The sequence below is a fragment of the Peromyscus californicus genome, unplaced genomic scaffold (assembly GCF_007827085.1).
Source record: "Peromyscus californicus insignis strain IS unplaced genomic scaffold, ASM782708v3 Scaffold_21__1_contigs__length_65335640, whole genome shotgun sequence".
Taxonomy (NCBI): Eukaryota; Metazoa; Chordata; class Mammalia; order Rodentia; family Cricetidae; genus Peromyscus; species Peromyscus californicus.
Window position 1 is genome coordinate 28240507 of NW_026294514.1, and position 67616 is coordinate 28308122.

Sequence of the window (67616 nt, forward strand, 5' to 3'; positions counted from 1 at the left end):
TTTTGCCTACATGTATGTCTGTGTTAGGGTGTCAGATCCCCTGGAATTGGAGTTACAGGCAGGTGTGAGCCACCATGTGGGTGCTAGGAATTGAACCCAGGTCCTCTGGAAGAGAAGCCAGTGCTCTTAACCGCTGAGCCATGCCCCCAGTATTACATTTTTAAAAAGAAATTCGTCTTACAAATTCTTTGGCTTTCTTTGTGAACAAAGAAATAGTAAGCCTTTATCTGTTTCTGCTAGGTAGGTTCCCTAATTTTCCTTTGGTTTTTATTTATCTATATCTTGTCAAAAAATCTAATCTCCTTGAGCACATGTTCTAAAAACAAACCTCTCTGTTTTCCTGTTTGTTACATAGTCCAGGCTGGCCTCTAATTTTTTTATCCTTTAGTCTCAGACTCTGGGCTTCTACATACCCTTCTTGCATTCTTATTCTTTTCTTTCTTTTTTTTTTTTTTTTTTTTTTTTTGGTTTTTCGAGACAGGGTTTCTCTGTGTAGCTTTGCACCTTTCCTGGAACTCGCTTTGTAGACCAGGCTGGCCTCGAACTCACAGAGATCCGCCTGCCTCTGCCTCCCGAGTGCTGGGATTAAAGGCGTGCGCCACCACCGCCCGGCTTTCTTTTTCATTTTAAGACAGGGACTCACTCTGCAGTCCAGGCTGGTCTGCAACTCACTGTTTAGTCTAGGCTGACCTTGATCTGAGGCAGTCCTCCCTCCCCCGCTTCCCAAGGGGCCAAGGCTGCAGGTGCAATCCACCACACCCAGCTTCTCTAGTCCTTGACGCTGAAAACCACATTTATTGTGTGCATGTGTCTCTGTGTGGGGGCACACCTGAACCACAGCACGCAAGTGGAGACCAGATGACAACTTGTGGAAACCGGTTCTCTTCTCCCCTGTGGGGCCGACGGACTGAATTTAGGTCATAGGGCTTAGTGGCAAGTACCTTTACCCCTGAGCCCTCTTACTGGCCCTGGCTTTTCTATTCTTAATTGCCCATACCTGGTAGGTAGGTGCTAGACAACTGTCTGTTGAGACGAGAGAAGAAGAAAATAAAAAACTTGGAAGATTTTGGAGTAATGTACTTACTCTTTTTTTAAACCAAATATAAGCCCAAGTTGACCACTGGGTTAGTTGGGGCCCCTGTAACAGACAGCAGAAGCTAACTCAAGTAAATTAAACCAACAACAAAATAAAACAAATAAAAAACGCCCATTCTAAACCAACCATTTCCCTCTCCCGAATCACCCTCAAATTAGCAACATATGGCGTTCACATTGATTCAGTCCACGCAAGGGCTGGCAGCCAAACCTCAGCGAACAGCCGCACCAAAGGAGGCCTGGCCGCTTGGCCCCTCCTCCCTTCCCTGCGGGGATCATCTGCCCTCAACGTGGAGACTGCACTTCCTCCTCCAGACGCAAGAGGCCGCTGCAAGCCCCATGGCAACCTGCACCACAGAAATAAGTTCTTAGCCACCACCTTCACCTTCTTGCCCCTGCCTTGCTCCAGATTTGAAGTCCCACTTTCTAGTGGCACCTCATTGGCAGAGCTCATGACTTGTGCCTGCACCTCGGGGAGGGTGTGTGAGAGCCCCAAGGTTCCGGGGTAGACGCCGCATCTCTTATTAGGGCTGAAACAATTGAAAACTCCCGAGATGCAGGTGGGAATTCTCCCAATTGGCAGGTAGTTCAGAAGGTGGGCAGGGCAGGCAGGAAAACCTTGCGAGCGATTGCGCCTGCTCTCAGGTCCTGCTCACGCTGTGGCTTCGATGCGGTGTCCCCAAGTCACCCATCCTGAAACACTGAGTTCATACAACCTTTACTGCTTGGGTCAAGTGTGACACCAGAAATTAATATGCTAATAACACCTTCTATATGCTTCAGAAGAAGGCTTTCAAACAACTAGGTGCTACCTCTATTTAAGGAGGAAAACAGTTCTCAAGTCACAGCAGCAACCGATTACAAGGCCAGGTCTCCCTGCTCTCAGAGTCCCGAGTGTCCCAGTGGACTCTGCTGACAGGCTGCTGTCTTAGCAGGGACTGGGTTACATTCTGTGCCCCCCCCTTACCCCTCCCCCAGTGCTGGGAATTGAGGTTTAGTAAGGCCTGATGTTTACTAGGCAAGTACTCTACCCCTGAGCGAGGCCCATGGCCCCACATTCTTAGTACATTCTGGTAGCATCCACTGCATAGAAGATTCTCCACTAACGCCCAGGAATCGGCCAGATGGAATAAAGCAAGAGCCAGTCAGTTCTGGAAGGTTCCCTCTCTCATGAGGTCTGAACCCGGGAATCATTTTCAGGTGAAACAGATCATCTAGTCAGGATCAGCTGTGGAAGAGGAACCTTGAATCTAGTAATTTCCTTCTACCTCACCTCTGTGTGTTAAAACTGTAAGATTCTTCCAAGTATTATTTAGCCATCCAACTGGTATTTTTCAACTCTGGACTAAAGAGGCGGGTATGACGACGACGAGAAGGACACAGTGCTTACTCTAGGGAATTTACATTCTAGTGGGGGAGGGGGAGGGGCCACCAATTAAATGTTAATTTGAGGCCCCGAAATGAAAAGCGCGGAGAAGGAAATGCCACGAGACGCTATAAAAAGCAGGTCTGACCTACTCAGGAGAGCCAGGGCCGCCGCTTTTGAAGACGTAAGGCTGGAGCGAGGCTATGAAGAAGGGGAGGAGCCGGGCCTAGGGGAGACTGGGGGAGCCCTGGAGGTGATGGCCTGCGGGGGGTGGCGTGGGGTTGGGGAGTACTCAGGGATCAAGGAAGCCTGTTTGGAGGGCCGCGACAGAGGGACCAAGGGGCCCCAGCCTAGTTTGCGGACGGCCCTTTCTGCCCGTGTTGGAGGGAGTGCGTCATGGCTGGAAGGATGTTCCAGACTGCAGCCTCCCGAGTCCCACCTGGGAATGACGTCGCCGGGGTGCAGAACTAAAATAGATGGCTCCGCCCCCCGTTTCCCCAGCAGTCCCTGCAGCGTTTCCCCCCCCCACCCCCCCCCCAGTGTGAGCGGCCGAGCCGGCCCTCTCCAGGTCTCTAGTAGTTTCCGCGGCGCTGACGCATGCTTGCGCACGCACCCCAGCCTGGCGCGTTGTACGCAGCCACCGCGAGCCGGGCTGCGGGTGCCAGGCGGTTCCCCGGCGCGGGGCAGGGGCGGGACTCCCGGGAGAGGAGGTGCGGCCCCGGCTGGGTCCGGTTGGGGGCCTCGGATCGGGCTGCTGGAGCTAGGGGGTTCGGGTAGGGCTGTCTCGGCCCCGCGGCGGCGAGATAACCCTGGGCACCGGCCTGCGGGACCGGATCAGGCTGTGAAGGGAGCCTTAGTCACCGGCTGCAGGCGCGGCTGCCACCTCGCAGTGCCTCCGGCCCGCCGGGGGTGCCGCGGCCGCAGGGAGCCGGGGTGCCTCGGCCGTCCTGACCCCTTCTCCCCCCCCCACTCCGCCCGCAGCCCGGAGGAGGGCCGCCTGACGGCTGAGTTGCCATGGCATCCTACTACGAGATTCTAGACGTACCGCCGAGTGCGTCTGCTGATGACATCAAGAAGGCGTAAGTGCCTCCTCGGCTGTGCGGCAGAAAGCCTCTGGCCCTTGTTCCCCACTCCCCCCCCCACCGCACCCCCAGCCTCCAGCCCCCCAGAGCCAGGGATCCTTTCGAGGGCTGCCTGGAGGGAGGAAGGGGACCCTTGGGAGGTGATGAGGACCAAGTCCAGCGATCGAAGAAGTGCTGTCCTTCTTCGGGGTGGGGGTGGGGGGCCCGCTACACACTCCCGCCCGATTCCCCTCTCCTCCAGCTCCTACCTGTGGGCTTGACCAAGCTGCAGTGCTAAAATGCCCAGGTTCTATGAGGTAGGCCAGTGTGTCCCACACTCTCTGTGGCTATAGATAACCAAGAGAGGGCTTAGGGTGGGGACATCCTTCTGGCACCCTTCCTCCCTGCTCACGTCCCTGGCACAGAGCAGGGAGAGAACCCCCCTGAAAACATGGCTGCAGTCGTGGGGCGTTCTTGGATCGGAGCAGTGAGTGATAGGGGTGGTGGATGAGGCAGAGCGGCGGGGTTCAGTTGCCTGGTGGGAAGAGCCCACGTCAGGCCCCTGACCCTCCAGCGGCTCTCACTTCTCCTGCAGGTACCGAAAGAAGGCTCTGCAGTGGCACCCCGACAAGAACCCGGATAATAAGGAGTTCGCTGAGAAAAAATTTAAGGAGGTGGCAGAGGCCTATGAAGTTCTATCTGACAGTAAGGCTTGGGGTCCTGCAGGGACCAGCATGTCCCCCTGTTTCCAATCATGCCCATCTCACTCCTTCCTAAAGCCAAGCCTCCGCCACCCGTCTCTTCCACGCCTTTCTTTAAGGTAGCATTTGAGCGCCTCCTCCTACATGGCAAAGTCTGTCTCCCAGGGTCTGGAAAGCGGTATGGATCCTGACCAGGGACGGACACAGCTTTCCTACCAAGCAGGCTTATAACCCACCCCACCCACCCAACCACCCACCCCCTCCGCCACCCCATTTTATAGGCAGGTAAACTGAGGCTGGGAGAGGTGAAATAATTTGCCCATTTCTTGAACTAGAATATGAATCCACGTCTGACAGATGATTTTTTTTTTATTTTCTGTGCTGCAGATTGTACCTAGAACATTGTACATGTTAAGCAGGAGTTCTACTGTTAAGGCACAATCCCAGACCCAGATTCAGAAAATAGTCATCCATTCAGAAAATATTCTGACTAGACATGGCTATAATTCCAGTACTTAAGAGGCTCTTGAGTTCAAAGGTTTTATATGAGTGGACAGACCTCAAATGGGCTGAGGATGTAGCTTTGTTGGTAGAGTGCTTTGGTAACACACAGGAGGCCCTGGATTTGATCCCTAGCCCCCCCATAAACGAGGCATGGTGGTACAGACCTGTAATCCTAGCAGGGGGGTGCGTGGAAGCAGGAGGATCAAAAGTTCCAGGCCTTTCTTGGCTGTCTCTGAAGTTCAAGACCAGCCTGGGCTACTTGAGCAGTGTCTTGAAAAAGTCTATATGTCTGAGCTGTGAGTGGTGGTCCACGCCCGTGATCTCAGCACTTAGGAGGCTGAGGGAAGATGATAGCCAAGGGTCTGAAGACAGTCTGGATACAGAGTAAGACCCTGTCTCCAAACAACAAAGCCAAACCCCTAAAGGATCCCAGAAAGTATCTGCTAAACTTACCCTGCCGGGTATTGTGGGGAACTAGGGAGACAGTGGGGGGACAAGCAGGCCCTGTCCTCCTCATGGGGGTCTGTCATATACTGGTCAGGGAAGACTGACAATAACCAGGTAGATGCAAAGACAGCATTGGGCCGTGGTGGCTCACACCTTTAATCCCAGCACTCGGGAGGCAGAGCCAGGCGGATCTCTGAGTTCGAGGCCAGCCTGGTCTACAGAGCGAGATCCAGGAAAGGCGCAAAGCTACACAGAGAAACCCTGTCTCAAAAAAAAAAAAAAAAAAAAAAAGGCAAACAAAACAAAATACAGGTAACACACTGAGAAGAGCATTCCTGAGGAGAGCAGCTGTACCAGGGGAGGGCGGTACCGTTTTTTGTTGTGGTTTTAGAAAGTCTCTGTGGAAGTGGCTGGATTAGGCTAAGCCTATTGATTATAATATGGTAGTAACTAGCTGACATTTATTTACTTAATTTGTGTGGAGCTCAGTGTTCCTGTTAGGCAGGACCTCGGCCCCCAGCTCCACCTCAGCCCCTAGCTTACATTTTATGTGCTGGGCATTATGCCAGGCAGTTTTTTTTTTTTTTCGAGTTATCTTATTTTGTTCTCTCGGTGGCCTGGAGGTCGGTGCTGTTGAGTGTGTCTGCTGTCTAGATGAGGCAGCTGCTGTGATCATGCCCCCAGACACCCCGTCATCCCCCAAGTTGCATTTCCTGAAGCTTGTCCTGGCCCAGGCGGGGAGAGGATTACCTAAAAGGAGGAATGACCAGGTTTCTTCTTCCAGAGCACAAACGGGAGATCTATGACCGCTATGGCCGGGAAGGGCTGACGGGGGCAGGTAGGTGGAGCGGTGGGGTGCCAGGATGAAAGTGGGGCAGAGAGGGAGGGGCAGGCCAATTCCTGCAGAGCATGCTCTCTCTAAGGTTCCTGGCCATGTCTTAGAGGGGGGGCCCCTGGCTCAGGGCCATATGTACCCTCTAAGCCCCTTCCTCATCCCGACTCCCTTCCAGGAACTGTTCCCTCGCAACCAGAAACTGGTGGTATGGGACCTGGCTTCACTTTCACCTTCCGTAGCCCCGAGGAAGTCTTCCGGGAGTTCTTCGGGAATGGAGACCCTTTCTCGGAGCTCTTTGGTACGTAGATGGCATAGTTCAACCCCCTCCTCCTCCGGCCTGTCTGTCTGTCCTCTGGGCGTCTCCCGGGCTGAGAGGGAATTGGAATTTCACAGACAGCCGAGTTGAGCTTGTGTGGGCGTGAGTCCAGTGAAAGCTAGGACAGAACCTCACACATGCCAGGACTCACGTGACGCACCAGTGACACTTCACAGACTGGCCTTATTAAATGACAACAAGAACACATTGTTAAACCTCCACAACAGCCACCAGGGGAACAAGACTCCAAGATCATGTGACAGCTGTAGCAGCATTACACATAACAACAGACACCATTTTTTAAAAATGGATACTGCATGTCAAGAATCCCGTATCCTCTAAACCTCTGGTAAATCCTGAGAGGTGGATAATTTAACTCCCATTTGCAGATGAGAAGACTGAAACATATTAGCTGGCTTAGAGTCCACATAGTCAGTGGCCCACCCGGGTGACCGGGAGGGAGCTCAGTGGTTCACGGCTGCCTAGCATGTGCAAGGCACGGGTTTCGGTGCTCTGCACCATGGAACAAAACAAGACAAAACACAACGAACAGTCGGTGTGGTGATTAAGAGATTCCTTCCACAAGCGTGGTTACACATGCCTGGAAAAAACTCAGCCCTTGAGAGCCGGACATGGTGGAGCACACATTTAATTCCCCAACTTGGGAGGCAGAGGCACTCTGTTGAGTTCGAGGCTAGCCTGGTCGGCATAGCAATTTCCAGGCCAGCCAGGGCTACCCAGTGAGATTCTGTCTCAAAAACCAAAAACCAAAAAACCACACCCTTTTCACTTGGGAGGTGGAGGCCTGTGTTCAGGGGTTCCAAGTCATCCTTATCTGTCTACTAAGTTTGAGGCTAGCCTGAGCGACTGAGACTCCTTTTCCAAAAAAGTTTTAAAAATCTGTAAATTTATACAACCCAAACCAGGAAAAGTCAGAAGTGTACGCGGTTGCTTATGGTCTTGATTTCTAGGCTTTAAAGCGTCAGCCACACGGTTTTGGAGGTGATCTCCTCACCAACGTCTAATCTCCTCCTTGCAGATGACTTGGGCCCCTTCTCGGAGCTTCAGAACCGGGGTGCCCGACACACTGGCCCTTTCTTCACCTTCTCTTCCTCCTCTCCTGGCCAATCTGGTAAGCACCATCATCCCCTTCTGTTCTTGCCAATCCTGAGTCCCGGAGTCCCTGGAATTGGCTTTGCTTTTGCTAGCCGGGGCAGGTCTGAGTGAGCCCCCCCCCCAAGACTCCTGGCTTTTGGCGATGGTGCTAAGCAGTCAGGAACCTCCCTCTCACAGCCCTCCCCTCTGCCTCCGTTGTCCCAATGCCAGATTTCTCGTCGTCTTTCTCCTTCAGTCCTGGGGCTGGTGCTTTTCGCTCTATCTCTACATCCACCACCTTTGTCCAAGGACACCGCATCACCACGCGCAGGTGAGCGCTCCTTCCGGGGGGGCCAGACAGGTGGCAGTTCTGGGGAGGAGGGGTAAAAGCCAGTGCTGTGTGAATATGCAGTCTGTCTGTCCTGACCACGGTCCCTGTCAGAGCCTGGACCAGTCTCTGCTCGCGGACTGAACTGTGCCGTCTTCCACAGAATCATGGAGAACGGGCAGGAGCGGGTCGAGGTGGAGGAGGACGGCCAGCTGAAGTCAGTCTCCATCAATGGTGAGTGGGGGGGGGGGGGGCTTCGGGCAGGAAGCCGGGGGGGGGACCCATGTGGCTCCTGCCTCCCTTGGGGTGGGGCTAGCTAATTACCATCATCACTGGTGGGACGCCTTACACTTGCAAGGCTCTTTGCTCTGTGTGAGTGACACTGGGCATTGAACCCAGAGCCCTGGGCATGCTGGGCAAACGCTCTACCACTGAGCTAGAGGACATGCACAGGGTCACTGGGGGCCTTTTCCTTCTTTCCCTTCCTTTTCTTTTTCCTCTCTCTCTGTTGTGTGTGTGTGTGACAGAGAGAGAGAGAGAGAGAGAGATACACTGTGCGTGTGCCTATGAGTGTACCTGTGGAGGCCAAAGGTCAATCGATATCTGTTGCCTTCCTCTCTTGTGTTTTTAAAAATTATACATATAAAGATTTATTTTTGGTTATGTGTAGTTGTGTGTGCATATGTGTTTGTGTCTGTACCGGTGCTCACAGGTCCAAGGCATCTCTCTCCAGGTCCCCTTGGAGATGGAGTTACAGGCAGTTGTGACCCTCCTGCTGTGGATGCTGGGAACTGAACTTTGGTCCTGGGGGGGGGGGGCAGTACCCGCTCCTACCTGCTGATCCATCTCTCCGGTCCCAATTTTTGTATTTACTTTTTGAGACTTTCTTACATGCACACAACACATTTTGATCATACTCAGGCCCCACCTTCACCCTCCAGCTCCTCCCAGGCCCCACCTGCCTTGTCCCTCTCCCCACTTCATGTACTTCCCCACCCCCCTGTCTTTTGAGACAGAGTCTCTCCCTGAACTTGGAGCTCACTGATTCGTCTTAACTGGCTGGCCAGCAGGCCCCAGGGATCCTCCTGTCTCTGCTCTTCCAGCCCTGGAGTTACAGGGGCGCACGGCCACACCCAGCTTTTTCCTCGGATGTTGGGGAATCCAGACTCAGGTCCTCATACTCACACAGCAAGCCCTTTACCCACGGAGCCGTGTTCCCAGCCCTGTGTTCTTAACCCCGCACGGGAGTAAAGCAGTGTAGATCATATTCATCAGGTTCTTATTGAGGAGCCTGAGCCGAAGCATGTCTAAATGATCCTAGCCTCTAGCTCAAAACTACTGCCTACCATGTAAAAGGGATAAATTAAGCCAAGAATCAAAATCAGGTGTGTGTGTGTGGTGTGTGTGTGTGTGTGTGTATGTGTATATGTGTGTAGGCACTGGAGTATGAAGGCAGAACCTTGTGCGCGCTAGGATACTGCAGTCAAACTCAGGACTCAGGGCCGGGCGGTGGTGGCGCACGCCTGTAATCCCAGCACTCGGGAGGCAGAGGCAGGTGGATCTCTGTGAGTTCGAGGCCAGCCTGGGCTACAGAGCTAGTCCAGGACAGGCTCCAAAGCTACACAGAGAAACCCTGTCTCGAAAAAAAAAAAAAAAAAACCCAAACAACTCAGGACTCAGGATTCCTGAAGTGGAGCTCTTCCCCCAGGGACTGTGGCTGTGGCTAACTATTTACTGCCAATGCTGAGCACTGTGATAAATATTTGTGTCAACAATCTCCTCCTCCCCATGTCATAGAAGGCTGAACGCTGTGCCCGAGGCGACAACCTGGGTTGCTAAACAACCTCGTAACCTACTGCGTGTGTCAGGTGTAAAGAGAGGCCGTGAGGGGGCAGGGTCCCTGCTGGGTGAGGTGGTCTGGCGTGAGGCTCTCGCCTGGGTCTAGGGACCTGACGGTGGCTGTGATGCTTGCAGGTGTCCCAGATGACCTGGCCCTAGGCTTGGAGCTGAGCCGCCGCGAGCAGCAGCCTTCAGTCACCCCCAGGCTGGGGGGCACGCAGGTCCAGTCAACCTCGGTCTCCCGTCCCGCCGCCGATAGCGACCTTTCTGAGGACGAGGACCTGCAGCTCGCCATGGCCTACAGCCTGTCAGAGATGGAAGCGGCTGGGCAGAAGCCAGCAGGTGGGCGGGAGGCGCAGCAGCCATGGCAGGGGCGGCCCAAGGCCCAGCACCAAGACCTTGATGTGGGAGGCACGGATAAGGGGGCGAGGGGCGAGGCCGCCAAACCCAGCCCATCCTCAGAGGAGAAGGCCTCTCGCTGCCTCATTCTCTGAAAACTAGGCCGAGCCTGACCTGATTCAGGTCCCGACTCGGAGTCCAGCTCCCTGTGGCCTGAGTTGCAGGATCCCACACTCGGTCCCGCCACAAGTTTTTGTCCCAGGCCCCACCAACCGATAGCTGGACCAGGGATTTGTTGTGCTCTGTCCAGGCCTGATAAGTCCCTGGGTAAAGCCCAGGATTGGGGGGCATCAGAGCCAGGGAAGGGCCTGTGGAGCCCAGAGGCACGGTTGCATCAGGCATTACTGAGGGACATTAGTGGTTTGGGGTGGGCCTTTGGGCCCACGTCGTCTTCTGCCAATCTGTGTTGCCGATGCTCTCAAGGAAGGAGGACTTGGCCTGGCATGCTTTGAGCTCAAGTTGGCAGCTCGAGCGGAGCCTCTGCTGTGCTTGCGCAGCTGCAGGCCCCCCGCACCCCCCCCCCCCCACGCCCCGGTTTCTGTGCAGAACTGAGTTCTTACCCATTGTCATCTCTGTTTCCCCCTGGTTGCTGCTCTCCTCCCGCTCCGCTCTCCGCAACTCCCTGTGGCTGCGCCGCTTGCTTTCACTGCTGCTTGGCTAGGACTTCCTCCTCCTCCTCCTTCTCCTCCTCCTCTTTGAAGCCTCAGTGTGCCCAGGAAGATGCTGGGGCCAGTGGGGCCATGAGATCTTCTGGGGAGGCTAGCTAGGTGGGGTGGCCGCCTCTCAGCCCTCCAGAGTCTCAACCAGAATCAACTCCTCTTCCCTCCTCCTTGCTGCCTCAGCCTGCCCTGGCCATAGGACTAGGCAGAGGTGAGGCTGGCTATCCTTGGAGAGGTGGGATAGGGCCAGGGTGACCCAGTGGGAGGCCTAGGTGGGGACCGTCCTTGTCCATCACGCATCAGAGCTCAGGGGCCGGCCACAGGGCTTGGCCTAGGTGTGCATGCTCAGCTCCCCGCCTCCGTGTGCTTGCAGCTGACCCTCTCTCCTATCACCCCACCCCTGCTCTCTCCCCAGATGTGTTCTGAGCTGGATATCCTGGATACAGAGTTGCTGCAGTTCCAACAGGACAGCGCCCTCCCCAATGTGCTAGGAGGGAACACTCCATCCCTCTCCCTCACTTAATGCTGAGTGTAGGGCTGGGGCCTGGGTGGTGGGTGGGGGACTGAGTGGGAGGCACCCATAGTCTTAGCCTCTGAACTCTCTCCCCTGGGTGCTTAGCACTGTCTCTTGTGGATTACAAGTCCCAGAGTGCAATGTACCATGGCCTCATTTCTGATAGCTCTAATCCCAGGGGAAGTGGTGCTTGTTTATAAAGCTGGGCTTCTTGGGATATGTAGTTCCAACCTAGCCAGTCTGTCGCTCTTCTCTGACTGGGGAGAGCTTGTCTTTCATCTTGTCCCTGGCAGAGGTGGTGAGAATTGTGGATGAAGGAGAAAGGACCAGAAAGACCACTAAAGACCTTAGTTCCTCTGACACTTGTTGCTAGACCCAGGCTGGAGTGAGCACACCAGAGTCCTGTAGCATCTGAGAGGTGGTTTCCCTTGGGCAGCTTGGGGTCTAAGGACTAAGCTAGTAGGGCAGTGGACTGAGTAGGGATAGCATGGTCCTGGAAGGCTGATGGCTGTGGGCTGGCAGAATGTGGGAGAGAAGGCTGCCTTGGCCGGAGTGTGTATGGCGAAGATTGGCATGCAGAGGGAGTGTTGGGCATATTGCTTGAATGGCTTTCTTTGGCCTCTGACCTTGCTGCCCATTCTTTCTTACCATCATTCATCCTCCATGAGCCACCTGCCCTCCTCCTGCCTGGGGAGTCCAAGCCAGTGAGGGGATTGGTGGAACGGGCTGTGGCCAGCTTCTGTAATGCTGAGCCTCTGAGACCCATCAAAGTCAGATGAACTGAGCTCAGGCTCAGGGAAAATGGAAGTCAATAAAGCTGAGTTTTGAGAGCTTAGTGTCCTGTGTACCTCCTTTCCAAGATGGCCTAAGAGGGACCTCTGGGATGATGAGATGACATTTTGGGCGTCACACCTACTTTATGCCAAAGAGCTGGAGGTGCAAGACTTGATCGGGTTGTCCTCCGCAAGTGTGTTGTGTGACACCAAGAAATTCTTGGTCCTCACTTCCAGGGCCCCACACCTAGCTTTACCCTAAAGTTCCCTCTTGTCAGGGAACTTAGTTCCCAGTTCTCTGTAGTACAGCCAGGCACAGACTAAGTTAAGACTTGATTGAAAGCATGGGGACTCACAACCAATAGATGGTAACAGCTGATTTGTGTGTGTGTGTGTGTGTGTGTGTGTGTGTGTGTGTGTGTGTGTGTGTGTGTGTTTCCAAGACAGTTACTCTGTGTAGCTCAAAATCCATGGGGATCCACCAAAGGTGTGAGCCACTACCACTGTTTTTAAACAATTTTTAAACCACCGCTGATTTTAAGCGGCACCCAGGGGCCTTAGACTAAGCCCCTCCAGGGGGTGTGAGCCAGCAGCATGTAGAATGCCAATCCTACCCAGTGTGCAGGCCCAGGGATGAAGGAACCAGAAGCCCCTCCCCCCCTTACTATCTCCAGCCACAGGACCAGCCCATTTGTTTGTGCTGCCTACAAGAAGATGTGGCCCTGGCTCCCTCACCCCAGAAATCACCTTCAGGAGTCAAAGAACCTAGCCAACTTCTCGAAGCTAGAGCAGCAGCCTACCCTGAAGGGGGAATTCCAGGCCCTCCCGTCCTGAGCATCTTCTGGGACTTGCAGAATGATGCTTTGACCACTAGGAGCCTTTACCATGTAGGACATTGGAGCTGAGCCTCAGCAGAGCAGACAGTGGGCTGGGCTCCAGAACTCATGTTTTCATTAGAACTCCAGCATGATTCAATGGCTCCCGGCCCTAGGCTCAGCCCAGCACATTTTTGTGTGTCTGGAATCACCGTCTGGGGTTACTTAAGACATACAGGTGAGGGTTCCTGGGGTGGGGGGAGCACCCTAAGGGTGATGGGCTGAGAGGAGGAGAGGATGAAAGGGAAAAAGTGTTCCCCCAGGTGGCTTGTCTCAGCACCCCACTGGCAGGGTTGGCTGTGGTATCTATCACCCGAGATGTGGTGGGCAGTGGGTAGATGGTCCCTACAGCCCTAAGTTCTGTCCTGTGTGACAAAAAAATGTCATTCCTGGGGCTGAAGAGCATGGAGCAGCATTCTGAGACCTGGGAGGAAAGGCTGTATGAAGGCCCAGCTGCCCAGGTTTGAATCCCGACTCCACCACTTCAAGTTTCACAGCCTGGGCTAGGGCCCTGCTGCACTCTTTGTATATGAGGCATCCATCATTGGTCGTAGTTCCATGGAGACGAAATGAATACATGCATGGCACCTTGGAACCCACTAGCCACCTAGAAGCCATGCTCTTGGGCACTTCCCAAACCAAGGACAGCCATGGTGCCTCTGCAGCCAGGGTTCCCTGTGGCTCTCTGCTTTTAGTGTCTCCAGGGACACAGGGCGGGCCAGCTCAGACCCAAGCTACAGCCGGAGCCTGGAAGCTTACCAAACAGAACCGCAAAGGTGTCCATGTTGCAGCTGCACAGACAACACACTAACTTTATTCACATTGATACAAAAGTAGATTTTTCTAGAAATGTTCTCTTGTGCTAGAAGGAGAAGGCTGAGCAGGATCAAGGTGGCAGGCCAGTGGTAGCAGGGCTAGGGGAGCCGGGGCCCTTTCCTCCTGCTCTGTCTATACACTGCAGGCTGGCGGGAGTGGGGGGGGGGGTATGCAGACTGGCTAGGGACATCAAGAACCATGGGGAGAGGGAGACAGAGACTCAGGTCGGACGGGGCTCAGGCACACTTGCTGCTGGTGTCCACTCCTCGGCCTGCCTGCTGTCTGTTTCCCATGGGCTGCCTTGGGTCTAACATGACAGAAGCTGGATGGATCTGCCCCTTCTCTCCCCACTTCCTTCCACACCGGGCTGGGAAGGGCTACCATGCCCAAGACGGGCCAAGATGGCAGGTGGGTAGGAGCTGAAGAGTGGGGGCACAAATGCTCACACAGGCAGAAGGAGCAGAGGCCAGGGTGTCCACTGAGGTGCCCAGGGGGCTCACTGGGGCAGGGCCTTGAGGATGGCATTCACCTCCTCCGCCACGGCTGTCAGCGCAAACTCAAACTGGTCCTGTGCAAGGCCAGTGACAGAAGGGTCAGGAGAAGCCTAGCCTCTGCCTCTGCCCAAGGGGACATTGCAGGGATGGAGGGTGCTGGGCATTTGGAAGGAAGGGAGGCCGTCTGGAGGATGCAGGAGGGGCAGACTGCTGTTGGTCTCTTCATGGTGGCCACGAAGAGAGTGCTTGGGGAGGGAAGTGACTAGGGATGGGGCGGGGAGGCACTGTCACCTTGGAGCGGACAAGGCCGGGTCGCTGGTCACGGACATGCTCCAGGGTGGCAGCGATGTCAATCTCCTTCACTCCTGGGGATAGGGTGGAGTGGGGGGATGCCGAAGGGCGTGTCCAGGGGCGAACAAGCCCCATGAAGCCTGGGCATCCTTAGCAAGGTTTGGAGATGTGACCACGTGCTCCCTGGCGGGTTCTCAGACCCACTGGGTACTGGGGAGCCATGAGGGGACAGGGGCTGTGGGCCCTGTGGGAACAGACCTTACCTTTTGCCATGCGGTTCAGTACCATGTCAATAAGGACGTAGGTGCCTGTCCTTCCTGCGCCGTCACTGAAAGAGGAGTTGGTGACAGCCTTAGCCCTGACGGGGAAGCAGGAAGGGAGCAGATGGGGTGGTGGGGGTGGGGAGTGGGAGTGGAGTGGGGGGCTGGGGGGGTGGAGTGTGTGGGGGGGTGAGGACGCTGGCTGATTATTAGAGTTGGCCTGGGAAGAGCGTTAGTAAGCTGTGGGTGAGAAAACAGAGGCCCTGAGTGGCTGGCCTGGGAGTCCTGGCATATGGACAACCGGAAAGTACAGCCATGGCTCAGTGTCCAGCGGAGGCAGCAGGATAGAACGGGAATGGCCCTCTCCAGCCTGGGGCCGGGCTTTTGTTCAGTCAGCTCTCCACAGAAAGGGTCGAAGAGTAAACGTTTCCAGCTGTGGGCTGACATTCTTCTGGGCGTGTGTGTGAGTGTGTGTGTGGCTATTTTTACTCACTAAAGACAGGATATGCCCATGGTTTGTGCACAAGGAAAAGGACCAGAGAGAAGGGTAGACTCAGGAAGGCCCCGGCCCAGGGCCTGGGTGTGGCAGGTCCCCACCCACCTGCAGTGCACTATGATGGGGCAGGATCGGCCTCGGTAGCACTTGTTCACCTTCCTGCAATGAGAAGGGGGTGTGAAGGCCAGAAGCCACCAGCCGGACAGAAGAAAGGGGCACTAGTGGCACATCACTGTGTGCTCACAATCTGGCTTTCTTCCTCTCCTGCCTTGTGGCAAGCACAGAGCAGGAAGTGAGGTGGAGAAGGGACCAGAGCTGCTGTGGATGGCACTGGGCTTTGTCACTCGGAAGCCACGTGCCCAAGTTGTGAACCTGGAGTAACGGATTTAACTTCCAGTTTTCATACTACAAATGGAAGATGATAGTTAATAATTAGGAGCCCCCCCCCTTTTTTTTTTGTAAAGAATTCTTACAGAATGCCACGAGATAAAACCTGCATAAAGAACTTGCACACCACAAGCTCGCTCCCTACGTGGTAGTTGGTAATAATGGAGTAGTATCGACAAGTGGTTCTGTTCAAAATCCAAGGCTTCCTGGGAGCGTTGAGGTCAGCTCGGTTACTCCACAGCCATGAAAGCCTGTCCTTTCCACTCAGGTTCAGAGTCCACACTAGTCCTGACGTCAGGTCACCGAAATGCATTCATTCACAACAACGACTTTGTTCTAGCTACCGCATGCCAGCTGAATTGATACAATTCTGGTGCAAACTCCAGGGACTGTGTAGCTTACCCTTGTAGCCTTAAAAAGGTCTATGCAGTGAGTGACCCTACAGTGGCTCTGTTAGGGACTTCGCTAGTTTGTTCTTTTGTAGATCTAGGGGTCAAACCAAGGCCTCACTTATGCTCTATCTCTGCACCCATCAAGACTTTTATTTTATAAAATATTTATTATTATTATTATTATTATTATTATTATTATTCAGTGATAAGAAATGAACCCAGGGTTTTTTGTGTGCTCGGAAAGTTCCCAACTACTGAGTTACATCCCTAGACCTTTTTTCATTCTTTTATTTACCAGACAAGGGCTCCCTAAACTGCCTGAACTGGCTTTGAACTTGCAGACCTCCTGCACAGCTGGGATTACAGATGTGTGCCATCTCATCTGACCAGGGGTTTTTTAATGTGGGGAAAAAAGGGAAATAATTTAATACTATGATTTCACTTTCAAGGTGTGCCTCAGGCTGCAGGGACTCAGTCAGAAATCACTAGAGTTCAGAAACTACCATGGTCCCCACCCCAACTCTTCCCCGCTTCCAGGCACTGGAGACCCAGGCCAGCTTCACACAAGACAGAGGAACAAGCTTCAGTGCAGTGGGGCCTCTAGAGAGAGGCTTCTCTGCCACCTGTATGTGGTGAAAGGCAGGGGATGCTGGGTGCCTGGCCTGGTCTGGGTATTACAATAGGTTAAATCCCTCTGTTAGCGGCTGTCTCAGCCCCTCCCAGTCCCAGGAACTTCCTGCAGGGTAATCTTGGTTTCTTTTTAAATTCCTGCCCCAGTTCCCCAAGCAGCCTCCGCGTAGGCATAGTCTCTTCTCAGACCTGCCTGCCTGTTTCTTCCGTCTATGCGGCTGCCACACCTGCTAATGGCCACTTTCGTGACTGTTCAACTGAAGTAAGAATATTAGCAGACACACACACACACACACACACACACACACACACACACACACACACACACACACACACGGCTGGCAGCTGTGAGGCAGGGAGGGAGAGACGAAGACAGGCTGGAGAGAAGAGGGACGGGGAAGGAAGGAAAAGAGAAAAAATAGGCAAAAAGACGGGAAGAAAGATGGGGAAGGAAGCTGGACAGGAGAGAAAGAAGCAAGTGAGCACAGGGTTGAGCACCAGAAGGACCCGGCAGGAGAGGGGAACTAGAAAGCGGCACCCGGTCTCCAGGGAAGCCCGCAAAGGAGCCCGATGGTGGAGAGGCTCTGGGAGAAAGCAGGTGTGAGAAGGGCACCAGGCTGGGGTGGCATGACCAGACTGTCTGTACTGGCTTGGGGATGAAAGGCAGGAGGGACAGAAGTCAAGGGCGAGGCTCCAGGTCACACCCGGGGCCCCAGGGAGAGCTGGGCGGTGCTTGCAGCCTGCTCACCTGCGGAAGTCCAGCAGCGGCCGGGTGGAGGCCGGAGTGCCCTCTGCCGGCCAGCTGAGGAAGTGGAACTGAGTGAGCGTGCGCGTCTCCTGGGTCTGCACGTTCTTCAGGTAGAAGCTCCGCACCAGGAAGTCCTCGCACCAGATATGCTCCGATACCAGGTTCACCTGTCGCGTGCCCGACCAGTCTGAGCGCAGCACGCGCTCCCCTCCCGGCCCCACCCTCCTGCCTCCCAAGCAGTCCCGAGGCTGAATCCTTCAGGGCATCAAAGGCGGTCTTCATTTCAGTCTTCGGATATTTGTTTTCTCTGTCTTACATACTCATGGCTCTGAGTTTTTTTTTTTTTTTATCAAAGTTCCTACAAATGCATTTTGACGCTAGACAGAACACACAAATGCTCATGTCTGTATGATATGTGTATATGTGTATATGCGTCTATACACACACATTGGTATGTAAAATACTAGGCCGCCATCCATCTTCCCCACTCTTTGTCCTCTAACGGGGGGGGGGGGGGGGGGGGGTTCCTGCTAACCTCATAGACATGGTAGAGGGAGGATCCTTCGTCTGGCCAGTACCGGTCACACTGTTTGACACCGTCCTCCACCAGTGGGGTCAGCATGACGATGACAGTACAGCCACTCTCCCACACCATCTAGGGACAGAGACCCCGGTAAGTGGCCCTCTAGCCTCGCTGGCCCTGGTCACCCCAAGGGCTTCTGGTTCCTAGAAAACCCCCCTCCAAGAATGCACCTGCCAGAAGTCCGAGATGGTATGCGACAGCGGCCCCTGTGTGGCTATGTAGGCTGGCATCCGAGGGTCATGCTCGATCTGAGGGTATGGAGGATAGATCATGAGAGCCAAGAATGGGAAGGGGCAGCTTGGAGAGAGGGTGGGTCGGGAGTGGTCCAGGGGCTGGGGAGGGCTGAGACTCCTATATTTTATCGCAGAGACACAGGCTCCACAATTCCAGGGCTTGACAGGTGTGAGAAATGACTACAGGGGATGGAGTAAAGAGGGACAAGGCGAGGGTGGAAGTCAGAGCCACTTACGATGGGGCTGGCATTGATGTAGTCACTTCGAGAAGGGTTGTTCTCCGCTTTCAGTTTGATGCGGGCATGGTCATCTGCAGAGAACCCCCAAATGGCCTCTGCCACTCAGCCTGAACCAGGAGCCCCGCCACTTCCCCACAGCCTCAAATTGTTCCGAGCAGAGCAGAGAGGGTGGGGCTGGGCTAGCCCATGGCTCACTTACAAGGCAGGAAGTCAGGATGGCGGTTCTTCTTGATGTTGCCCTCGCCCTGTGCGGTGGCACAGGTGTTTGGCTCTGCTTGGTAGGCACACAGGGCCTGCCACTCCTTGGCCAACCGGTCCTGGTTCCGAAGGTGATCCTCCATGTATGCCTGTAGGGGTACCATAGCCCGGCTCTGGCACACACCGCCCATCCTGCCTCTCCTGCCAACCCGGCCCCTCCCCCACTTTGGGCCTGGGCCCTTTCCTGACCAGAATCATGTGTCCCGTGGAGATGTCCATGTTGGCCTGGGCAGGCTCCTCGCACCAGGATGGTGTGCTGCTGTGGGAGCTGGGGCTGGCCTGGGCTGCATCACTGAACTGGGAGGACACACTGCTCACCCTCGAAGGTTCTGGCTGACCCTCTCCCCGGTTGAACAAGGACTTTGTGGCCATGTGTTGGCGGCACAGGTCCTGCAAAGGGAGGAGGGATGAGTGAGGCCAGGGTCCCCTAGAAGTCCTGCAACAGGGCCACAGGGCTGCAGCTCAGTGGCAGTGTGGGTTGAACGTTTGCATAGCATGCATGAGGCCCAGAGCTCAGTCCCCAGTGCTCAAAACAAACAGAAGAACAAACAAGGCCTCGGATTCAAGTCTGGAGCCTTAGGCTTGTCTCTGATCGATGGGATGAGTAAGATCTGTCTTTGGCCTTCGTTCTTTTGTGCTTGGTTGGTGCTTATGACCAATGTCAGATATCACAAAGCGGAACCCCAGGATCATAGCCCTGAGAGGAGTCTCAGGCGCCAGCTATTCCCAACCCACATTCATTCAAAAAGTGCTTCACAACGCCCCTTCCAATTCTGCTCCCACACTCACTCCACACAAGACCGTGTCTCTCACGCCCCCTGTCCTTCCTTCCCTCCATGAACCTGCACACCTGGTACTCGAAAGTAGTGTCACCGTGGGCCCCCTCGGGCCCCAGGGCTGCCAGGCGCTCCTTCTCCCGCCGTCTCGAATGATGGCGCATACACAGGGCCACCGCCAAAGCCACTAGCAGCCCAGCGACACCTGCCAGGGCCACCAGAGTAAGCAGCACTGAGCGCATGGGAGAGATGCCACGGGCTTGTCGGGGAAGGACTGCAGCTGCCTCCTCCCTCTGTGGGAACAAAGCCAGAATCAGGGGGACGGTGGCAGGGGAGACTGGGCCCTGACTCCTCCTTAGGCCATCTCTAGGAACAAAGCTGTGAAGGCAGGGGTATGGGAGATAACGAGCAGGACATACAGCCTCCTTTCCAATCCACATTGGACCAACTCAAGTGCCAGAGGCTTTGGGTGATCCCACCAGAAGGATAAACAGAGAAAAGGAGACGCCAGAGTATAAAAATGATGGTCTCGCCATCAAGAGTGGTCCTTCGGGAAAGAGCCACTGCGCCATCTCCTGGTCAAAATGAGAACTGCACAGAGAGGGGCTGCTTGGGAAAGGAGGTTGGAGAGCCAAATGCAATTTCAACCCTGTAAGTCCTCTCTTGTGTGCGGTCAGGCCTATGGGGCTTCGACAGAGCCTACAGTTAGCGCTTACCTGTCCCACCCCTGTCTGCAAAATCTGGAGCCCTGTCTGCGCTTCCAGTTCAGACTTCACCAGCCCTGCGGGAAGGGTGCGTGCAGGTCAGGCTCTTTCCAGCCCCGTGCAGGCTGGAAATATTTTAAGGGAGCATCATCACAGGTTTGGGAATCAGGGCCAGGGGTCAAGCTCAGCCTGGGCCTAAGGGTAGGATAGTATTTACCAGCTTGCCGGGTCACATCCGCCAAAGACAGGTTCTGTTCATTGTGCCGGATTCGGAAGGTGACCGCCGGTCCCACCACACTGCCAAATAGGAGGCGTGTTACTAACCTACCCACCTGAGATTCCAGACTGAAATAAAGAGGCCAGCACTGGGGATCAGGGGTTCCCATGAGTGTGTCTGACAACAGGCAGATTCAGGAGAGGGCTAGCTGCAGTGACTAGCTGCACGTGACTGTCCTGCTTTGACAAGTTGGTGGCATCTCTGACCTCAGAGCTGTCTTCCCTTCCTCCCTGGTCCCTTCAGCACCACTTCACTCAGGCTATTTTCTAGACCCCTGTGCGGTCCCACCGAGAAGGCAGCCCTACCTGATGTTGATGAAGCTGCCTGAGGACATATGCACGTGCTCCGCCAGGATCTCCAGGAGCTTCACTCCAGCCACCAGACTCAAGGGTCTGCAGGAGGGGAGCAGGCAGAGGGAGGGGAGAGGGGATTCTCAGAGACTTTCTTGAAATGGGCCACCCCCAGAGGCGCGGAAACCCCCACTGCCTCTCTGTCCTTTTCTTGAGAGCTGGATCCTTGCTCGCTGCTTCCTGCCAGAGAGGCCAACCTCTGCCCACCCCCACCCCCCCGGGTGGGGGACAGGAAGGCTTCCTCGGGCTGCAATGCTTACTTCTGGTCAGTGACTATATAGCCGTACTCCTCGGCTGACGGTCGAGCTGAAGGCTGTCCCAACACCGCGGGCTGGCTCTGGCTCAAGGGACTTTTCTTCTCCAGTAGGACAGATGAGACTCCAGGAGGACTGGATGTTTGGGGAGGCTCAGGGATGCCAGGGCTCAGCATCTGCTGGACTTCACTGGAGGTGGGGCTGGCAGTGGGGTGTCCAGGAAGCAAGGGTGTGGGGGGGCCGAGGCTCTGCTGTGTCTCCTTTCTGCACTTGTTCTTCTGTCTGTGACAAGACAGGATGCAGGTGTGACCTCTAGAATGGAAGGGCTCGGGGTTGGGGACAGAAGGGCCACACTTTGGGCTCTAAACTCTTTACAGTGGAATTTAGGAACTGCTTAATTTTCTACCCCTCCCCACCCCCCATAAATGGGTACAGAGAGCACATCCAGAAAACATGAATCGAGTGGACGAATAAATGAATGAATGAAGAGTTGAATGAGTGAAATGTGGTCTGTAAATTCACAGGGTGGGGCTGGAATGCGGGGTGCAGGATCAAGCCTGATAATCTGGAAAGATGAACAGAAAGCCAATGGTTTTTAGGCTTTTGTTCAGTGGCAACGTTAGACTCCAACATCTAAAACAGAGAAGGGCAAAAGCATCCAGCTACAGCAGGATGAGCCTCCACCAAAGTCCCTGCTTGTAGGACTCATCAGAGTCCGAAAGGATTGTGGTAAAAAGAGGAGTGGATTAAGAATCCTGGCTTTTAGTGATATCAACTTCAAGTGAGGCCAGAGGTGGTGATTTGAAGTCCCTGGGCCTCAGAATGAGGGGGCAGAGGACAGATTCTGAGCCATGACCCCTAGGATTCGGATGTCAGCCAAAGGCAGGAAGGTGCCGGGAACTCACCTTCTTGATATCAGCTCCGACATTTCCAGCCCCTCCTGGAGAGACAGGAAAAGCAAGGGTCTTGGGAAAGAGTATCAGGGCCAGCGCCCGGGGACCTGTTCAGTCTGTGAGACCCTGTCCTCTCAATAGTCCCAGATGCCTTCCCCGCTCCCACTCTCCCTCTCCCCATCCCACGGAGCTTCCCGCCCTCTAGTCTTTTCCTGGTCTGATGCTACAGCTTACCATCTTACCCTCTTGCTCCCTGGGATGTGGTGCTAATAATCCTGTCCTCAAAAGAACTCTCTTTTCAGCCAGGCATGCTAGGCCATGTCTGTAATTTCTATATTCTAGAGGCAGAGGCAGAAGGATCATGAGTTCTTTTTTGCTGCTTATTTTTTGTTTTTGATTTTGTTTTCCGAGACAGAGTTTCTTTGTACAGACAGCCCTGACTGTCTTAGAACTCTCTGTAGCCCAGGCTGGCCTCAAACTCAGAGATCTGCCTGTCTCTGCCTCCCGAGTGCTGGGATCAAAGGCGTGCGTCACCTGGCCCACCTAGGATCATGAGTTCTTAAGTTAGCCTGTCCTACAGCAAGACCCCATCTCAAGAAAAAGCAAAACCAAAAGCTCTCCCCTGTGACCTTCCAGGTAACTCTGTGCAGTCTTGAGGAGAAGTGAGACAATAAGCCTTCATGGAGCAGGAATTTGCCACCCTCCCTGCCTGGATACTCACCAAGATTTCTTCCTGTGCCCTTGGGCAGTAACTGCAGCAGGGTCAGAAGGGTAGAAAGCTGCTCTGGGGTCAGCTGACGCAGCTCTACTCCGTAGCCTGCCAGGACAGCGGCCAATCTCTGCAGGCTTGCATCTGCATCTGAGAGCCAGACACAGAGCTTAGGGTGAAGGGTAGGATAAACTGATGGGATGCAGATAGGTGGTTGCGGGAGGGGACAAGCACATTTAAGAATTCTTTAAATGCTGGGAGGCTGATGCCCTCCCATGCCCAGACCTTGAACATACTCGAGGTATGCCAGGTGCACACCCCATGGTCTCTGCATTGAAGTTAGTGCCTTGTACATCAGCTTGTCAGTAGACAGTTACGTGTGTGAATGAAAGGCACAATCAGTTAAAAGTGATTCATGTCTGTGATCTCAGTAGTCAGGAGTCTGAGGCAGGAGGACTGCAGCAGGTTTGAGTCCAGCCTGAGCTAAAAATAAGTTCAAGGACAGCCTGGGATAATAGCAAGATCTTCTCTTTAAAATAAATAAAATAAAAAATACAACCAAATAAACAAATGAATAAACGAACATCTTCAAAAACAGTCAGGAAGAAGCCCCCATAGACAGAGAGGTGGGTGCCAAGGATCCTCTTACCTGGCTGTACTGCTTGGGAAGAGGGCTTCTCCCCACGACCCCCTAGTACTTCCTCCTCATAGCCCTCTGAGGAGTCCTCTGCCTGGCTGCTGCCCCCTTGCTCTGGCAACCTTGGTACCCTGGCCCTGCCAGGCACTGGCAACTCTTGGGCCATGTAGAGCATCCCTGAGTCCTGGAAAAGCTGAGCAGGTGAGGGACCTGGAAGGTCCCCAAAGGAGTGGCCAGAGTGAGCCCCCAAAATGGCCTTGGAGGCACTTCTGCTGAAGAGGGCAGGAGCTTCAGCCTTGGGCAGGTGGCCAACACCAACCACCCCCGGGGAGCTCTCTGAGCTCCGGGAGCCATCTCGGGAGCCAAACTGTGGGAAACCAGAGATGTGGTTAAGAACAGAAGTCGGGGTTGGGTACTGGGGTTGAGTCATGGCCAGAGTGGAGGACTCACCTGGTGGAACAGGAAAGGCTGCAGCAATGCGGGTTCATAAGTCAGAGCAGGGTGGGGAGGCTGGGGGGGCATTAGGAGATGCTCCAAGAGAGGGGGCAACAGCTCAGCCTGCAGAGAAGACAGCGGCAAGCCCACTCCAGCTCCGTTCCTACCCCCCGGAGGCCGAGGGAGCCCCTGGGCAGCAGGAGACGAGCCGGTGGGATTGCCCTGAGAAAGCAGCTCCCCAGCAGAGCCTGGTCTCCTGGGCATCAAACCAGACCTGGGGAGGAAGGGAGAGAGAGAAGGAGTGGGAGAGAGGGGGAGGGGGAGGGATGGGGGAAAGAAAAAGAGGGATTTATTTGTATGTTTGTATAGGACAAGGGTGGAGAGTTTACAAGGCTGAGGTTGGACAGAGTCTGCTGTTTAGAATAGCCTTGTCCTCTTAAGAAATGAAGGGGAGAGATGAGCTAGAGGGCATGGAGGTGATAGCAGACCCTTTGGATTGGTAAACATGTCTCTGACTTTGATTTAAAAAAAAAAGAGAGAGAGAGAGAGAGAGAGCTGGGTGGTGGTGGCGCATGCCTTTAATCCCAGCACTTGGGAGGCAGAGCCAGGCAGATCTCTGTGAGTTCGAGGCCAGCCTGGGCTACAGAGTGAGTTTCAGGAAAAGTGCAAAGCTATACAGAGAAACCCTGTCTTTAAAAAAAAAAAACCAACAACAACAAAAAAGATTAGGTGATGTGTGTGTGTGTGTGTGTGTGTGTGTGTGTGTGTGTGTGTGTGTGTGTGTGTGTTTAGCTAGGGATCAAACCCAGGGCCTTGTGTGTGCAAGACAAGCACTCTACCACTGAGCTACATCCCCAAGCATGTGTATGTCTTTGAAACACAGCTGCACAGGCTAAGGAAGCTCAAGGGGATGATGAAGGGAGACTGGGAGCAGGGGAAGGCGTCTGCGCACACACACGTACACGGGATGGACTGTGACTGTGGCATGCTCCTGCACTGCCATCCCTGTGCCCACCCCAACTAAGACTGCCCTGGCCTCACTGCTGCTGCCTTCTTGGTCCAGGTATCAATGTCTGAGTGCCACACGTTCTGAGAATTGCCCTTAGAGCAGAGGTTCTCAACCTCTGGGCTGCGACCCCCTTGGGGGTTGAATGATCCTTTCACAGGGGTCGCCTAAGACCACTGGAAAGCACAGATACTTACATTATGATTCATAGGAGTAGCAAAATTACAGTTATGAAGCAGCGATGAAAATAATGTTATAGTTGAGGGTCACTGCAACATGAGGAACTGTATTAAAGTGTCACAGATTAGGAAGGTTGAGAATGACTGCTTGAGAGGCTCAGACCACAGAGAGACAACGCTGTTTTCTGTCACACACAACTTGGGTCCATGAAAATTCTAGTTTTTCTTTTTCTTTTTCTTTTTTTTTTTTAAAAAAGGTTTATTTATTATGCATAGTGTTCTGCCTGCATGTACGCCTACATGCCAGAAGAGGGCACCAGATCTCACTACAGATGATTGTGAGCCACCATGTGGTTGCTGGGAATTGAACTCAGAACCTCTGGAAGAGCAGACAGTGCCATCCATCTCTCTAGCTCCTGTAGTTTGCCTTTAACAAGTACTTTAATAGTTCTTTCAAAATATCAAATATCAACATTTCCTTTTAAGGTATATATTTATTGTCCTGTTTTGCTGGATTTCTAGGATAAACTCAGCTCCTCCTGAGCCATGTCAACGTGTTAGAGGGACCATTCTCGATTCTGTTTTACCTGTGCCCCAGTTCTGCTGACCTTGGCACCTCCACCCTCCTGCCTATAAAGAAGGTTACAGATCACTGACCCCCAACAGTCTAAGGCTGTTGAGAAAGGCTACCTACCTGTCCCTTGGATAGGGCTCTGGGGGACGAAGCCTGGGAATGCGTTCCATCTCCTGGGAAATCACATGCTGGGTGAGATCATCATGCCAGGACAATCCTGCCAGGAGAAAGGACAGGGCAAAGTTGGCTGGAAACTAGGGACCTAGTACCAGAGTGGACGGTCAGGAGTATATACCCCATTCCCCGCAGCGAGTAGGGTTTGGCAGAGCAGGGGATGTGCCATTGGAGACGGCGGTGAGCTGAGCTGCCTCCCCATCTCTACCCTTAGGTACAGCCTGAGGTTTCAAACTGCCTGGGCTGGAATCCAGCTTTGGTTCCTGAAGAGCTGGGGGCCTTGGGCAAGTCGTTACGCCTCTGCTGCCCTCATCTCAATTCTCTCGTCTGGGGACATGTATCTCCTAAGGACTATTGTGATAATTAAAATAACACATCATGCTGGAGAGACGGCTCCGGAGTTAAAATAACACATCATGGGGAACAGTTTCTGTCACACGAAGAACTCTTAACAAGTGATACCTCGGCTCTCATTCACTACATTTCTTCACTCTAAGCCCGAGTCTTTTGTAGAGGTGGGAATAAGACACATTTTGTGGGCTGCCGTGGACGTGAAGTACTGTCAGGAAGGTGAAATGCTCCATATGCCCTATGTCACACACTGGAATCATCTCTGCTGTAATTCTCAACATCACTGCCAGCGTCACTTTATCCCGAGGCCCATGTTCTGACTGACTCTTTACCCAGGAAGCTCTGCTCTCAGAAAAGACCTCTCATTCATTCATTCTAGAAGGATCACATCTCACTCTTCTCCCGTCTTCCTTCTGTGGGTTTATTTATTTAGAGTCAGGGTCTCACTATGTAGCACAAGCTGGCCCGGAACTCATGGTGATCTTTCTGTTTCAGCTTCCCAAGTGCTGGGATCACAGCTGTGTGTCACCATGCCCAGATCCTGCTCTGGATTTATAATCTAGGTTACTCATGACTCATATCCTGGGGCCTGCAAACATCTATTCCATGCATTAGAACTCTCTGTGTTCCTATTACAATCAACTCCTCCAACTGACCACTAGATTTCAGCCTCTCTTTCTTACTCAAGAACATTCTCCCCGTATTTTTCTCCTATCTCCATCCTTTCCTCTCTGCTGAATTATTCCTCTTAGCACAAAAATATGATGTTATTTCTTCCATCTTATAGCAATACTATTTCATCTGTGTCCTCTTGCATCTGTCACTACATTTCATTGTAGCAAAAAAAATTTTTCTGAGACAGGGTTTCTCTGTGTAACAGTCCTGGCTGTCCTGGACCTCACTTTGTAGACCAGGCTGGCCTCCAACTCAGAGATCTACCTGCCTCTGCCTCCCAAGTGCTGGGGTTAAAGGTGTCCGCCACTGCTGCCCTTGTTGCAGCAAACTTCTTAAGACATACATGTCTTAAGATGGATGCAGTGGTGCATGCCTGTAGTCTTGTAAGGCTAAGGCAGAAGGATCACCCATAAGTTCCAGGCCAGCCTGAGCTACATAATAAATTTGGAGCTAGCCTGGGCTACACAGAGAGAGCTCGTCTCAAGACAAACAAACAAAATCCTAACAAACCTAATAAATAATTTCCAGCTTCAGCTGCAGGTCTCCTGAGTGTAACTCTAGATAATTCATATGTGAACAGCCCATCTCTAGGGTCCTAACATTACCCTTGGTTTGCCCCCTTATCTGGCAAGATCTAAGAGAATGGGGCTTCATAAGTAGATGTAATTATTAAGTTGCATGAAGAGAAATTTTTGAATGAAGTGGTCCCTTACTTCCCCACCAACCAAGTTCCAATCTCGGTGTTCCAGTGCACTCAGACCTCACCTTGGGACATGAGTTGCCGGAGCACACCTTGTAAGCGCTGGAGAACAGGGGAGGTGACTTGCAAAAGGGGCCGTGCCTGCCCGACTTCCTGCCTGGCACTGTCCAAACAAGCCATCTGAAAGCACAAAAAGGTGCTGTAGTCATGGGTTTTGCAGGAGGCCTTCCAAAGTCCAGGCTGCAGATGCACAATGCTCTCTCCACCTTCTCCCGGCTTTAGAGTGCTGCTCCTCTGCCCTCCTCACATCTGAGCTCTCCCTCCCCAGCTTGGTCTTTTGAATCCTATGCCAGGGCCCTACTCACCCTGAATACAGACTTCCAGGTGCGAGCAGAGTCTGCGGTCAAACAGACAGCCTGTAGAAGTACAGTAGATGGATGCTCAGAACACAGAGAAGGGTTAGGTGGTCTGGGCAACAGGGGGAAGCAGATATGGCCCCATTATTTCATTCTAAGGAAGGCTTTAAGTTGGGAGGACAGCAGGGAAGAGGCTTAGAATTCTCTCTCTCTGGCATATGTATGCATACAAATTTATATACGTTCGTGTGTGTGTGTGTGTGTGTGTGTGTGTGTGTGTGTGTGTGTGTATGTGTGTGTGTAGGCCAGAGGTCAATGTTGGGTATCTTCCACACTTGTTGCCCACTTCATATCTTCAAAACTGGGTCTCTCACTGAACCTGGAGTTCACCCTGCACATCCCAGGGATTTATCTGTCTCCATTTTTCCGGCACTGGGGGTTAGACATCAGTCATGTTTGCATGGCTTTTTATGTGGGTGCTGAGGATCTGAACTCAGGTCCTCGCACTTGCATGACAAGTGATCTACTGAGACTGAGCCATCTCTCCAGCCCCACGACCTAGAACTCTTGAGGAGGTGTGGGGGTCTAGCTTTGGATTTTAAAGATCTTTGTTTCAGTCTTTTAAAGGCTCGATTTGCTTAACAGGGAGTTGGAGCAATGGGAGGAAGGGAGTGTATGTAGCATTGTGGGAGAATTTGAGGCCAAATTCAAAAGGAAATCGTAGTTTTCCCAAATCTCTCAAAGCATCCTAACTCTAGTGGCCTGGACCTCGGAAGAGGCGGAAACTCCAGCACACCTCCCCCCGCGTGATAGGGAAAGGGTTGCAGGTGCTTGATTCTGTGGTAGCCTGTCCCAGGCTTGAGGCGCTGGCGCTGTCCGTGGTGCTGAAGCTAGGAGCCAAGGCCACGTCGGGAGGGGAGACGGTTACCGAGTGGGGAGTGACAGGACCGGGGGGTCGCCACAGGATGTCATCCTTCCGCTCTACCTTGTTACCTCTCGGCCTCACAGGAAGTACCGTACACTGGCCTCCAAGCCAGGGTGGGGAAAGAGGGCGCCAGATGGAGAGGCTGCGCCCCCTTTCCCCCCCACGCGCCACCTTCCCACCCCCATCCCGGGCCCGTGAGTCAGCGCTGGACTCTGTCCGCTTAGATGTGAGTCAGCACCAGGCCTGGCTGTGGGGAGGGGGGCCAGGGAGAGGACCCTCCCCTGTTCGTCCTCTTCCGCTCCCCCCCCCCCCCCCACGTGTCCCCTTCTTATAGCTGACCATCTAGCAGCAAATGGCCTCTCTAGACTTGCAAGATAAGCCTTGCTCGCTGTCTCTAGCCAGTCCTCCGGCTTCCGAAGGCCGGAGCCGGGTGAACCGACGAGGCCAGGCTCCTGCCGCCGGGTGGTCGCCTCTTCCTCCTTCCCGGCTTCCGATTCTTCAGTTCGGGTCTCCACCTCGACGTCTCTGGCTTCTCCCACGGTCCTGTAGTCCCACTAAATCCTTCGACTCGCGAGTACCCCGCATCCCTCCTCCCGATCCTCGTCTTCCCTGGAGCCCACTTCTCCCAGGTCCCGCCTGCGTATCCCAGCTCCACCTCCCGGCCTACGCCCCTTTCTTTCCTCGCAGCCGCCCTCATCTTCATCTCCTCTCCTCTTCCTCACCCCCCCTCCCAACCGCTCCCCCTCCCCCGCTCCCCAGCTCCATTTAGTCTACCTGAGCGTCTCGCCTTTGCAACGCTCCCCTCCACCCTCCACGACCGAGTTCTGCTCCGGGCCCTTGCTCTCTCCACCCCCTCCAGCCCCAAATCAAGTTTCCTCCTGACCGTGGGCACTGATGGCGCTGCAGCCCCCGGGGCGGCCGCTCAGCAGCAGCAGGCAGACCAGCAGCCGGAGGCCCCCGGAGCCCCCGGGACCCCCGGGCCGCCGCGGGCGCCGCATCCTTCCCGGCTGGCTCCGTGCGCTCGCTCCCCAGCCAGAGTCTCGGGGACGCTGGCGGGAGTCGGCCGAGGAGCCTAGGCGGAGCCTGCCGCTCCCCACCCACCTCCGAGGCGGGGTCTACATGCCCCTCTTGAGGCGACTTGGCCAACTGCGGGCGTGCAGTGACGACATCTCCACCCCCGGCTCTTATGCCTATCTGCGTCACACTGACGTAAGAGCCCCCTCTTAGCCCCGGACCTACTCAACCTATACCTCCTCCTCCATATAGTGGTTTTCTCACTGGAATTCCCACTGGGTCCACCCACTCCTGACCTGTATTTTTTCAGGTCCACCGCCTCTGTCTCTCTGGCTCAGGGTTGGTGAAAAGGACTCCAGTTCTGTGGGAAACAGGAAAGATACGTGGGCCAGCGAGTGTACACCCCGAGATAAGAAGCGTAAGAGACCAGAATAGGAACTCGCAATGCATCTCCATTACAGCTGCTGGCGTCATCAGGCGTGATCAGGGATGGTTAGGCATGCATGCTGGCACAGCCTTGAGCTACTTGCACGCCTTGTTTGGTAAAGCGGAGGGGCAAAAGCCCCTGCCCCACAGGTGGTGGTGAGAATTTATACGTTATACGTTAACCCCTGGGGCAAGACCTGGACTTGCACATCACAAACACTCCTATGCATTAACTTCTTTTCCTCTTGCAATCTACTCATCTGTCTTTTGAATTTCTTTCTTTCTTTAGTGTTTGTTTTCTTTCAGTTGATATATAGCACCCGTACACACATGTACAGTGTGACATTGCAGTACATGAACATGCATGTATGTAGTGTGTAATGATCAGATCCACATATCTGGCTTAACTATTACCTCAGACATTCATCATTTCTTTGTGCTGGGAACACCCAGAATCTTCTCTATCAGCTAATTTGAAATGGTCAATTCATTGTGGCCACCTATAGGTATCCTGCTGTGTTACAAAATATTAGCTGTTGCACCCTGTAGGCACTGACATTTGTTATTAGCTTTGGCTGTCCCTTAGCCTCTCCCGTCTCAAGCTTATCAATGATTTCATGGTTTCTACCATAAGGCACACATCACATCAGACCACTTCTCTCCACCCTCACTGCTCTGGTTAGATCATTTTCTCAAGCCTGTCTCAGGAATTTCCTCCATGACTTTCTGATACCACTCTGATTTACTCAGTAAGCTATGGAGTGAGTTTTCTAAAGTTCCACTTTGTCTACATTACTCTTTTGCTTTCTAATTGTTTTTGTTTATTTATTTGTTTTGTTTTTAAGACAATGTGGGTCTGGTGAGATGGTTCAGCGAGTAAAGACATTCACTATCCAAATCTGATGACCTGAGTTTGATCCTTTGAATTCATAAAAAAAGATAGAAGGAGAGAACTGACTCTAATGACGTTGCCTTCTGACCTCTACAGGAGTACTTCCCTCATCTCTCTCTCACACACACACACACACACACACACACACACACACACACACACACACACAGAGAGAGAGAGAGAGAGAGAGAGAGAGAGAGAGAGAGAGAGAAAGTTTTTTATAAAATGAATTAAAAAGACAAAATGGTTTGGTGAAAAAAAACACTTATCTAGACTTCACAGTTATTGACATTTGGGGTGTGTTTGTTCCTTTTTAATATTTAAATAGAAATGATAGACATTATGAAATTTCTCTTATAAATATTTCAACATGCATCTCTAGGAAATAAGGACACTTTCCTACAATAATGTTATTTAGAGCTCAATTCATATTCAAATACCTCAGATTGTTTCCAGCTTGTCTTTTCAGCTGTTTGTTCAAATAGGAGTCAATCAAGAATCCCTATTGCATTTAATTATAGTCTTTCTTTCTTTCTTTCTTTTTGTTCTGTTTTTCAAGATAGGGGTTGTCGTGTGTGGACCTGGCTGTCCTGGAAATCACTCTATAGACCAGGCTGGCCTCAAACTCAGAGATCAACCTGCCCTCTGCCTCCTGAGTGCTGGGATTAAAAGCATGCACCACCCTGCCTGGCCAAATATACTTATGTTCTTAATTCTTTTTAGCTGAGCATAGATAGATATCCAATCATCACCCTTCCTCCATTCTTAACATTGTCATGTAGAATAGAAACAGGTCATTTTTTTCTCTGAACTCCCCATCTTCTAGATTTTTCTCATGGTGGATTTCCTTGCATTGTTATGTATCTCACATACATCCTCTGTATTTCCTTCTGTAAAGTAGAAATTATACTTGAAGTGTTAGTTGGACTGTATTATTTTAATGTAAACAGAATACCTTCAATTGCTTCATTCCAGGAGATGCATAACATCTGGTTATGCTACTACATGGGGATGCTAAAACTCCTAACTGGTCTAAAGCAGAGGCAGCCACATTGTTCCTCCATGTGATGAGCATGAACATGAAATCCATGGGATATGTTGGCACCATGGCAACATTTAGTTCCCCGTCAACCGTCAACTTTTTCATCTAGTTTAATCTTCCTTCTCCTCCTCCTCTTTGTAGATTCTTGGAATGAAACTCAGACCCTCCAACATGCTAGGCAACTATACCATCGAGCTGTCTCTAGTCCCCAGTGGTGATTATTGACTAAAGTATTTCATTCCAGTTTGCAAAATGTATTTTTTTTTTTTTTTGGTTTTTCAAGACAGGGTTTCTCTGTGTAGCTTTGTGCCCTTTCCTGGAACTCACTTGGTAGCCCAGGCTGGCCTCGAACTCACAGAGATCCGCCTGGCTCTGCCTCCCGAGTGCTGGGATTAAAGGCGTGCGCCACCACCGCCCGGCCGCAAAATGTATTTTTTATTTTCTCATTCTTTTGGCATTTATCAGCTTTCTGTCTTTACCCTGAAATACAATGCCAACTGGAAGTAGAATATATATTCTCTCTCTCTCTCTCTCTCTCTCTCTCTCTCTCTCTCTCTCTCTCTCTCTCTCTGTTTTTGTTCTTTGAGACAGGGTTTCTCTTTGTAAACCAGGCTGGTCTCGAACTCAAACATATCCACCTGACTCTACCTCCCGAGTGCTCGGATTAAAGGTGTGTACCACCACTGCCCAGCTTAGATTATATTCTTTTTTTTTCTTTGTGTTTGGGTTCTGTTTATTTATCTTTCAAAATTTCCCAGATTTTCTTAGAATATATTCTTAACCTTTGCTGTTTACCTATGTGCAGACTTAAGGAGTCATTGTAATAGTTACCTCAATAGTGGTTTGTGAGTTTTATTAGAGTATTCTTGTGATTTTCCTTTTCTTGAATATTACTATTTATATATTCAATGTGCACTGATCAGTCACGATAATTACTTTTTGAAATTCAAATTACCCCCAAACAAGCCAGTGGCAGGTCCTTGAATTAGATTCCAATGTCCTTTTGAAACATCCCATAAACCACTAAATCTCTCTTGTTTTTTGTCACTCCAAGATGTACCAGTTTTTTCTTTTTTATTCTCTCTGCTGATATGGAAGCAGCCATTTATCTAAAGAGATGAGATAGCTTTTAGTAAGGGCTGATTTTAAAGGCCATAATCTGGATGTTAGGGGTGATAATGGCTACTGAGGGGAACTTGTCTATGAGCAGAACCAGGATATTATTATTATTATTATTTTTTTTTTGGTTTTTCGAGACAAGGTTTCTCTGTGTAGCTTTGCGCCTCTCCTGGAACTCACTTGGTAGCCCAGGCTGGCCTCGAACTCACAGAGATCCACCTGCCTCTGCCTCCCGAGTGCTGGGATTAAAGGCGTGCGCCACCACCGCCCGGCAGAACCAGGATATTATGATACAACACACACACACACACACACACACACACACACACACACACACACACTTCAACTAGTATTTAAACACACACACACACTTCAACTAGTATTTACAGATTCATTTATTTATGTATTTTGTGTATATGAGTGCTCTATTTGCATGTATGCCTGCATGACAGAAGAGGGCACCAGATCCCATTATAGATGGCTGTGAGCCTCCATGTGGTTGCTGGGAATTGAACTCAGGCGCTGGATCAGGCGCTGGAGAGTAGCCAGTGTTCTTAACCACTGAGTCATGCTCCCTAGCCCTCCAACTAGTATTTAATAATGATTTTTACTGAGCTCTCTACACTTACACTTCTTTTTTCTTATGCTGAAAACTTGGGCTCCTGGTTAACCGCTTGTATGATTAATCCTATAAACACCCAACAATGTATACAGAATAATACAAATATTATCCTACTAATAAAACACTGAAGGCTGGAGAGACGGCTCAGTGGTTAAGACCACCTACTGTGCTTGCAGAGGACTAGGGTTCAGTTCCCAACACCCCTAAGGAGACTCACAACCATCTGTACCATACCTCCAGTTCCAGGGGGGTCCAGTGTCCTCTTCTGACCTCTTCAGGCACCAAGCATGCATGTGGTGCATGCAGGCAAACCACTCATACACTAAAATAATAAAACAATGAATACATGTTTTTGAGATAGGATCTTGCCTTGGCTGGCATAGAACTCTCTATGTAGACAAGATTGGCCTCGAACTCATAGAGATCTGCTGCTCTGTCTCCCAAGCTGCTGGATTAAAGGCATGCACCATCATACACACCTGACTAAATTTTGCCTTTAAATGTAACTTCTAAGGATACATGATCAGAATACTGTGTCCTAGGATTATTTCAAATAGCTCTTCTGTTTGCGTAATTACGGTTGGCAATTTGACATATAATTAGACTGGTTTGTTTGTTTGGTTGGTTGGTTGTTTTTTTTTTTTTTTTTGAGACAGGGTTTCTCTGTGTAGTTTTGCACCTTTCCTGGGACTCACTCAGTAGACCAGGCTGGCCTCGAACTCACAGAGATCTGCCTGGCTCTGCCTCCTGAGTGCTGGGATTAAAGGCGTGCGCCACCACCTCCCGGTATAATTAGATTTTTCTTGTTTCAGTTTATTTTTAGTTTTGGGGTGGTGCCTTATATACTTTATATAATTTTATTTTGAGCCTTTTGCAAACCTATGTAATGTAAGAAGATAGACTTGCAGAACTCTTCTACTGACTTCTACAATACTGGAATGCATTAACTTCTTTTCCTCTTGCAATCTACTCATCTGTCTTTTGAATTTCTTTCTTTCTTTAGTGTTTGTTTTCTTTCAGTTGATATATAGCACCCGTACACATATGTACAGTGTGACATTGCAGTACATGAACATGCATGTATGTAGTGTGTAATGATCAGATCCACATATCTGGCTTAACCAGCCACCTTTCGTTTTATTCCATTTGTTTCCCCTTTTAAAGTTTATGAATTGTTAAATGTCACAGGTAAACATGTAAAACAAAAGGAAATATCTTGATTTCATGAACATCTAGGAAACCCAGTTCCAGAAGTAGAGCATTTCCAGCATCCCAGAAGGCTTACTGAGCCCCAGACATTACCTTTTCCCAAAGCTAACTACTGGCACTCTCTTAGTGACCATGTACCTTTGCTTTCATTTATGGCTTAAAGCTGAACATGGCACCATGAACTGTTGGTGGATTGGGGGTTGCCTTGGGTTATGAACTGAGTGACTGTGTTTGTCCTGTGTATGCTTGCTACTGCACTTGCATCAGAGGAAGTCTCAAACAACCTCACGGGGAGGTGGGGGAACTGGGGAAGCGAATACCCTAGCGTCTCCTCATCACTCCCCTGTAATCTTCTTCCAGGAGTTCCCATCCTGCTAACCTAATGAGGATCCAGAGGAAGAGATAGTCATTCACAGCACTCCCCTGGGGCAGAAAGGGAGGTGAAGACTAATGAAGGGAAAATTGTAGTAGCAGAGAATATAAAGTACCCACTTATTTACCCATTATATGATTTTATCTATTTCCTCCCCCTCTTTGTGTGGAAATATTGCTCCTCATTGTTTGTTAATTTTTTAAGATTTATTTATTTACTATGTATACAATGTTCTGTCTGCATATATTCCTACACCCCAGAAGAGGGCACCATATTTCATTACAGATGGTTGTGAGCCACCATGTGGTTGCTGGGAATTGAACTCAGGACCTCTGGAAGAGCTGCTGGGGCTCTTAACCTCTGAGCCATCTCTCCAGCCCAATTATTATTATTATTATTATTATTATTATTATTATTATTATTATGTTTTACTTTTCATAAATTAGTAACTGTTATTATCTTTTCTCTGTGTCTGTCTGTCTTCAGATTTCCCTTTTTGTAAGGACAGCAGCCATTTTGGACAAAAGTTCATTTTGATGACCTCATTTTAACTCAACAGCTTTATTTACAAATAAGGTCGTGTCTGGAGATTCTCGAGATTAGGATTTGAAGATGAGTTTGGAGGCAACAAAATTCAAACTATAGCAGTTTTCAGGTCCATGAAACTCATCTTTAGGATCTCTCGAATTGTCTGTTGTATGTCCCTTTCTTTTGGGTTGTATTTCAGTCAGAAGCAGTTCTTGCTCTTCCTGGGCCCTAACCCACCATTCTGCGGAAACCTGAGACTCACTTGCCTACAACTTTCACTGCCCTTCCCTCTTTCAGAAACCTGTAGTGATTCCTGTCTGCCAGGTGTGGTCCAAGTTGTGTTATCTGATCCTCTGCAACAGAAATCAGGCCTACCTTCCTTTAAAAGCTTCTATCTGAGCTGGGCATAGTGGCGCATGCCTTTAATTCCACCACTCGGGAGGCCAAGGCAGGTGGGTCTCTGTGAGTTGGAGGTCAGCCTGGTTTACAAAGAGAGTTCCAGGACAGCCAGGGCTTTACACAAAGAAACCTTGTCTCAATCAAAACAAGCAAACAAAAGAAAAGAAAGTTTCTATGTGGGGCTGAAGAGATGGCAAAGAACTGGGATTTGGTTCCCAGCTCCCACAGTGGTTTACAACTATCTGTAACTTCAGTTCCAGGAGATCTAACACCCTTTCCTGGTTTCCAAAGGCACCAGGCATGCAGGTGGTGCATATACACACATACAGGCAAACACTCACATACATAAAATAAAAATATGTAAATTTTGAAAAGTTCCCACCTTTCACGCATATCCACCTGTCTCATAGTTACCAGATGTTCAGACTTCCACTACTGAGTTTTTTTTTTTTTTTCTAACTTCTGCCACTTTTCCCTGGGGGTGGAACTATTAGAAGGGACAGGGAATGGACCATAGAGGGCAACTTTGATTTTTAGGATACGATTGAGAAGGTATTATTGGTGAAATTATTAAGGCCACTCCATGTAGTTAAAAGGGAGATTTATTTAATGGCGTAACTTACAAATGAAGGGATAGGTAGGTTGGGGGTTCTGTGAAAGACGCAGCGCAGTCCAGTGGTGTTCTCTGGAGAACTCTCTTTGGTCTACCCCTAGTGTCCACGGTCCAAGAAGTAAGAGAGCGTGGCGAATTCCGATCTGGGGTCTTCAGGGCCCTCCCTTGGCCCCTCCTTGTAGGCGTGACAGTTACTGAAGCCTCAATGGGGGTTGGAACTTCCAGACCAAAGCTGGAATGGCTACCCACTACAAGGTGTGTTGAGGGTGAGGCTCCTATATGTAAAAATAACGGCACATGCAAGGGTCTGGACGCATACATGGGTCCTGGGCACGTTTTGCTCAACATAATTAGGGCCAAGTTGCTAGAGTTCATAGGATGGTACATCTGAGGAAAGAGGAGCTGACCGAAGGGATTGGCAAGACTCTAGCTACGCCATGGACCAGATAAATTGCTTGGATTTTTCCCTAGAAAATTATTATTATTTATTTTATTTTATTAATTATTACTATTATTATTATTATTATTTTTGGTTTTTCGAGACAGGGTTTCTCTGTGTAGTTTTGATGCCTGTCCTGGAAGTCACTCTGTAGTCCAGGCTGGCCTTGAACTCACAGAGATCCACCTGCCTTTGCCTCCGCGTGCTGGGATTAAAACTGTGCTACCACTGCACGCCCTAGAAAATTATTTATAACCAAACTGTCCAACAGTGAATACTTTGTTTTATTCACAACTGGCCCATCAAGGCCTGGAGGAATGTGTAGCACACAGTAGACTTGATAGGAGTCGACTCAAAAGAGACAAGAAGTTGGGTGCACAGTTTGTGTGTAAGATAATCCTGGAAATCACAAATTAGAACTGGAAAACTCGATCATATTAAAGAAGAAAAGTCTAAGCTGGGCGGTGGTGGTGCATGCCTTTAATCCCAGCACTCGGGAGGCAGAGGCAGGCAGATCTCTTGAGTTCAAGGCCAGCCTGGTCTACAGATCGAGTTCTAGGACAGCCAGGGCTACCTACAGCTAGAGAAACCCTGTCTCAAAAAGAAAATATCTATGGTATGAAGCATGGTGTTGAACAGGTTACTGCTGGGGGCTGGGGGCCACTGGGTTGACAGTCACTGGGCATCCTCTGAAGAATATTGAATATTCTTCAGAACTGTTCATAAGGATGGAAGAATCAGATGTGTTTGCACTAAACTAATAAAGTTCTTCTCTCCTTGAGGGTTGCCTCAGGAACGTTAAATCCCAGGTCCTTCAGGACAATCTAAAGCACTGAAAGGCACATTCTATGCATTTCCAGATGAGAAGCAGAGAAAGAACTCCAGGGCTTTGGGATGGGAAGATGTTAGCAGAGACGGGAACTATCCACTCACAGTGGTTGGGTGAAGATGTGGTCCAGGAGCTGAGGGATGGGATGCCCACCGTGCTTGCTTCCTTCAGACACTTGAATGAATCTGTCCTATCCCTCACTACTTTTCAGGGTTTCTGAGATTATAAAATATATTCGCAGAGAACCATCTACCGACAGTCACAGGAGCTTGGCACAACGGTTCTCAGGGTTAAACAAACAAAGGAAGAAAGGCATAGGAGCAGGTTTGGAAGAACAGCAAGGGTTAATTGATTTGCTGGGTGCAAGGAACAAGTGAAAGAAGTGACTGGAGGCAAATATGGATTCTGTTTCCTCATAACACGAAAGACTGGGTAACCGGATCATACACATGGCTAGGCGGCCAGTGGAAAAGGCTACTGCGACAGCTGTGGTCACCCCCTCACAGTCTCTACTTCAGAAAGGAAGGAACACAAGACAGGAACCGGCCTTCGACCAAGCCTTCAGAGTTGTGTTTTCTCCCCCCACCCCCACCTCTCTCCCCTGGGAACTTCTGGTCAATTCATGTCCCATGGGCCCTGCTGCAAGACAGGCTCACAGAATGTGTTTGCATAAAAGTCAACTTTAATTATCCATGTCTGGGTCATCCAAGAATTGCCCCTTTGAGGGCGGTGAGGAGGGTCCGGGGAAAGGGACCTTCTACAACGAGATCTCAGTCAGCAACAAGGTTGAGGCCCACAGTGGGGAATGGCCCAAAGAAGCCCTAAAAGAGAAGAAACGGGGAATTGAAGTCAGGCTGGAAAGACATCGGTGCCTCCCGGCCTGCCCTCCTTCCTCAAATATGTAATAACTGCTCGGTTTGAGTAAGCCTTCCTCATGGTGACTCAGCCCAAGGGTTGATAGGCTAAGCCCCTGGCTCCCCCATACAGCTCATCTTCCCTCCACTGTGCTTTTCCGATATAGTGGGGGTGTGTGTGTGGAGTGCTGGAGAAGAATGCCAAAGCTTTGTCCCTGTTCCTGGAAACACCACAGCAACCAGTTCCACACAGGTGGGTCTCTGTCATTTAGCTCATATTATGTTACCCCAGCAACTGCTCCAGGTTTAGAAACCCTGGCCGCCATGCTGCAGGCATGGGAGCCTGTTTTCCTGGAAAGCATCAGGGGCTGGGGACCCACTTCTCACAGGCTGTCTCTCGACGGAGGGTGTGTACAGGGGAAAGTAGGAGGGGACAATTGTCAGCTCCATTGCTGCTACCCAAACCCAAGCCCTTTCCACCTTCCTGGACCACAGCGGTCCTTTTCTCACGTCTCCATTCGTTCTTGCTCTTCTAACTGTCCCACGACCCAGCATCATTGTAGCAGGTGTTTTCTTGTTTCTAATGAGGGGCAGAGTTTTGCTCTGTAGCCTTGAGCTTACGATTGTAAGCTGCCACCTCAGCCTCCTGAAAACTAAGATTACAGTATGCACCAGCATGCCTCACAGCTCAGGTGGCCTTTTAAAACCTCAATGTCTCATTAGGACATCCCCTTCCTCAAAATATTCCAGTAACTCCCCACTGTCCTTGGAGTGAAATGTAAAGTGTGCTCTGTGGGCCTCTGCATGGGCTTCCTTCTCCATCCTCAGCTCTGCCATTGGATGCTCTGTTCCCCTGACTGACCATGGCATTCTTGCCTCCGGACATTTGTGGTTGAAGCGCCCCCTGCTTTGTGTCTTCTGGCTGTTAGTTACTCTTACCTTTGTGTCTTAGCCCTAAACCAGACTTTCCAATACGGAGAGATCTGGTGTTTGGAACACCCCCACCCCAAAACCTTGAAAGAGGGGGCAAGAATCATCCAGGAGAAGCTGGAAATTGGGAGGCCTGGGTCTAGTCACACCGATACAGCATGTCAGGTTGAGGAAGTCTTATTACTAGCCTATGCCCCAAATTTCCATCTGTAAAGATACTAGATGAGTGATTTCTAATCTAGACTACAAGGAGATGCCTCTGAGCCTTGCCTGGACCATACGAAAGCAGGCAGAGGATGATGTTGAAGCCTCTGTACCATGCCTCCACTATAGACAGAGCTCCTCTTAGCTAAACTGACAGCCCTTTGGTTTTCAGTTCCTGTTTTAGACTCAAACATGATACATGATCTTTCAGCTTTTGTCCTCCTTAGGAGCTCCCAGAAGCTGTGTGGTACCCCACCCCTCCTCTCTCATCTGGATAACTGGATAGTCTATAGGCAAGCAGGACTAACCTTTGGGTGCAAGAATTTGTTTCATCCCTCTTTTATTCCTGTCCCCCCCCCCCCATTTAAACATGTCCTTGATGATTCTAGTGACCTTAGGAGAACTGAGCCCCTCACCTTGGTGGGGTGGGTTGCTTCTTGTTTGGGGGCCTTTGGAACTACTTTGGCGGCAAAGCATCGGTCCCTGCTCACCTTGACTGCTGGAGTCTAATGGGAGAGAGAAGGGAGGAGTCAGGAAGGAGGCAGGAAGGAGGCAGGAAAGAGGCAGGAAGGAGGCAGGAAGGATGAGATGATCTGAGTGGGAAAGCCATAGGAATCCAAAGCCAGGGCTTCACAATTTGAAGGAAGATAAATGGTCTCACCTTGGGGTATAAGAGTCCAAGTTTCTCCACTTGCTTATCCCTAGAAGGCAAAGGGATGCCAGGTAGAACCTAGGCTTGCCAATATCTCCCCCTCCATTTTTCAAGTACAATTATTATCCCCATAGAACTATTCTCCACTGATCCTAGAGACAAGTGCTAGAGCACAGTACTTCTGGAAGCTTCTATGCACAGTTCTAGTACCCTAAATAGCAGGGGCTGACCTTAGGTTTCCATACCTCACCCCGGTGGTCGCGGTGGAGAAAACTGCCTTCCCTTCCTTCCGGCATGGATTTTGGAGGTGGAGTCTGTTGAGATGCTCCACCTTTCTGTTCAGTACTTCTTGGGTTAAGTCATCTGGCCAGAACAGGCCTGCAGGGAGAAAGGATGGAGAGAATTGACAACAGAGACTAGAGGGGACTCTCCCTTGAGTCTGTATAAGACCGTATTGAATGGAGAAAGTTCAGTGAGGTGGTGTGCAGAGGCTGCTGAGCACAGCCCTGGCAGGTCATGTCTAATGAAGCTACTGATTCACTTGTTGACACAGTAAGATAAAGTGAAGCAAACACCTAAAAAAAAAAAAAAAAAAAAAACCAAACCACAACTAAAAAACCCTCCAGTGCAGTCATGCAAACTTTGGTGTGCGTCAGAGTATCTTGCTAGGCTCATTAGTACCAGATTGCTGTTTTCACATCCACATTTAGCAGGCATGTGCATACCAGAGTATCTTCCTCAACCACTTCCCACATTTTTTTTTTTTTTGAGACTGTGATTTTTTTCTTGGCTTTTCATTTCATTCCATTTATCATTATCAACACCATCATCATCATTGTGAGTGAGTGAGTGTCCAAATGAGTGTGTGCACGTGTGCAGATGGCTGTTGGAGGTCAGAGTAAAATTTATGAAGTTGGTTCTCTCTTTTCACTTTGCATGGGTTCTAAAACTTGAACTCAGTTCATCCAGGTTGGCGACAGGTGCCTTTACCCACTGAGCCCTCCCATTGGTTCCCCACCTTGTTTTTGAGATAGAGTCTTTTATTGAATTTCTTAGCTTAGACTAACTATCCAGTGAGCTCCGGGATCTCCCTGTCTCTGTGTCCCCACCACTCTATGTAAAGGCAGAGGTTTTACATGCCACTGCTCCTGGCTTCTATGTCGATGATGGAGATTCAAATGCAGGTCCTCGTAATTGGATGGCAGACATTTTCCAACTGAGCCACCTCCCCAGACCTAAGATTTAATATTTCTGACAGATTCCCTGATGATGATACGTGTGTTGCTGGTCTAGGAACTTTTTGAAGAATTGGTTATAGCAATGTGGACTCAAGGCAGATCTTCTAGCCTACCTCCACACATGTGACACTCTACGGAAGGGCCATCCATCCATCTCTAGTGGACTGCATATCTGTCTCCTCTGTGACATAGTTTCCCTGCTTCCTACTCAGAGGCTAAGATGTGTCGCTGGTCTCTTGGCTGAGCACTTAAGGAATCCTGGCTCTAGGAAAATCCAGGTAGTGCTGGAGGTGGGGACTAGTCCCAAGGACTTGGATGCTGTCCTCTTTCAGGGTATTCAAGTGCTCACAGCCTCTCCATCTAGAGTCTACCTTACTCTTTTCTTATTCCCTGCCCCACTAAGGTGATAAGAAAGTAGAATCGTGCAAGCAAGAAAAACCTTACCCTCTGGTCAATAGTCCCTCACTACTCTCCCCCATATCTGACTGGGCCCCCATCTCTGTGCTCTGGCTTTTACTTACCTTGGGGTATGATCTGGTGGAATATAACTTGTAAGTACTGGAAGACTGTACCAATAAATCCTTGGAATGACCAAGACTGTCCCGATGCTGCTTGGCCTTGACCATCTAAGGGCAAAATAGTGCTGTCAGCAAATACCTTGGTCTGAATCACTCCAGATCCCAGCTGAAGAGAAGCCACCACCTTTTCCCCATTGTTAACACAAAGTCAGGTCCTTTCCCCCTATCAGAGTCCCCTTTGTCATTTTCTCCTTCATTATCACCAACCCCTGAACTCCGTTCACTTTTTTTCTATTATTGTTTCAAATAGGGCCTTATTAAATAGCCCTGGTTGTCCTGGAACTCACTATGTAGACCAGACTGGCCTGGAACTCAGAGATCTACCAGCCTCTGCCTCCAGAGCTCTGGAATTAAAGGTGTGTGCCACCATACCTGGCTTCCATTCACTCTTGGCATCAATATCTAGGCAAGAACCAAGCACACAGGCAAAAAAAAATCCTGTGAAGGTGCAGGTGCAAAGAATCTTGAAGAGCTACCCACATGTAGTGGGCCATCGGATGGACAGGTGGAGTCTGAGGAAGCTGAGAAGCTGCACCTTAAGGAAAATTCTGAAGGCAGGATGGATTAGGGGAAAGAACTGGAATCCTCAGAAAGAGAAAGTACCATCTCCCCTAGTGTCTTTAGAGGGTTGGGTCTCAGACTACCCTCCATACCCAAATCTGTAGATCTTCAAGACCCTAATGGTTTGTTATTTGTATGTTACTTACAAATATCCTCCTGTACACTTTATTTTCAATTGCACTTGTGTGTGTGTGTGCATTCACACACATGCACATGTGCACATAAAAGCCTGTGCCACAGCACGAGTTTGGAGATCTGAGGACAACTTCCAAAGTCAATTATCTCCTTCTACTGTGTGGGCCCTAAGGATTCAGCTCAGGTTTTCAGACTTGGTGGCAAATGTCTACCTGCTGAATCCTCCCGCCAGTCTCTTCTTGTATTTTCTGAATAATCTCCCCATTATTTATAATAGCTCATAAATAATACAAATAGTTGTTTTATGCATTGTTCAGAGAATAATGACAAGGGAAAAAAGTCTACATTCAACCACAGTTGGTAGAATTGAGGACGCAGAATTCCATGATGAGGAATGTGTGGGCGGGAGGGCTGCCTGTATTCTTGTGTGTAAGGTCTGAAGGTTGGGATCTTTTCCCTAAAACCCACAGTTTGTCCATTTGTGTGTAAGAGAAGGGCAGGATGAAGAAACACCTGGTCCTTGTTCCAGATAAATGAGTAGAGCTAAAGAAAAATCTCCTTACCCCACTTGAGCCAATTAAAAAAAAAATAAGAAAGAAAATAAAAGAAAGACAGAGTTTTGCTATGCTTCTCAGGCTGGCCTCGAATTCTCAGTCCCGATTCAGCCTCTTTACTAGAATCATAGGTCTTCCGAGAAAGAGCAATTCTCCCCCTCACTCCATTCAGATCGATGCCCAATACAATTTCCCGACCCCAGAAAGAAGTGGAACTTTCTAGTGCCCTGGTGAAAAAGAGAACTTCCAGGGGAGAGGCGGTGTTGTCTGAGACAGCGTCCCCAGAGCGGTAATGGGGTTGTGGGGGCTTGGAGCGACACCAGAATCCAGAGAATGGCTGGAGCTATCCATGGTGCTGAGGGCCAGGAGTGGTCACCGTGGGCGGTAATGAGAGACACCTCAGTTTCTGCATTTCACACCCCACCTCCATTTACCCCATCCCCACGCCGCCTCAGTCCCCCCCTCTCTCTGACACCAGGCCTCCTCCCACAGTGCTTTGCGAATGCCTTGCATTGGCTTCCAAACCCAAGAATCCCGCCGGGAGACTGGACGTCAGACTAGGACTTTATGCAGGGTCTGCGCAGGTATTCTGAGACTGCGCAGTCTGTCCCCGACTGTTGCGAAGTGAGTGCGCAACAGTCCATCCAGGATGGCGCAGAACGGAGCCGGAGGACGGAGAACGATCTTCTTCCCCTTCCAACCTGTTTCACCCCAACCTAGCCACCCCCACCCCTACCCCGGTCCTGAAACCGGATCCCAGCCCCTGGGCTCTGCGGGCCTACGACTGAGCCTTGATTTCTCTCAACCCCACCCACCTTGATCCCGGACCAGGTACCCAAGTACAAGCACTCCTGTTCCTCTACCAAGCCCCCTGTTCATCTCTTTCCTGGCCCTTCAGAAGCGTCTGGCGAGTACCGCAGCCACCCTTGGCTCATCTGTCTTCCCCACTCTTTCTGAAACCCCAACCTTTCCCTGGGGCCGCTCCTTCTATGTCTAGACCCTGTACACCAAGCCCCAGGACTTTGAGGCTCTCTGCATCTCTCTCCTCTCTTATCCCAAACGGTTTTCCTCCTGAGTTTCAGCCTTGAAGGCCAGAGCCTCTGCTCTCAGAATTGCTCTCTGGCCCTGCCCGCACCCGCAGCCCCCCCCCCCCCCCCGGGTTTCCTCCTGACCGTGGGCACTTATGCCGCTGCAGCTGCCTGGACGACTGTAAAGGAGAAGGAAGCAGACCAGGAGCTGAAGCCCCCCGGAACTCGCGGGCCTGAACAAGCTCTGCATCTTCCCTGAATCCGAGCGCTCGCTTGCTTCCCCCGGGCTAGGTCGCAGTGGAAGTAGCAACAACAGCCAGGGGGCTGGGCCAGGATGTCACTTTCCACCCGCTGGCGACGTGACTAGGGATCTGCAGAGCCCTCCTCTGCAACTCGGCCAATCGCAAGCGGGCTCTGCCCCTGCAGCCGCCTACTCAAGTCGGCCATCCCCTTAAGGACTCTCTCCATTCGACCTTTTGGAGTTTCTGCTCTCACCCTCTACACACCCGTCCTCAGTCCCCAGGGAGGGAGAAACTGATTGCTTATAAGATGGGGGTGGGAACGGAACCAACTTCGTAGGTTTGCTTGTGATGTTTAAATAGGAACTGCGAGGGAAGAGTGAGCACTCAGAGTGATGAATGTCTATTGCCTTTGACACTCGTTTTATCTTCGTCCTTTTAAAATCTTTTAGCAACCATATGGGTTCAACCCGCAAAACACTGCCCATCCATCCTCATTTTCCCACAGCCGCTGCGGTTGCCCTAATCCAAACCACCGTACTCTTTAAAATAGATCGTTTCAATAACTAACCACCTGACCCACCGCTTCTTGTAATAGGACAACGTGCCACGTTTCTAAGCTGCAGTACGAGTTTTATTGTAAACTGGACGTTTTGGGTTGGTGCACTGTGGATTCTCTGGATTACATTATCTTTCTTTAGTAATTACTGCTGAGGTTCTTTTGGGATTTCAGTGAGAGGCAGGCCCTCTAGTTTTGTGGTTCTGAACTCCAGGCTTTGCCTCCCTAGAACCGTGGCAGCCACGGAAATCTTTGTTCAGATATTTGCCTTACCTTTTAGGCTCTTTGAGACCCCACCCTGTGCATGTGCTGTTTAGAAGTCAGCTAAGAATTTGAGCAGATTTGTATTTAGATTTTAGGTTCCCTCTCGGTAGACCACCCATTCCCCAGATTTCTCCTTCAGTTTCTGGCTGCCTTGGCATCCCGGATCTCACAGTTTACACCAGTGATACCATCACTTCCGTCCAAGCTTACTTTCCCTCTGTGCTGCAGGGAATGGTGAAGTGACTTGGAAAGAGCCAGTTGAATGTGGAACTCACCTGGCGGGGCTTTTATTCTTCAGGGATGAAGATCCCACTCATTTTTCTTCCTTTTGCTTGGACTCCACACCTTCACAGTTTTCTTTGTGTTTTGTTTGGAATGTATAGTCAGTGTTAACAGGACGGTCTGGAACAAGTTGTTTTTTAGCATATCAGGACCTGAAAGTTTATCTTGGTATCTGTGATTATGTGCTGGACATTTTATTTTCAGAAGATTTATAGAAGCAATTTGAGGGATGTCATGAAACAGTGAATAGGTATATTACATCCTGGAGGGAACCTTATGAGACTCAGGAAATAGTAAAAGAAAGCTTGTTAAGATTCAGAGAGTTTGATTGTTGGTTTCTGTTTTGTTTTGTTTTTTAATTTTTTTGAGACAGAGTTTTGCAGGACAGGTCCTGAAACTTATTATGTAGACTGGGCTAGCCTTGAACTCAGAGGTCTGCCTGCCTCTGCCTCCTGAGTGCTGGAATTAAAGGCATGCACCACCATATTCACAAGACTCAGAGAGTTCTAAAAAAAAGGGCTTTTTAAGACTCAGGGAATAAACAACTTAACAACAAATTAAAAACTCCAGGAAGTCCCTGAAAATGACCAAATGCACAAGGCCCCTCCTTCTCTGAGGTTAAATAAGCAATAGGGACAACTGAGGAGCTGCTCATACCCACCTGGCAGAAGGAGAAAATTGCCTCTGGCAATTGTCCTCTGACCTACATTCACATATGTGTCCACACATATTAAACACATGTAATTAAAAATAAAACAACTTTAGGCACAGGGTCACATGAATACGAGCCTGTTTTGAGAGGTATAAGACACAGGAAAAAGGGTACCTGTCAGTCTGAGCACTAGTGGGTGTGTTCTTCTCCCTTTGAAGATTCCTGTCTCCCTGGGACTTGCTATAAAAATGACATGTGTGGTGGCACATGCCTTTTATCACAGAACTTGGGAGGAGAGGTAGATGATCTCTGTGAGTCTGAGACAAACCTAGTTGACATAGCAAGTTCTGGGCCCGCCAGGGCAACATAGTGAAACTCTGTATCTAAATAAACAGAGAGATGTGCATAAGCATGCAAACTTCATGTCGCTGTTTGTTCCCGGATTTTGCTGCTGAGAATAATGCCCCTAGACCCGTAGGATCTCAAGCCTACTGAACCTGGAGCTCACAGGGGTGAACTTTCTTCTCCAAAGGGAAAAGAAAAGGTATCACAACACATGACTGCAGGCAGCAGGCGAGAGAAGGTTACAGTTCATTGGTCCTTCCTTGTCCTGCATCCTTGTTAGGAATGATGTCTGGAAGGAGGGAGCGCTCAGAAACCTGGTCTCTATCCGTACCAAGGAACAGCACACTTGTCCTCTCCTCAGACTGCCCCTCCCCCAGCCCCCCTTCGCCGACCTCAAGGTTTTTCACTTAATCAGGTTCTGAATGGGGTCCACTCTTCTGCCTCTTAGGCCCAAATCATGCTTTCATGAAAACTTCTTTTTAAAAAACATCTAGCAGCAGGTTACTTTATGACTGATTTGGAGAGGGTGGGAAGGGTAAAGAAGCCTTAGTCTGCTATAGGGTTTTGTTCAGAGAAGAAAATGGTTCAAAGAAGCTGTAAAATGAGAGGAAAATGGGATCTGGAATTCCTGTGCATCTGTACTGGGCCTCCCTCTCCACTCCACTTCACAGAGGACTGTAATAGCGGTATTGATTTGGACAGGTCTGGAGGCACAGTGACTCAGCATGCCTCCCATGTTTCTCACGCTCTGATCCTCTCATCCTGCCTGGTTTCCTGTGCAGAGTTAGATGAGAAGCTGGAACCTGGCAGATTCTTATTAACATACTTCGTAGCGCCATGACAACCAGTTATCATTGCGGAAATCAGTCACTCAGTGCTGTTAATATCTCCCCAGCAACCAATCCAGGCAGAAGCAGCCTATCTGCCATGGTGACAGAAGCCAGAAGCAATTTTCTTGGACTCGGGAGGGTCTGGATCCCCTCCCTTGAAACTGAGGATGCTTTGAGTAAAGCGCACGGTGCTCAGCTGCACCACACTGATAGTCCAAGCCACACAGTCATCTTCGGGCCAAGACCATGCCTTCTAACAGATCTATCAGTTCCACTCTTGCCTTTACTGGTGCATTCTCCAACAATGCTAAGATAGCCTTGAAATTGTTTATGGCATTCTATTCTTTCCTCTCGGGTCCCCAGTGGCTTTCTGATGCACTTTGCTATTCCCTACAAGAACCTCTATGGCCATTTTGGGTTTATTTCTCGAACTCTGTCTCCCCACTAGCTAATCTGTCTCTTCTTCTCAGGGGCCATTTAAGAACTGAGAAATAGGGGCTGGAGAGATGGCTCAGTGGTTAAAAGCACATTCTTCTCTTACAGAGGACGAGGGTTTGACTCTTAGCTCCAACCTGGTGTCTCACAATCACCTGTAACTCCAGTTCCGGAGGACCCAATGCCCTTTTCTGGTCTCTGCAGGCATTTCCCACACATGGTGTGCACACATACATCTAGGTAAAATGCACATACACATATAATAAAGAGAAAAATACTTTGCTGTGGTTTGAATGTGAAATATGCTCCTAGGCTCATGTGCTTGAGTAATTGGTGCCCAGCTGGTGGTCCTGTTTTGACATACATTTTTCTCTTTTAATTTTTAAAGACAGGGTCTCACTACGTCATTCTTGATGGTCTAAAACTCACAGTGTAGCCGGGCGGTGGTGGCACACGCCTTTAATCCCAGCACTCAGGAGGCAGAGGCAGGTGGATCTCTGTGAGTTCGAGGCCAGCCTGGTCTACAGAGTGAGATCCAGGACAGGCACCAAAACTACACAGAGAAACCCTGTCTCAAAAAAACAAAACAAAACAAAACCTCACAGTGTAGACTAGGCTGCCTCAAGTTTACAGATATTTGCCTGCTCCTGCCTCCCAAGTTCTGGTATTAAAGACATGCACCACCACACTTGGTTTGGTGCCAGTGTTTAGAAGGTTATAGGAGGATTAGGAAATGGAGGCTCACGGTAGAAAGTGGCTCACTGGGGCAAACATTGAGGTTTTATAGCCTGGCCCTACCTCTTCTTCACACTGATTCCTGATCTCGCCAGATGTGAGCAAGCAGTCACAGATTGTTGCTGCCACGCCTTCTCTGCCATGATGGAATGCACCCTCAAATCATCCAAGTAAACCCTCCTATGCCTTAAGTTGCTTCTTGGTCAGAACAGTGAGAGAAACAATTGATACACAAGTGAGGGGCTGCTGGTGTGACTCAGTTGGTAGAGTGCTTGCCTAGCATGAGCAAAGCCCTGGCTTTGACTTCCAGTACCTCATAACTGGGAGCGGTGGTGCGGGCCTGTAATTCCGGCATTTCTCAAAAAAGCAAAACAAATAAACAAAAAACTCATACATGAATAGGAAAAGATCATGCTCACACAAAACAAAATAAAATTGAGGCATTCATATTCATTTTAGATGAGTTGACTTCAACACAGAGAAAATCAGGAGGATAAAGAAGAATACCGCTTAATAATAAGAGAACCAGGGGGCTTGGAGAGATGGCTCAGTGGTTAAGAGCACTGGCTGCTCTTCCAGAGGACCTGAGTTCAAATCCCAGCACCCACATGGCAGCTCATAACTGTCTGTAACTCCAAGATCTGACACCCTCACACAGACATACATGCAGGCATACATACATACACCAACACACATAAAATAAAATGAAAAAGAATCAGTTCATTAAGAAGACATGCTCCCTTAATGTGCGTGTTCCTACCAGGGCCTTGAAGTGCACAACACCAAATGAACAATACTGAAGAGAAGGAGACAAATCGAAGTCTGTTTGGGGCCTGCATCATCTTCCTCTCAGAAGCCAAGAGACAGTACTAGACACAAAACCTGCAGATACAGGGAAACTGAGTCACACCATCGAAGTGTGTGATTGGCGTTTGTAGAGCTTTCCACCCAACAACAGTGAGTATAAATTCATTAGAAGTGCACAACAAAATTTTATCCTTATCCTGTATTATAAAGCAAACCATGCAAAATAATCTATGACCACAAGACTGCAAAAAAAAAATCCATAGCAGTGAAGTCTCCAAACATTTAGCCATTAAAAATAATAATAATAATAATAATAATAATAATAATAATAATAATAATAATAAACAACTTCTAAATAACCCATGGGTCAGAGAGGAAGTCTTAAAGGCAATTAAAAGTCTTTTAAACAGAGCAACAATAAAAGCATGTCAGAACCCGTGGGACCATGTAAAGGAGTGCCCGGAGCGAACCCCGTGGCATTAGTGGTTGTATAGGAAAAGTCATCAGAAGAAGCAATTAGAGAAAAGCTTACCGGGAGGGAGAGGTGGGAACTCCATGTGATCAAAGTACATTGTTTACGCATATGAAATCGTCAAACACTAAATAAAGGACACTCTATTTTAAACGAATGATAAAATCATAAATCAATAAAACCAGAAATGGAAAAACAGAGAAGAATGGCTGAAACAGAAAGTGGCTTATTTGAGAGGATCTTGGTGCACGTCCGTGTTCGTGGAAGCTGTCCCTCTGCGGTTCGTATCCCTGTGCTGGCCCTTCCTGGTGTGGTGTCAAGACGGCTGACTTCAGTTGGTGAGCTGGAAAATATTCTCGCCTCTTCTACTGGAGGAGACTGTACAGATGCGTCAAATGCTTGTTTATTGTTGTTATTTTGTATGTGTGTGTGAGATACATGCACCTGAGTGTAAAGGTGTAGATGCCCGTGCCCACATATGGAGGCCAGAGAAAGCCAGCAGCGCCCCATTGCTCTGCTTTATTGTCTTAGGACAGTGTCTCTCATTGAACCGGAAGCTTGTCATTCCGGCTAGCGTGGCTGGCCAGTGAGCTCTTGGGATCTGCCTGTCTTTGCCTCCAGTGCTGTGGCACTACGGGCACATCTAGCCATGCTGGGATTTTTATGCAGGTGCTGGGATTCGAACTCAGGTCTTCGTGCTTACAGCCATCGAGCCATCTTTCCAACCCCCTATTTTACGTCTTCTTTAAATATTTGGTAGCATTTGCCAACGAAACCGTCCTGGCCTGGAGACCAGTTTAATATGAATTCCATGTCTTTAGTAGTTAGGAGTAGGTTGTTTATTTTTATCATGGGTGAGTGTTCATTGTTTGTGGCTTTTTTTTTTTAAGATTTATTTATTATGCAGTGTTCTGTCTGCATGTATGCCTGCCGGCCAGAAGAGGGCGCCAGATCTCATTACAGATGGCTGTGAGCCACCATGTGGGTGCTGGGAATTGAACTCAGGACCTCTGGAAGGGCAGCCAGTGCTCTCAACCTCTGAGCCATCTCTCCAGCCCTCGTTTGTGGCTTTTAAAGTTGGGTCACGAGAGAGCACGTGAGACCAGGGGCGTGAGGAGCAGAAGAAACAACAGAACCGGAAAAATCAAAACCTGAGAAAGTGCAGAAAAGCAGCCCAAGAGCGGGCACTCAACTACTCACCCCCGTGGCCAGCTCTGGTCACTGGGGCTCTCGAAAGCTCTGTGCCAGCCTCTGCACCTATGCTTTAGGGTAAGAGCCCCCAGTAAATTACCTGTGTTCAAACCTAACCCTCCGGGAAGCAGTGAAATTAAACACAACTGGAGACAAGTCTTTGCCAAGAGGGCTGGTATAAAATGACCAAGTTCACCACTTCCAGGAGCCAAAGCTAAGACTTTCGTTCTTTCGTTTTTAACATGGGAACTATTCTGATGTGTTTGCACACTATGGAGGCTGTCCAGTGCCAACAGGAAGATAACAACTCAGGGAAGCATGGTGGAGAGGAGAGGATTGTAGAGCTGTGCTCCTGAATTTGCTTGTGGCCTTGCTTCTTAGCAGTAAACAACCTGTCCCAGATCGCTCCAGACATCCCTTTTTCTGCTGGTGGCACAGTTCTCTCTGAAGCCAACAGTTCTCCAAGCTTAGGTCCGGCTCCCCTTCGTTCTGTCTCCGTGGGACCGCAGACAGTTGCCACATTCTATCAGCTCACACTTCTCCTCTCTCTCAAGGGTCTCTCCTTTCCACTTGCTCTCTCGTTCTATCCAACTTCAGGCCCTTACAGCACCTGCCTAGAATTTGAGCAGTTATGAAGCGCAGTGAGGAGGATCAAGAGTTCAAAGCCATCCTTGGCTCCTTAGTAAGTTCAAGTCTGATCTGGGCTACCTGAGACCCTGCCTCAAAAAAACTGGATAGATAGTCTTAGCTCCCGCCAAAGCCTCGGCCGTGGCAGCAGTTACATTAATTATCACCTGCCGCCAGGTGCCTTCCCACCATCAGCTATGAGACACACACACCCCTTAAAAGTGTCTTATTAAGCTGGGTGGCAGTGGTGCATGCCTTTAATCCCAGCACTCGGGAAGCAGAACCAGGTGGATCTCTGTGAGTTCAAGGCCAGCCTGGTCTACAGAGCGAGGTCCAGGACAGGCACCAAAACTACATGGAGAAACCCTGTCTTGAAAACCAAAAACAAAACAAACAAAAAAACGTCTTATTAAGTCACCCTCCACTTTATTGACTGAGGCAGGTCTCTTGCTAAAACTGGAGTTCTGCGGTTTGGGCGAGTCTTGCTAGCCAGCTTTCCCTGGGGGATCCACTCTCCACTTCCTGAGCATTAGGAGACAACCATCCTCACCCAGCCTTTATGTTGGTGCTGGGGCCCTGAGCTCTCAACATCACGTCATGTTTGTATGACAAGAGCGTTATCCACCGAGCCACTTCCCCAGTCTCCAAAAGGGGTCCTGAAGTAAGGATTGGGTGCAGGTGAGGAGAGGGAAGGGAAAGGAAAGGCAGTAAGGGGCACTTGGTAGGGGCACGTTGGTAAGGGGCACTGCTGTGTGCATGTGGGAATCAATCTTGCTGGTGGCTGGATGTGAAGATTCACACCCTTAATCCCAGCACTCAGCAGGCAGAGGCGGGTGGATCTCGAGTTTGATCTACATAACAAGTTCCAGGACAGCAAGGGCTACACAGGGAGCCCCTGTCTCAAAAACAAACCAACAAAACCTGCCCACCAAGGGAGGAAAATGTAGAAAACGTATTCATCACTCATCTAGCCTTTAACTCATCAAGGACTGTGTGTGTGTGTGTGTGTGTGTGTGTGTGTGTGTGTGTGTGTGTGTCCCACTCAAAGGACGCTAAATCCCAGGTAATGCAGGCCTATCTGACATACAGGTGTCTGGTATTCCAGAAAATGGGCAAGGTAACAGTGGAGTGTTCCCAAGACTTGCATGGGAAGCTTGTGACCTGTACTGAGAGGGTGCATTTGTTACTGCAGGTGACTTGAGAATCAGGCCAAGGCACATGAGGCACGCAGCACCTCTGGAGTCTACGGCAAAGGTTCTTAACGCCTGTTGAGTTCATGTGTTTTATGTTCACCGCGTGTGTTTTGAACTTCCTTGGTGAGCTTTTTCAGTTGCCATGAGGCAGGAGCCATGTATTGGGAGTGGCCAGACGGAGCGAAGCTCGGAACTCTACTGAGCATGCTGAATAACAGAGAAGAACGTGTGAAGAGGAAGGTGGGTTTAGTGGTGGATGTAGCTGCTGAGAACCAGATGTAAATAAATGTGACTTGCTGAGTGTTACCTTTACCTGGTGTCCTTACAAGCAAGTATCAGGGGAGAGGATGTATAGTGATCGTACCTGCCTACGAGAGAATCTTAGCTTCGCTTTTTTCTATTTCCTGAGTAGGTGGGCACATGTCCGTGTCCTCTGGTTTTTGAGGACAAGCTGAGCTGAGTGTGGAGGTGCTCTGAGCAACATGAAATTGGAAGCCCAGAACATGTTGGAGTTTGGTTGGGTTGTGCGTTGATAGCTGGACTCCTCCTTTTCCATGGGCAGCTGTTCATATTACCAAATATAAAAGTTTCTGTAGTCTTTGGTACATAATTCTCTTGGCAGACACTTAGGGGCGGGGCCAGTATGATTGTCCTGCAGAGAACATTAATGATGAGGGGTCTGTGAATCTCAGAAGGCCGAGCAAATGTGACCTAGGATCTGAAAGGAAGGACTGCCTTCTACAAAGAGAAGAGCAAAATGCACCTTTGAAAGCGGCAGAGGGTTCTTTCATGCCGGCTGTGAGTCTGTCTTGCCATTCACCATTTTAGAAAAGACCCCCAGGGGGGAAAAGGCATATGACACAAGGTCTTTAGGCTGCCATGATGGTGCCTTCAGGGTCCCTTTCTGGTGGTCCTTGTGTTTTCTCCTGCCTCTCATCTCAGAGACACTGGCTAGGCCCAGAGCCCACCCATGCTGCCTCCAGAGACATCTGTAAAAGAGCTAGCTTGAAAACTGACCTTAGCTGGCTGTGGTGGCTGATGCTTGTAATCCTAGCATTTGGGAGGCTGAAGCAGGAGGAACAGAGTTCAAGGCTAGCCTTGGCTACATGGGTCTTTGTCTCAAAAACAAACAGAGAGATGGACACACAATCAACACCAACACTAAGGTATCAGGAAAGTGGAGGCTGAGGGGAGAAGAAGGAGGAGGAGGGAGAGGAGGAGGGAGAGGAGGAGGAGGAGGAGGAGGAGGAGGAGGAAGAGGAGGAGGAGGAGGAGGAGAAAGCTTCCATTGCAGCCTTCATCAGCTGAGGTTGTGACTCAGAGTAGCCATAGAAGTCCTAAAATGGGAAGAAGCAAAGAGGTTTTTTTTAAGATTTATTTTTATTTTATGTGTAACGATGTTTTGTCTGCACGGAAGTCTGTGGATGTGTATGTATATGTACGTCTTCTGGCTCTCAGAGGACAGAAAGGGTCTTAGACCTTCTGGAACTCGAGTTATACATGATTGCTATCTACTACGTGGGTTCTGAGAACAGAACCTGGGTCCTCTGGAGCAGCAGCAAATGCTCGTAAGCCACCGAGCCATCTCTCCAGCTCTGAACAAAAGAAGAAACAAGGCACTTTCACTCAATGCATGGAGAGGCAGGACTGTCAGCCCTCCCCTCCTCTTCCATCACCTATGGAACAAGTATCAGTCGCAGTCAAATGAGCCCAGAGACAAATAACTCAGGCCTCTCCACCTCTTCCCCGGATTTTCCATTAGCTACGCTGGACTCTGGTCGTGTCTCTTGAGCCTGCTTGTTTGCCTGCTTGACGGTACCATGGCAACCATTTCCCACCACAGGGTCAGTCACAGGACTGATGATGTGACCCAGCAACCAATCGGAGCAGAGGAGACCAGCTGCCATGGTGACGAGGCCGGGACGGTCCTCTGGAAGGGATGTGGGGGTGGGAGTGCCTCTGAGGAGCAGGCTGACCTGGGCAGAGCCCAGCTGGCTCTCCAGCTGTGTCGTCCTCATCTCAGACGAGGATCCAGCAGGTTCCTCCTGAATAACTCCAGAGCCTCTTACATGTCTGCCTGTTTATACTGTTTATGCTTCGAAGCCCATTATCAGGCTGCCTCACTGCATCTTCCTATAATATTTTATATCGTCCCTTAAATACCCACCAAGGATTGGCTAGAGTTCTTTGAATAAAAAAAAAAAAATCAGTCCCCCTAAAACAACAGCAACAACAGAAATAAAGTTAAAAATGAATAAATAAAAATTACACACCCCAAAAGATCCCCCCAGAGACTAGACCTAAACAGATCTGGGGGTGTGTGTGGAAGCCTGTTTCCCACACCAGCTCTCCGTCAGTTCTGTAAACATGGCCTAGAATTTCACCTAAGCAACTACACTGAAAACTTAGTCCCTTTGGGGTTCCTGCTCTGGATCTTCCCCTGGCTGCCTAAGTTCAGATGTCACGTCTTTAGCCTGTGTTAGTGTGGAAGAGTCCAATGTGTAAACCAGCCTGCTCTTACTGGGGCTCCTTGAGAGGAGGATGTGGCTGTGCTTAGAAGAAGCAGGGCATCAGAAGACAAGAAACATGGTCCAGCTCCGCCCTCGCCCAGCCTGCCATCAGTTCCCTTCTATAAAGATGGCTGAAGGTACCAAACTGATAACATTTTATCAGGCCTCCAAAAGGCTCCAGTTCTTCAGAAATGAACAAAGGGGAGACTGAGTATGAGGAGCAACACACACACAAGACAGACAGACAGACAGACAGACAGACACACACACACACACACACACACACACACACCAGGACTTCCCATAGAGCTCAAAGTCCAAGGATATTCAAATGCTTTATATGAAATGACAGCATTTGTATATAAGTATATAAGTTCTGCACATTCTCCCTTTATATGTGAATCATCTCCAGGTGCTTATAATAGACAATACAGTGTAAATAGTTGTCATACTGTGTTGTTTAGGGGATAATGGTAAGAAAATCTGTGTGTGTGTTCAGCATAGACGTAACCACGGTAGGCCTAACTACATTTTCAATCTGCACCTCGGAGGCTGATTTCCATGGTCTCTCCAAAGTCAGAGCCTGCCTGCGCTTGTCTTCCCAGAAGAGACCATTGCAAGTGACTCAGAGGCAGAGGAAGTGGGGAGCCCTCCAGTGGGGAAATGAGGAATTTTCCTTCCACCCAGAACAACAAGAGACAGGCATTTTTTGTATATTATCTTTAATCCTGCCAGGGTAGGCAATTGCATCCACTTTACTATGTGGAGGAGGACTTGAAGAGCTGAAGTCATATGTCCATGGTCTCAGCAGAGCCAGAAATGGCCTCGCTCTGGATGGAAATACAGAGCTTACCCACCAGGCACACCTCCACACTCCCACCCCGCTTCCAGAAGGTTCTCCACTATGCTATGCCTTCCATGAGTCCCTACCATTCCTCCCTGAGCCAAAATCAGTCTCTTCCCTCACTCTGTGTCCTTTCTTTGTTTGTTTGTCGAGAGAGGGTTTCTCTGTGTAGCTTTGGTGCCTGTCCCGGATCTTACTCTGTAGCCCAGGCTGGCCTCGAACTCACAGAGATCCACCTGGCTCTGCCTCCCAAGTGCTGGGATTAAAGGCATGCGCACCACCACCGCCCGGCTCTCTGTGTCCATTTTTAAACAGGCGAGGCCCAGCTGTCACCCGCTGATAGGGCTTTGACGTGGTGTGTCTATCGAGGTTCAGGGTCCCCGAAACCTCTCAGAGTTAAACATTGTTCCCTGCCATGTCAGCCACTGGGCTCTGAGAGGAGGAAGCCGGAAGTAGAGATGAGAAGAAAATAATGAGCAAGTCCAAAAAGAAAGGGCTGGGCCCGAATGCAGGCTCTTGAACTTGATAAGTAATCTCACCTTAGGACGCCAGAGCTCAAGTTTCTTTTTGTGACTGTCCCTAGAAGACAAGGGCAGTCAACAGAAGCTAAGCCTGTCAGCCCACTCCTTAGTACCTATCACGAATGGACCAAAGGCTCCCGGTTAAAACGAGACAAGATCATTGGTCTATTCACTGAGCTCCTGGAAGTACCTATCAGCAACGCTCCCTTTCTTTCTGATTCCCCTGTCTGGGCATGTGCAGCATGGGCCAACCTTAGGCTTCAGAACTCACCCAGGTGGTTCTGTGGGGAAAGGGGCCTGTGGATCCCTGAATCCCATCCCTCTGGGGCTGAAACCAGGGCACGTACTTATCTGGGTTTGCACTGCTGAGTGATGTCTTTCCAGAAGGGTCCTGCGGGGTGAAAGGGTGGGAAGAACTGATACTTGGGGAAATCTGCTAGGTTCATGCCAGAAACTAGAGTGTGATTATAATTTCTCCTTCCCCTATAGGCATGGTGGCACACACCTTTAATCCCAGCACTTGGGAGGCACAGGCAAGGAGTTGTGTGAATCCCATGCCAGCCTGGTCTACATAGAGAATTCTAGAGCAGCCAGAGCTATGCAGAGAGACCTTGTTTCAACAAAAAGGAGGGAGGGAAAGAGAGAAAGAGAGAGGAGAGGGAGAGGGAGAGGGAGGAGAGGGAGAGGGAGAGGGAGAGGGAGAGAGAGGGAGAGAGAGAATTTTCCCTTCCCCAAACTGCAGGGGTCCCACACTGTAGGGGGCATTTGGAACCATCAGAGAGAGACTGGGACTGGTTGGGGCACCAGAGCTCCCCTTCTGCTCCGGATTTGAGTCCCTGCTCTTGCAAGCTCTGTAATCCCAGGAAACTTAAATTGTCTGAGCGTCAGTTTTCTTACCCATGTAATGATTATTAAGCCTCGTGGCATCGTGGAGAGAATATAAGGAAACGAAATGTGTAGGTGTTTATTAGCTTCATACTTGGTTCTAAGCAATTAAATGCAGGTTTTGAATACTGCTGCTGAGTGTGCTGAGAGGCACATAAGGCTGAGGACACCACCTCTTGCCCTCCAACTTTGTCATGCCGGTATGCAACTTGTCACACGGGCAGTTTCTCCAACTCAGAGTTCTCTCTCTGTGTGTGTGTGTGTGTGTGTGTGTGTGTGTGTGTGTGTGTGTGTGTGTCTGTATGTGTGTGTATGTGTGTGTGTAGGGGGGTGTCTGATTGAAAACTCCATGACTCCTGGCTGTTGGTCAACCAGATAACACCAGGGATGGGTTTTTCCCAAGCAGATGGATTTTGTTATATTTCAAGTGCAGAGGAGAGAGAGAGAAAGAGAGGGAGAGAGAGGGAGAGAGAGAGAGAGAGAGAGAGAGAGAGAGAGAGAGAGAGAGAGAGAGAGAGAGAGCAGAAAGAGACAGAATCTGGCCTCAACAGATGAGAATGCTCCATTTCAAACAGCAAAGGATGGGCACTCTTCTACAGGTTGGAGGTCCTGCAGAAGGGAAAGCTAGCCGGGACCTTTTATAGAGGCAGGTAAAGAGCTTGGAACTGAGGGAGTTGATGCATCTTCAGGAGGCTATGTGCCGGCCTGTGGTCCTCCTTCCTGCCTGTGGTCCTCCTTCCTGAGACTGTTTGCTCATTGGAGACAGAGACAGGCTGTCTCAGCACAGGCTGAGGGACAGGCTGTCTCTGCAAACATTCTTTGAGGCTGACTAATGACGGTTGAGCAAGGTCAGCTGTATAATCCCATAGGAATCCTGTTTTTACAACTGAGGCTCCCCATCACCTCTCACAGCCTCTACCAACCCAAGTGAGAATAACTTTCCCCTGAGGCAGTACAGTGGCTCCTGTCTTGTCCTGCTCTGGCTGGCCCTGGCAGGTGAGGCTCCAGAGGTGGGGGTGATCAGGCAGTTATAGGCAGAGAGGTTTTAGGAAGGAACTTTCAAGATCAAGCTAACAGTTCCTTGTATTTGTATCAGACTAAAGCCAGTCTCCCCTCTCCTCTGGCTCTCCCAGGCATCACTCACCCCAAGGTACAAATGCAGGCACACGCCTCACCAGGTGTGTGAAAGATGGAGTTCACGACCTCTTGGAGGGGCGAGCTATGCTCAGGTCCCAGGACTGGGTCTGTCCTCTAAGAGTACAAGAATTGCCGGGCGGCGGCGGCGGTGGTGCACGCCTTTAATCCCAGCACTAGGGAGGCGAAGGCAGGTCGATCTCTGTGAGTTCGAGGCCAGCCTGGTCTACAGAGCGAGATCCAGGACAGGCACTAAAACTACACAGAGAAACTCTGTCTTGAAAAAATAAAAAAATAAACAAACAACAAAAAAGAGTACAAGAATTGTCCTAGCAGAAACTTGGGCCAAAAGCCTTTAAAAAGTGCTGTTGAGGAGCTGTATGCTATCAACTATGGCTCCTGGACCAGCAAGCCTCTGCTGTCCTGCTAATCCCAGTCTCCTCTCTCACTTCCCATCCGGGAGCTCTCCCCTCTCTTCCTTCCTGTCCACCCTTTGTGTCTTCATTCCCTGGCCCTCACACGGCTTGGGCTCAGACTTGTAGAGAAGAATAGCCATTGGGCAGAGGCACCCTGTGGAGAGACAGGCGAAGGAGCCTTAGACAGCTTGGCCTAGTGAAACTATGTTAAAGGCAGTTTTGCCAGTGCAAACAGAAAAGCCAATGTCTCTTAACATGAATGGAAGGTAAAAATTAACATCGTAAGAGACAGTGTGTCCCCAGCAACTTGCAATAAGGGATAGGGCTTTGGGAGGAAGCTTTGGGAGGAAGACCATGGTCCCAGGAAGCAAACCTGATGATGCTAGGCACCACCCCTTCCTCACCAGCAGAGAGAATCTCCAGAGGATGGGTGTCAGTCTGAAAGTGGCTCCGGTAGAGGATGAAAGGACCCTCTTCTGTATGCACATTCCGTAAGCCCATCTACATCCTGCGAGCCCACCCTGCGCCAGGAAGTCCTGTGTTGACGACCAGGATGGATGGGGGAGGGTGTGAGGATGGTTAGAACTCCTGTCTCACTGATGCTGCATCCTCACTAATGGCCCATCCCTTCAAGGAGTCTGCAACCTGGACCTTCCTGAAACGGACTGGACCCAGGGCTTCCTGTTCCTTCTGATCTCGTCCTGGCCTCAGTGACTCTTCCTTCTTCTTCCAAGGCCTTGGGGTCTGGTTCCAAGTTCCTTGGCTCACCTTCTTCTTCTATCCTTCCTGCTGAACCCCTCATCACCACCTGAACTCACGTCTCTTAGTTCCCACACTCATCTTCCTATTTTAAACCTTGGCCTACACGACACCCACTAGCTTTCCTTTCCCAGAGCTTCAGAGTTAAGGACACCCACCATCCTGCCAAACATCCCTGGAGATAGCTCCGTGTCCTCCACTCGGGTTTCCTTCTCATGGTAGGAGCTGGGAAAATCCCAGGCACCTCCACATGTCCAGGAGCTTGGCAGAAGGAAAGAGAATCAGATGCATTGTTCCAGTCTTCCTGGGAGCAGTAGTTCCAGGACCTGGACCTCCCCAAGGAAGGTCAGTGCCACCTCCCCCACCCTACAGTGGGTCCCATCAATGGCGATAATAACCAGGTTGGGAATTCCTGCTCTTCTGCCTACCTGTCAGAGCACAGGTGGTTTTTGTTTTGTTTTGTTTTGTTTTTTTTTTTTTTTTTTTTGTTTTTGTTTTTTCAAGACAGGGTTTCTCTGTGTAGCTTTGTGCCTTTTCTGTAACTCGCTTTGGAGACCAGGCTGGCCTTGAACTCACAGAGATCCACCTGCCTCTATCTCCCAAGTGCTGGGATTAAAGGTGGGTGCTACCACATCCAGTATGAACTCAGCTTTTTTTTTTCTTAAGATTTATTTTTTATTTTATGTGTATGGGTGTTTTGCCTGCATGTACATCTGATCTGGACCAGCAGGTCATTCATTCTTCAGTGACAGGATCCTAAGGGGGATGATGGCCAGAGGAGGAGAAGACAAGAAGGTAGGGAAGTTGGGATCTGGAGGTCTTGCACAAGCTGATGACTTATGCAAGCAACTTTGTTAAGAAATACAGCATTGGGGGCTGGAGAGATGGCTCAGCGGTTAACAGCACTGGCTGCTCTTCCAGAGGACCTGGGTTCAATTCCCAGCACCCACATGGCAGCTTACAACTGCCTGTAACTCCATGTTAAAAGCAATGAATGCATTATACTTCCCTAGGACCAAAACGTTTGCATCTTTGAGATGGAAGGTAGAAAGAGAGAACCAATTCCCATAAGTTGTCCTCTGACCTCCATGCATATATCATGCACACACAAACACACATACCAAAAATGTAATGAAAATGTAAAGAGAAAGCCACAGAGCATATAAATGATCATCATAAAAATACCTAACTTCAATTCTCCCCCTTGAGAAGCCCACTGATGTCTTGGGATTGTGTATTCTCCTTTCCTACACATCCCTCTCTCTAAAACATGACTTCAGCTTGAAAAGTGGGCACTCTTTATCACAATAAATGTGCTAACTTGCCTTCAGTCTGGTTTGTCCTGAAATTTTTTTGTAATGATGTGGTTGATATATTGTGTACCCTAATAAAATTATCTGGGGGTCAGAGAACAGAACAACCACTAGATGAGACATTGAGGCCAGGCAATGGTAGCACACACCTTTAATCCTATCACTTGGGAGGCAGAGATTCATCTGGATCTCTGTGAGTTTAAGGCCACACTGGGAACAGAGCTAGGCATGGTGGTACACACCTTTAATCCCAGCATTTGAGATCTCATGTCTTTGCTTGGGAAGGACACATGCCTTTAATCCCAGGAAGTGATGACAGAAAGCAGAAAGGTATATAAGGCATGAGGACCAGGAACTAGAGGCTTTTAAGCAGTTTGACTGAGATCCCTTCCTGGTGAAGACTCTGAGACTGAGGAAACAGGATCAGCTGAGGAGTTAGCGAGGTGAGGTTAGCTGTGGCTTGTACTGTCTCTCTGATCTTTCAGCTTTCACCCCAATAACTGGTTCTGGATTTTTTTTTAATTAATAAGACCATTTAGAAATTTGTGTTACATAATGAAGTCAGGGATCTGGCTGTACCTGAGTGGGAGAGAGGAAAAGAACTCTTTAGGCTGCTGAAGACAATGCTCTCTGCCACAATTGCTTATATCACCAAGCATAAAATGTGAGGAAAGGCCTTGATAAAATCCACAGCTCCATATTAGTGAGGGCACCTGCTGTCATTCTTCAGAGTCACTCATATTGAGGAGGTGTGGTGTGACACTATTCCTGGGGACACATGAACAAACATCTACTCATCCTAGGTTAGGAGCTGACAACAGACCAAAGCAACCATACCACAGAAATCCGCCTTGTTGAATCAGTGAGTTGAATTGGGGTTTCTTACAGGAGTGTGAGTGAAGGGTCAGGTAGCAGGAGCAGGGATGACTCAAGAGACAGTGGCATCACTAAAAGCCACCCAACAACTCGTGACAGCTGCAACTCTGGAGCCTTGTGACAACCTGCAGGCAGCTCCATGGGTCAGACTCCTTTCCTAAACAGTCCTTACAGCTTTACTAACCCAAAGGAGGGGCCTTGTGATCTGGTAAGTTTCAAGGACTTCCTGAGGCTTCTGAGTTGGTTGCTTCCTGCGTCCTAACTAGACTCTCTTTAGATCTTGAGTCTTAAGGAGCCTCCCATTAGAACTTCCCTCTGAGATGAAATGCTTCAACTCTGAGGATATTGTTTTACAATAGTCGGGTGTGCTGGGGTGAGATCACTTGCAATCAAGAACATACTCATCAACAGCTTTGGAGCATCTCTGTGCCCAGGTTCCATATCTGTAAGATAAGACTGATAACGTCTGTCACAACAGACTGACACATGGTAAGCACTCAACACTAGTGACTAGGTATGTCTACTTTCTTCAATTCTTCTTTTCGGCCATTAGCATTTCCTACAGATTGTTATTATTTCTTCCTGAAAACATTTCCTCTTATCAGCCCATATTTTTCCAGATCCAGTACTACCGCCCTCATCTCACCCACCATCTTCTACCTGTTGCTGAGGTTGCATCTTCTGAAACACTTGGAATGGCTGGTAACTTGGAATGGCTGTATGTGCCAGGAGCCTAGAATAGTGTTTGGCTCACTGTTGGTGTGTAAAATACTTATTGAGTGTTGTTCAACCCTTGCCTCCTTATAATTTCACAAGCACCAGGGGGACATTTTCTAAACTATCAATCCAAGCATGTTATTTCCTTGCTTAACACTCTTCAAGAATTTCTTTAACCCTCCAATAACTGTTAACCCCCTGTGGTGGTTTGAATGAGAATGGACCCCATAGGCTCACTCATGTTTGAATGCTTGGTCTCTAGTGGAACTGTGTGGAGAGGATTAGGAGGTGTGGCCTTGCTGGAAGAGGTGTATTACCAGATAGTTAACTTTGAGGATTCCTTAATCAAGAACTTGGACTTAGCATTGGTCCCTTTGGAAATTTCATCAGGGTATTTTGGGGATATGGGGAAAATCAACTTGCTGAAAGTGTAAATTTGGAGAACAATAAAAATGCCCTTGGCTAAGGGAAGGTGTCTCAATCCTGCAGAGGCTGGTTACCCCTGCAGCTGGAAAGGCTAGAGACACCCTAAAAGTGTGCTGTGTCTTCTTTCCCCGGACCCACATGAACCCACACCTGTACAGCAACAAATTCCACTTTCTTACCAATCACTATCACATCGTAATTCATGCTATCACTATTAGTTCTGACTTATGCCCTTGGTGATTTATTTGTGTCTCCCAGCTGGAGTCTAAATTCCAAGAGAGCAGAGGACATGAATGTTTCTTTTATTGTCCCATCCTCAGTTTCTAGCTTGTGAGACTGAGCTCACCTCAGAGTGGACAGTCAATAAATAAATGTGCTGAATAACAAAATGGACTTTAGTAAATGAAATCTCTCTGCCTTGTGCTCTCATAAACAAGCACTTTCTGAGGGTGACTGTGCTCATGAAGTCAAGTGATTGCTGGGACAGCAGATGCCAAGAGATGAGTCATGAGTCAAATTCTGCTTCATGTTCAGCTTCACTGGGCACCACAGTTCACACCCATGAATGGGTCAAAGTCTGTCCTTAAAACCCACAAGGGCAGAGGCCTGGTGTATTAGTCAGTTTTCTGTTGCTGTGATTAAACAGCATGACCAAGGCTACTTACAGAAAGGGTTTATTTGGACTTCTAGTTCCAGAAGGATAAGAGTCTATCACCATCATGGTAGGGGTGAGTGGCAGCGAGCAGGCTTCGTGACCAGAACAGCAAGCCGTGAGCTCACATCTTGAACCACAAACAGGAAGCAGAGACAGTGAAAGTCTTTAAGCTCCCAAAACCTGCCTCCGGTAACATCTTCCTCTAGCAAGGCCATATATCCTAAGCCTCCCCCACTGGGTCCCCAACTGAGGACCACCAAGCATTCAAATGACAGACTATGGGGGACATTTATCATTCAAACCACCATATCTGGTCATCCTTAAACATTCTTCTAATGAAGTTTCTGCAGTAATACTAAATTTTGCACATAATCTCCCACATAAAGAAAGCCTCCAAGGGGTTGGAGATTTAGCTCAGTGGTAGAGCGCCTGCCTAGCAAGCACAAGGCCCTGGGTGCAGTCCTCAGCTCTGGAAGAAAAAAAAAAAAAGAAAAGAAAGCAAGCCTCCAAAATTGTATGTCTTCCTGACTCCACCTCCTGAATGCTGAGATTTACAGATGTATGTTACCATGACCATTCTTAATCCTCTTACTTACATCTTTTGTCCCGTGTTGGGGGTTGGACCCAGGGCCTTACACATGCTAGCACCACCAAGCTCCATTCCCAGACCCTGTGCCTTAAACTGTCTCTAGCAATGTCTATTGTACCATTATGGACTGGGTTATTTCCAGTTTGAGACTCATAAGCAGTGCTGATATATATTCACACACATCTCTTGATGTACACATAGACACACTTGCTGAGGATGTATACCTAGGTTAGAGTGTTTTAACACCAGAGTGATGCCCTATACCAAGGCCAGTTACATTCCTGCCAAGACTGTGACGCTATCAATACTCAGTATGGGCAGATTTATTATTTTTTCTAAAGCAACTTTTTAAAAAAATTTATTTAACTTTATTTTATGTGCATTGGTGTGATGGTAGAAGATTGCCTGGAACTGAAGTAACAGACAGTTGTGAGCTGCCATGTGCTGGGAATTGAAACTGGGTCCTCTGGAAGGACAGCCAGTGCTCTTAACTGCTGATCCATCTCTCCAGCCCGAGATTTAATTTTTCTTTTTCTTTTTTTCTTTCTTTTCTTTTTTTTTTTTTTTAGCTATTACATTTGTTACTCGTTTCATTGGTTGTGGGACGTTTACCCACCAATCCCACAGTTTCCCAGAGTTTTCTTGAGTGTGAACAGCAGGAAATATTAGATATAAGGATTTATATTACAGAGATAAACAGATAGAAAATAAAGGATAGCCTCGAGAGGGCCTGGAACCTTTTCCAATGGGCCCCGACTGTCTCTGCCCAGGGTATTTATAGAGACGCCAAGGGGGAGCAAAAGACCTCCCCCCCCAGCACAGCCAAGTGCACACCATCTCAGACACCTGCACTCAGGCCCGTGGTCCTAATCATCCTCTCTCTGTGGACCTGCTGGGTAAAGCCACGAGGAACCTGAAAACCGGCTCCCACAATTGGTGTGTAAAAGTATCTGACCATAGCAACTTAAAGAAGGAAACCATTGGCTTCCAGCTCCAGGGGCTAGAGTCCACACAGACAGGAGAGGTACAGTGGCAGGGGCAGAGCTGGTGGCCATGGATGGCTGTACTTACCTCGCTTTTTCCTCTTATTCAGTCCAGGCGACCTAGTTCATAGAAAAGTACCAACCACATTCAGGGATGGGTCTTCCCATTTCAATTAACTTAGCCTAGATCAGCAGTTCTCAACCTGTGGGTCATGAGCCCTTTATTTTGCATGAAATTATATGAACTTGACATTTCAAAGTCAAACACAGTCAGTTTCACAGTTGAGCTAATATTTCTTTGATGACTAGTGAGCATATTTTCACTTTTGTGTGTTTATTTTTTGAGACAAGGTTTCATACAGACCAGGCTGACCTTAAACTTCAGATCTTCCTGACTCTACCTCCTGAATGCTGAGATTTACAGATGTATGTTACCATGACCATTCCTAATCCTCTTACTTACATCTTTTGTCCCGTGTTGGGGGTTGGACCCAGGGCCTTACACATGCTAGCACCACCAAGCTCCATTCCCAGACCCTGTGCCTTAATCTTAACAAGATCAAACTTGCCAATAATGTCTTCTGTGCTTAGTGTTTACCTTGTTTAACCAAAGTCATAAAGCATTTTCTAGGCATTTACTATTCTTTCATTTACATTTAAGTCAAATATATACTTGTAATTACTTTTGTCCATTATTTTCCAATTTCAGTTTTCTATATGGATACAAAGTTTTCATGTCTCATTTATTGAAAAGACCAACTGAATTGCCACTTACAGTATAAATCAAGTATCAGCTATTCATGTGCCTCTATTCTGTTCTATTGACCAGTCCATCCTTAGTAATAAATATACTGTCTTAATTGCTTGTTGCAGAAAATCTCTTTGTACACTGTGAAGATGTGTCTTTGCCAAGGTGCCTTCTGATTGGCTTAATTAAGAGCTAAGTGGCCAATAGCTAGGAAGGAAGTATAGGTGGGACTTCCAGGCACTGAGAGGACTCTGGGAAGAAGAGAGGCAGAGAAGCCAGCCAGATGCAGAACAATTCAGACACACAGAATGGGATAGAAATAAAAGCCACGTGGTAGAACATAGATTAATAAAAACATAGGTTAATTTTAAGTTATAAGTTTTAAGAGCTTTAAGTTATAAGAACTAGTTAGGAGCAAGCCTAAGCGATAGACCGAGCTTTCATAATTAATAAGAAGTCTTCATGTCAGTATTTGGGAGCTGGCTGATGGGACAGAGAAAGACTTGTTACAATTACTGAAGCTTTATAATGAGCTTCCATACTGGTAGTGAGTGCCATTATCTTCATTAAAACTATCTTGACTAGAGCCATGCATAGAGGTGCATGCCTTTAGTCCCAGCATTTGGAGAGGCAGAGGCACGTGGCTCTCTGGGAGTTCCAGGACAGCCAGAGCTACATAGTAAGACCCTGTCTTATAGATTAGATAGATAGATAGATAGATAGATTAGATAGATAGACAGATGATGGATGGATGGATGATA

General features: G+C 49.5%; 3 protein-coding genes across 6 annotated transcripts; 1 reads left to right on the plus strand and 2 right to left on the minus strand.

Moving 5' to 3' along the window:
- The first annotated feature begins 3035 nt into the window (after positions 1-3035).
- On the plus strand, positions 3036-11989 carry Dnajb2 (DnaJ heat shock protein family (Hsp40) member B2). 4 transcript variants are annotated; one of them, XM_052749928.1, is made up of 11 exons: positions 3036-3171; positions 3443-3540; positions 4118-4227; positions 5959-6012; positions 6185-6307; positions 7365-7457; positions 7652-7751; positions 7912-7982; positions 9723-9929; positions 10829-10856; positions 11061-11989. In XM_052749928.1, exons 2-11 carry the CDS (start codon positions 3476-3478, stop codon positions 11134-11136), a joined length of 927 nt encoding a protein of 308 aa, XP_052605888.1. In that variant the 5' UTR covers positions 3036-3171; positions 3443-3475; the 3' UTR covers positions 11137-11989. The 4 variants fall into 4 exon arrangements, with proteins under 4 accessions (XP_052605888.1, XP_052605890.1, XP_052605887.1 ...); XM_052749930.1 differs by lacking the exon at positions 10829-10856; XM_052749927.1 differs by having other exon boundaries at positions 9723-11989.
- A 1597-nt stretch (positions 11990-13586) lies between these two features.
- On the minus strand, positions 13587-29741 carry Ptprn (protein tyrosine phosphatase receptor type N). Its single transcript, XM_052749906.1, is given in 25 exon segments — positions 13587-14191; positions 14409-14482; positions 14672-14736; positions 15270-15323; positions 17322-17488; positions 17857-17976; positions 18075-18152; positions 18374-18447; positions 18576-18723; positions 18824-19024; positions 19485-19703; positions 20127-20191; positions 20332-20411; positions 20697-20783; positions 21002-21234; positions 21236-21277; positions 21901-21935; positions 22610-22747; positions 23247-23601; positions 23685-23943; positions 25549-25645; positions 27394-27478; positions 27480-27508; positions 27694-27744; positions 29493-29741. Coding segments are annotated over 25 exon segments (2943 nt in total). The 5' UTR covers positions 29608-29741; the 3' UTR covers positions 13587-14119.
- Positions 29742-38774: 9033 nt separating this feature from the next.
- Resp18 (regulated endocrine specific protein 18) lies at positions 38775-45320 on the minus strand. Its single transcript, XM_052749936.1, has 6 exons — positions 44993-45320; positions 42514-42618; positions 41000-41132; positions 40764-40803; positions 40519-40608; positions 38775-38935 (listed from the first exon to the last, which is right to left on the minus strand). Exons 1-6 carry the CDS (start codon positions 45096-45098, stop codon positions 38885-38887), a joined length of 525 nt encoding a protein of 174 aa, XP_052605896.1. The 5' UTR covers positions 45099-45320; the 3' UTR covers positions 38775-38884.
- Positions 45321-67616: the final 22296 nt, after the last annotated feature.

What these genes read in the sequence shown, in the direction of transcription:
- Dnajb2 (XM_052749927.1), top strand. Translation starts at nt 3,476, where the DNA reads ATGGCATCCTACTACGAGATTCTAGACGTACCGCCGAGTGCGTCTGCT. An exon ending in GGAAGGGCTGACGGGGGCAG is followed by an intron (nt 6,013 to 6,184) that starts GTAGGTGGAGCG and finishes ACTCCCTTCCAG; the next exon opens with GAACTGTTCCCTCGCAACCA. An exon ending in CCCTTTCTCGGAGCTCTTTG is followed by an intron (nt 6,308 to 7,364) that starts GTACGTAGATGG and finishes TCCTCCTTGCAG; the next exon opens with ATGACTTGGGCCCCTTCTCG.
- Resp18 (XM_052749936.1), bottom strand. Translation starts at nt 45,098, where the DNA reads ATGCAGAGCTTGTTCAGGCCCGCGAGTTCCGGGGGGCTTCAGCTCCTG. An exon ending in TTGGACTCTTATACCCCAAG is followed by an intron (nt 40,609 to 40,763) that starts GTGAGACCATTT and finishes CTCTCCCATTAG; the next exon opens with ACTCCAGCAGTCAAGGTGAG. An exon ending in AAGCAACCCACCCCACCAAG is followed by an intron (nt 38,936 to 40,518) that starts GTGAGGGGCTCA and finishes CTTCTCTTTTAG; the next exon opens with GGCTTCTTTGGGCCATTCCC.